We start from the raw sequence: 71,113 nt of genomic DNA on the forward strand, positions 1-71,113 counted from the left end.
TTTTACTACCAATTTCTAATTTCTAACCATAATCACGCATGTCATCATTACAAAACCTTTTTTTTTAAATCATCATTATTGAAAACACGGGTCACGTTTGTATAATGCACATGAATAAACAAAAATAAACATTCATTAAAAAAACATGAAGTTAGTTATTTTCACACAAATTTCACAGAAAACAAAAAAGTAAAAAGAAAAACAGATATATATTGGCGAAAAAATTAATAAAAAGGACAGATATATAAAATATGGAGATGTTAAAAATTTGGGTTTTGGTAAATAAAATAAATCGACGCCAATAATGGATTCCAAAATTTGAAAAATGAAAAGAAAAAGATTAACCCTTGGGTTACCAGGGCGGTTATCCTGACCAAACGCCAACGGGTGTTGGCCAACTCATTCACTTCCTGCCGTCCGTTGGTATGGAACACGACAGCGCATCTCCGTGATTTCAAAATTTAAATATCTCCCTCATCCTCCTATAAATACCATCTATATCTCTCCCTCTCTCCTCCATCCAAAGGGTTTCAGAAGAAGGCGTCTTGATAAACGCCTTCGTTCTCTGTCTTATCTGCGATTCCTGTTCTCTGATTCTCTTCCCTTCTCCAATTCTCGTTTCATTTCCTGTATTCAGCGACAATGAGAGAGTGCATTTCAATCCACATTGGTCAGGCCGGTATTCAGGTCGGAAATGCCTGCTGGGAGCTCTATTGTCTTGAGCATGGAATCGGGGTGCGTATCTTTTTTTTCTTTACCTGTTAATATATGTTTCGTAATGGTCGGATCTAAATTTTCTCTTCCGTTTTTGTTTGATTTTCTCTCTGGATCTGAATTCTAGCGTTCTTTGGATTTCTTCTACGGTTTGTGTTGTGAATCGTTTCAGTTCTCAGATCTGGGGATTGATAGTCGTCAATTATCATAGTATTGCTTTAGATCCGGAACTTCGTTGGATCTAGCTTTTAGTTTTGGCACAGCTTGTGTCGAAAATTTTCTGGGTTTCCAGATCTGAGATTTTTGAATCGTAGTGCTGCGGTTTTTGGCTCGTGTCTGTCTTTTCGTACGGCTGGTGTCGAAAATTTTTTGAGTTTTCAGATCTGAGATTTTTGAATCATTATGCTGGAGTTTTTACCCGTTTCTCTATCGTTGCTCCTCTTCTAATTTGTAATTTCATAATCAAATGTCCTTAAAATTATCTGATCTGCACTCTCATTTGCTTTATGTCCTAATCGGCTGGTACCTATAATTAGTTGAGCTCCCCGGTCTCTCTCCGGATGCTTCTTGTTAATTTTAACTCAAATATCTGTATCCATTCTACAGCCTGATGGCCAAATGCCCAGTGACAAGACCGTGGGGGGTGGTGATGATGCTTTCAACACCTTCTTTAGCGAGACTGGTGCTGGAAAGCATGTTCCTCGTGCTGTTTTCGTAGATCTTGAGCCGACTGTCATTGACGAGGTAAGGACTGGAACTTACCGCCAGCTCTTCCACCCTGAGCAGTTGATCAGCGGGAAAGAGGATGCTGCCAACAACTTTGCCCGTGGTCATTACACCAGTAAGTGATCATATCTAAGTTCAATCTCTTGTTCTTGTTTGTTAGCGTGCGTATTCGTATTGTCTTGCCCAGTTTATTAATGTTTAATACTTTCTCGCAGTTGGGAAAGAGATCGTTGATCTGTGCTTGGACCGCATCAGAAAACTTGCTGACAACTGCACTGGTCTTCAAGGGTTCTTGGTCTTCAATGCCGTAGGTGGAGGCACTGGCTCTGGTCTTGGTTCCCTTCTTCTGGAACGTTTGTCTGTTGATTATGGAAAGAAGTCTAAGCTTGGGTTCACAGTCTACCCTTCACCTCAAGTATCCACCTCTGTTGTTGAACCCTACAACAGTGTCCTCTCCACCCATTCTCTCTTGGAGCACACTGATGTGGCTGTTCTTCTGGACAATGAGGCTATTTACGATATCTGCAGGCGCTCCCTTGATATTGAGCGTCCCACCTACACCAACCTCAACCGTCTCGTTTCTCAGGTATATCAAACGAAATTGGCGAATGGGTAATTTTTGTGAATCCTGAGATATTGTGTTTTAAGTCTTAACATCGTTTTGTTGGATTTGTTCAGGTTATTTCCTCTTTGACTGCCTCTTTGAGGTTCGACGGTGCCCTGAACGTGGATGTCACTGAGTTCCAGACCAACCTGGTCCCTTACCCCAGAATCCACTTCATGCTTTCCTCTTATGCACCAGTTATCTCAGCTGAGAAGGCTTACCATGAGCAACTCTCTGTTGCTGAAATTACCAACAGTGCATTTGAGCCTTCATCTATGATGGCCAAATGTGATCCTCGCCATGGTAAGTACATGGCATGCTGTTTGATGTACCGTGGAGATGTTGTGCCCAAGGATGTGAATGCTGCTGTCGCCACCATCAAGACCAAGAGGACCATCCAGTTTGTTGACTGGTGCCCAACTGGTTTCAAGTGTGGTATCAACTACCAACCACCTACTGTTGTTCCAGGAGGTGATCTTGCTAAAGTTCAGAGGGCAGTGTGCATGATTTCCAACTCCACCAGTGTTGCTGAAGTGTTCTCTCGGATTGACCACAAGTTTGATCTCATGTATGCCAAGAGAGCTTTCGTTCACTGGTATGTGGGTGAGGGTATGGAGGAAGGAGAATTCTCTGAAGCTCGTGAGGATCTTGCTGCCCTTGAAAAGGATTACGAGGAAGTGGGCGCTGAGTCTGCTGAGGGCGAGGATGACGAAGGAGATGAGTACTAGAAGCCCTTGATGTTTTCTGTTTGTTGAATTTGCTGTCCAGTACCTTTGTGTCTCTGTTATCATGGATGAATTTTATTTTTAACCGTGAATGTCTGGTATTGTAAGCGCACATGATTGAAACTTGCAATCGGATGCCATGCTATGTTCGCATTAATTTCAGCTTGTATTTGACTAATCTCCTTGGATTTTCGGATGCGTGATTAATTTAATCGTAAAATATCAATGGATGCACTAAGAACGTCTGTACCGTAACTGGACAAAAGAGGGCAAACAGGTTAACTAAATGAACACAAACAAATGAACAAATCAGCGCTTATATTTTTGGATGGTGGCGAGAAAAATTTATATGACGATAAAAGAATATCGACCAGTCTGCATGAACTCTGTGATAGTCACTGGAGGTGCGATTGGATTCTTTATCATAATTTTCCCAAACTGCAAATAAAAATGCTGTAATTGTGGATAAGGAAATTGTATTGAAGGACATTATAAGGAAATTATATATGGACGAGGTTGAACTTGTAAAAAAACTTAAAAAATATGTTTAGTACGATGAAGAAGATATAGGAATACTTATTTTTCGTAAATTTGTATTGTGAAAAGACCAAAAAACAAAAAAAAGCTCATTGTTAGGAGTAAAATTACATTAAAAAGGTGTCTATATGCGAACTGCAATCTACCATCATTATCCTTGGGAAATCATATTCATACCATTTTTATGGGAATCAAAATTAGACTTCTATTTTTTTTTTAAAACCATTATTCACTATTTCTTGGGTTCACGGATGGAATGCTTTTACCAAAGCTTTAATTTAAGGGAAAAGAAATGGCAAAAGGAAAACATTTCAACCATACCAAACATGAATATGGGTGTTAATGGATCGTGCACTTATTTCTTTTCCACGTTCAATTATTCCTGTAAAACAAACATGTTGTGGGATGATTGGGTAGTTGCTTGGGCGAGTGTTTGATAATTGGTGATGATGACAAGTGTCCTTTCTAAATGCCATTTCAGCAGCTCCTAATTTTAATTGACCTTATTTCACATGTTCTTGATTTTCTTACTTCTTGACTCTTCTTGACGCAATCTTTTTTCTTTTTTTATCAAACAAAACTATTCAAAAATATAACTACATTCGGTTGAAGTAGTCTTATATTAATTCTTTAACTTTAGTTTTTATATAAGAGCAAGATAATTAATTTTTGAATATTTAAAAAATTAGTTAAGTTAATTCTTTTTAACAAATGAGTTGATTTTTCTAAAATACTCTTTCTAATTATTTGCATTATAACCATCTTCTGATAAGAACTCCCTTGCTATATTTTTTAGAAAAGAAATTATAAATTTTAGAGATAAAATAAATTAATATCTTATATTAGGATTAAAGTAATATCTTTCTAGCTCTCCTGTTTTGAACCGGAGATAGTATCTCTTATATATTCTGTTTTCCTTGTTATTAAGTCAGCAGGAGTACAACTGTAAGGAAAAAGTAACACGAGTACTTCTGAAATGGAGGGAGTTGCTTTATTTTTGATCTTAGGACCATTTAAAATAACTTCAGAATTAATTTTTTTTAATATAAATATTTTTTTACTTTAAATATTAATGCATATAATTTTCTTTAAAGGATTTAAAAGATGGAATTTATGAGATTTCACCTAATCAGAGACGGTTGAGTTGAGTGGAATTTTTATTTCTGTCTTTCTTTGAAATTTGTTGAAAGACTGATGTACAAAATATTTTCAGTGAATGCAGCTACTTTTAAAGCTCCTTTTTAATTATGTACAAACTATCTTTTGACTAAATGCAAATGAAAAAATATTTGCACATAGCTAAAAAAGAGGAAAAGAGTGGCAACGGCTTGAAAACCTAAATACTTTCTCCGATTATATTTACAAGCTTTAAATTTTTTTTTTTAAAAAGTGTTTTTATAAGTTTTAATTTGATTTTGTCTTAATATTTAATGTATTTTTTTCAATCATGCCCTTACTTATTTATTTTTTTCTTTTTTACCATAATCTCTTTCATCGTATTTTTTCACACATTATCTTTCATCATTTTTCTCATTTGTTATAAAGACATTTAAAAACAAAAGTATATTTATAACCTATTTATTGCTTTCAATAAATTTGAACTAATTATTCATTATCTACAAATTAGTTATATGAAATCTATAATAAAGATTGGAGGGGGCAATCAGCCAATTTTCCTTATTTTCGTAAAGCAAACATTTTTTTTCCTTTGTTTTTAAAAGGAAGGGGCAGAACATTGAATGCATGTTTTGCGGCCACAGGTCAAGACATTTATTGACCATCGTAACTGGAAAGTCAAAATTGTGTAGTCCCAACGCATCATTGGTAAAATATTCATGCTTCCCATGCCAGTCATTTTGACAGCATAATTTTTATTCATAGCGTCACTAATCAATTTTGGATTTCTGGGTTTGAAATATTTCCATAACTAGACCTTCAAATTTCTCTCCTCTTTCCCTATATAAGTACTTACTGCTATACCCGCCTTGCTTCCCTAACCATCTTCACCATCTTCTTCTTCTTCTTCTTCTTAGGCTTGCCTCTGAGATGGCTATGGAGTTGCAGAGAAACCTAAGCTTCTCGATACAGAATGGAGGGTTTGACTCTGAATTTGATGATGACGGTAAACTGAAACGAACAGGTATGAATCTTCTTAGTTTCTCTGAACTTGAAATATATGATCTCCATCACTCCTAAGACTCTTCTCTTTTTCTTTTTTTTTCAAGTCATTAACAAGATTTTGACTGTATTATTGGATGGTATGATGGTGGTGGGTTCAGGAACTTGGTTCACTGCAAGTGCACACATAGTGACGGCTGTGATTGGGTCGGGCGTCCTATCATTGGGTTGGGCCATGGCCCAATTGGGTTGGGTTGCTGGGCCCATTGCCCTCTCCATCTTCTCCCTTGTCACTCTCTTCACTTCCTGCTTGCTCACTGAATGCTACAGATCCCCTGATGGGACAAGAAACTACACCTACACTCAGATCGTCAAGACCAATCTTGGTGCTCACAAATACATATAAACCTAAATTTTATGGCATGTTTTATTTATATGGTCGGTGTATATTTACTTATTATTACCTTTTATATACACACACACCCATTACCTCCCATTCTCGATATAAGCCCTTAAGGAAATTACTAAATTACTTTAAAGTATTTATATTTATCATTTTTTTTCCAACTAATTTGTCTCACTTATCAATTGATATTATATAATCTAATAATACATATAAGCATTTTAGAGAGATTATATAACAAATTATATAAATAAATAATTTGATAACTTTCTTAAGTTTTCCAAATTTGTCAACTAGGTTTTATATCAAGGACCGGAAGTAGTATATAATATAAATGATGTAATGTTCAATGTGTATTTGTTGGCAGGGGGCATGAAATACTTGCTGTGTGGGGTGGCACAGTATGTAAATCTTGTGGGGATAACAATCGGATATACTATTACTGCATCCATTAGCATGGCGTAAGATTTCTAGCCTCTTTGATTATCCCTTTTCACACATTAACTACGGGGACAGAATTGCCAAATAAGTATTAATTACTCTCTAAACGACTTATTCTGAACCAAGCTATTTTTCTAGAAGTGACTTGGATATGAAGTACTACTTCTGGTCCTAATTATAAGACATTGTTTGTAGTTTACAAACGAGATCTTATAATAAGGATCGAAGATAGTATGTGTTTTTTGTGGTTATGAGTGAATATTGATTGGGTGTGTGAAACAGGGCGGTAAGAAGATCAAGTTGCTTCCATAAGGAGGGACATGAAGTGGGGTGTCATTCGTCAAACAACGGATATATGATAATATTTGGGATTGTGGAGATCATATTAAGCCAAATCCCAAAATTTCATAAACTTTCGTGGCTCTCTCTTCTCGCTGCTCTCATGTCTGTTGGTTATGCCTTCATTGCTGTTGGTCTTTCCATTGCCAAGGTTGCAGGTTAGTTTTGCATTTACTTCACTTTTAACTTAGAATTCAAATTCAGTGAGAGACTATCTAGTTTATTTATTTGGTATAGGATTGAATCGTGTAGCAGTCGGCATGATATGACTCCATGATGGGTTGGAGTATTTGGTTTGGGAATAAAGAATTTCTCCAGTCAAATGTTTCCCACTAAATCAGCATTAATTCTTAACCAAAGAATTAGAGAATTAAAAAAGTAACTAAATAGAAAAATTAGTCGACATTAATTTCCTGATTATTAATTGAAGAGCAAGCAAAGAATCCTCCTGCACTAAATGGGAAAGATAACACCTTCCTAAATAGTGGTCACCTAATCTTATAAATAAACGTGTCCCTCACTAGCAGTTGCGTTTTTTGGTTATCCCTCTCTTTTTTTTTCCCTTATTTTTCTTTTTGGTGCATCGGATTTGCCAATATCATTTAGGCTCTTATAGTGTAAATCTAATTCTTGCATATGCAATTGGTCGACCTTCATTTGACCCTGTACCTATTCTTACTCGTATATTCAAATTTCTTTCATTGGCGTTAGAGGTGTGATGTTCCTGTAGCTGTAATATATGTGTATTGCTCAAGATCATCAAGCACATGAAGAAAAATTAAATGTAAGAGTAAGAATACGTACCATGTCAGATTAGGGCCGAAGCTCTGATTGCACACACTGGATTTAGACAACAAGTGCCTAAATGGGAGTGGCACAATAGATACATCAGGAAGAAAAATAAGAGAAAAAAAGAGTGATAATTGGAAAACTCCATGGTTTGGGTGATGAGCAAGTTATTGCAGGAGGATTTTTTGCTTGCCTGCAATGAGGATTCTTGTTCCCTAATTCTCTCATAGAAATTAATATTGATTTCATACCGTGTTTGACTGGGAAACATTTGGCAAGGAAGATTCTCTACTCCCTAATCAAATAGGCTAGCCCATCAAGAATGGATCAAAGTCCGTAGTTCAACAATCTCAAATCCTTCGCTGAATATTACTGCTATTTCGAAATATAAAAAGATTATATGATTACTTAATTTACTGATCCAATTTTGGAACTTGAAGGAGGAAAGCATGTGAAGACCGGCTTGTCTGGGACAGTAATTGGTGTGGATGTCACCAGTAGTGAGAAGATATGGAACACATTTCAAGCACTTGGAAACATTGCCTTTGCTTATGCCTTCTCCGTTGTCATTGTTGAGATACAGGCAAGCTAATTAAGTTCATTCACGCATTGCATTCTAACCCAGAAACTTCTTACATAAGAGAGAGAGAGAGAGACACGCGCGCGAAGTTTAATTTCAGTATTTATTTTGTATTTTTGCTTGAGCAGGACACGTTAAAATCAAGCGCACCAGAAAATCAAGAGATGAAGAAGGCAGTCTCAGTTGGAGTTTCAATCACCAGCCTGTTTTATCTGTCTTGTGGGATATTGGGATATGCAGCATTTGGGAACAGTGCACCTGGAAACATTCTTACTGGATTTGGCTTTTATGAGCCGTTTTGGATGGTCGACGTTGGAAACACCTTTGTTGTTGTTCATCTCGTGGGTGCTTACCAGGTCACTATTACTGGATTAAATTTGATGATTGTTCGGCCAAATTGAGACTAACTCTCCAAACATAATTTTCTTATTCATTCATCAAATTCGAATCATTAACCTTACTAGAAAGAATTGCGTTCTTCCCATTGGACCCAACTACCATTAGTTCAATCATCTTGCTTTCTCCTCAGCTGTTAACAAAACAGAGAACCTTAACAGTATAATTTGTGCGCAGGTGTTCTGCCAACCTGTTTTCAGTATTGTGGAAGATTGGTGCAGCAATAGATGGCCAGAAAGCGATTTTGCCACAAAAGAATACTCAATTGGCATTCCAATGTGTGGACTTTACAAAGTGAATCAGTTTCGGGTGATATGGAGGACCCTGTACGTGATATTTACAACTGTGATCGCCATGATGCTGCCTTTCTTCAACAGCATATTGGGTCTACTTGGAGCATTTTCTTTCTGGCCCTTGACTGTGTATTTTCCTGTAGAAATGTACATTTCACAGAGAAAAATGCCCAAGTTTTCTGCACCATGGATGGTGCTTAAAGTGCTAAGTGTGGTCTGTCTTATTGTCACTATAGTTGCAGCAGCTGGATCCATTGAAGGTATTATAAAAGACCTGAAAGCTTATAAGCCTTTTCAGTCCATTTCCTAGTGCTATTGGGTTTTCATAGAGCACAGAAATGAACTAACTTCACAGTCTAAAAACACAGACAAAGGATTAGGAATTCTTCAGATAGCTTTTAAGCTGCAATGAAACCTTCGTGTGATAGTTTATTGGCCCTTTTGTAAGCAAGTGGGGTGAATCATATCCATAAACCGTCATCATCCTGAGTTAAGCTTTTTACTATGTAGATTGTTAAAGCCCCTCGTTGAGTTTGTTTTATTGTATATTATTTTTCATTTTATATCTACCAAATTTATTGGATATAATCATTTTGCCAACGCATATGATTGGAAGTCAAATCAGACACCAGAAAACTTTTGAACTTGAGCTTAAATTTATGAAACGAATTTTTACTTGGGCTTTGAATTGTAAGGATGAGGGAAAACCCCCAATCTACGTGTCCAAACTGTAATTTTACAAATTCTTATACAGTTGCCGTACATCAACAATTTCTTCGGAAGGAAAAAAGGTGTTATAACAGTCAATTTCAAAAAATTAAGTCCCTATAACCATATGGAATTACGGATTAAGCTTAGAACTTCTAGATCGATTTGAAATTATTCTGGTCATTCTTATTATGCCTTAAAGATTTAAATAAAAAAACTTTATGTTATGTAAGCCCACAAGCTTGGAGAGACAGTGAGATTTGAAGTGAATAAAAATGAGCATCAAAGCAATAACTACACAAGTTCTTCCAGGGTGATATTTTACAAAGGAGACATATACAGATGGAAAGAGAGCTGAAATGAGACATATGTAACTACAATCTTACGTATGTAAATTCTTGCCTTTCAATTGAGACTAGGCGCCATCTGAGATATTCTTTCATCTTCCAGAAGGGCATAAGGATCCACATATTGCGGAGGTGAGGGAGGCATCTTGGAAGCATCATGTACAAAACTCGGTCCAAAGTACTGCCACATAAAAACAATAGAATCAAATCCAGCTCTTTGAACATCAAAGGTTACAATAGTTCAAAATAAATTACACGAAGAACTGATTTAATCATTTGATCACCTCCTTTAGCATTATGATAGATACTGAAATCTAAAGAGCAATCAAATAGAAATTCAACTGAAGAAAACAATGCCAGAATCTGGAAACATTAATTTCTTCAACAGGTTAGGGGAGAACATCCAGTACATAGATAATTCAAAATATAAGACACCAACTGCATCTTTAGTCCTTCTAATTATAATAGTAGATAGATTACTGACTCTAAAACTGCTATATAACCACTAAAAGTGAAAGGAACAGAACAGGATAAAAGCTACTCCGTAACTAATCCTATCCACATGGTCATGGGCTACGAGTTGACTTCCCTACCCTGACACCTTCTCCATGACCGGTTTCCCACTCTCCCACTGCTCTCCTCTATCCTTGCTCTCTTCTTTCTACTGTAGATATAGAATCGAGGGTCCCTATCAAATTGCTGGCAGGATTTTCAAAAATAAACAAATAAAAAAAATAAAATACGTGCATGGACACATGCGTGTGTGCAGTGGGGACAAGTTTTACATCTGAGCGTTATGATAACTGCACATTTGATATATTTCTTAGATGATAGTGAAGGTTGAGGAAACTAAAAGTAATGGCCAGTCTATGAACATGCCACAAAAGAAGAACATATATTTCATTAGAGGTTTCCAGTTCTCGACAAGGCTGGAGGGTACAAAATGCTTCACACTGTCACGTCATGTTTTGTCTATAATTAAATTAATGAAACCATTGGGAGGAAGAAACAATGCAGCATGGATCACAAACTTCAGCACTTCGATAATCCAAACAATTAAATGCATATAATTTGACAAAGGGACAGAAAGAGAGCTTACAAGGTAGAGAGCAGAAAAAGCCACAATGATTATGAGAATCAGTGGCCAAAATGCCAGGAAAAATGTCCCTCCAAGAGACAACAAAAGTTTAGCCCGAGGTATCAGCCCCTGTAATGGATAAAGATGTAAGTGACACAATCTACACTACAGGCACCAAAATCTTTGAAACAATATTAGTGATATTCAATAAATATATTGTTGAAAAAATGTCAGATAATGCAACAACCTCAAGACCTTCGCTGTTCAGTGCCATAGATCGCTCCCTTTGATTGTCTAGGCTCCTCTCAACATTGGTAGAGACAGCATTTCTTTTAGGAAAACCTCTATCTTCTCCATTCATATTCATCTCCTCATCCATTTCATAGTCACCTTGCTTATAATCTTCAAGCAATGAAGTAGGAGTCATTCCTCTCTTCTTTAGTTCCTTCATAAATAATGACTCTGTGGGTTCTTCACCTGAAAATACATCAGAAGATAGCCAAAAAAGTAGTTAGTGTTAATCACTTGATGTTCTCTACGACTAGCAATTTGCTGAGGGATAAAAAAGAGGGCGGCCACTGTCTCCAGAATAGTTTTTCTGAAATGATATCTCAGATAGATGACATTGATCCACGGCTCCATGATTACTTAAAGGAAAACAATCACATAACCAAACCAGACTGTTGAATGCATGCAAAATAAAAATAAAAATAAAAATAAAAATCAGTTGGATTGACATTATGTAAAATTTAACTACAGCATTGACTTCGGCCTTGTCATAAGCATGCCTCACAGCCCAAGGGTCGCCTGGAAGTTTATCAAAGAAATTCCTCCGTTAAGCAAATTTCTCTCTTAAGAATGTTCTATCTTCTTTATGGAAGTCCTGTGACCTGAATGGATTGAGGAATATATCTTCTCTGCATGAATTTTTTGTTTTTGGAAAAAAAAAAATCTTGAGACTATTAAGGACCAAAATGGACCCAGTAAATGGCAAACTATTGCAGCAAAATTTTTTTAAAAAAAATATATGTATATATAATACCAAACACTGCCTAAGCAGGCACGCTAAAGAAATATATCTATATGTAAAGTGACATACCAAATAAATTATCTGAAATTGGTAACAGTATAGAAGCTGCTGTTGCTGACGCTTGTAAACATTATACTTCTAAATGGCACAAACAATATTTGTTCATCATCATCTTATTCATTACAAGGCCCCGGGGGGGGGGGGGGAAGATGATTCATCTTATCTTATAATGCGATTTAAGAACTAGCAGAGCCCTTTTTTTTTTTTTGTGAAGTAAAATGAAAAACAAGTAGAAAGTATAAAGCCTCATGTTTCCTACCTAGGTCCTAGCATGACCTCAATATCTTTCGTTCTAACATGCAACAAACACAAAACATCCATGCAAAATTATGTCAGCAAGACTGAAAATTTATAAAGTTTTCTATTATGCTTGTATCTTCACATTTGTTGATCTTTTTGCATTTATGCTAAAAAAGTGTTGCTCTGTTATTAACCCAATAGAACTGCAAAGACCCAAGCAACCGAATAACTTATGACAAATATAAACTATTATATTTTATTTGCTAGTTGCCAACCTCTCCACCTTGACACAGAAACAAGTGATCATAATTCATATGTGCAAATATAAATTCTTTTGACTTCTTATCCTTAGGTAAAGAAAGGGGTTCATGGATAAAATTTTAGTCAGTCAAACTGTATCAATATTGATTAATAAACAAAAACGTAACCAAGTTCAACAATTATTATAGATAAAAGCTGGATCACGTCTTTCAGATTTAACATGACAAATATCAAATCATTTAGAAGACAAAAGCAAAGTCGTCATATATTCAGTTAAAAATAATATCAATCTGAAAATTTTGCAGGTCACTCAAGTTTGCTCTGCTACTCACTTTGGTAAACAATATCTTCTCAAGTCTCAAACACATTTCACATTAAACTAAAATCAGATAACCTCTTGAGTCAGTGCTGCACAGCTTCCATAGACCAATTTAGCAGCAGCATCGCATTGGATTATAAATGCAAATTAGAAATGGCATCGAATGTATAAGGAGCTATAGAAGAAGGAAACGGAAATCAACTAACAACAATTTCTGCTCACTGCCAGCCACCCCTATCCCCAACAAAGGTAAGGAATATACAAACTTCCAAGTTTTAAAAACTGTAATCCTCCTCAGACAGCTCCCACACAGAATTTACATGGAAATACCTAAATAAGGGAAGGGCAAAGCTGCTACACATATGTAAAAGACCTTTTCTTAGAATGCGTTTGGATTAGCATAGGGTAAAATAGAGTTTGGATAAAATTCACTTATAAGCATGATTTTGGCGGAATTGGTTTAACCAAAACGCAAAAGCATGTGAGAGCTACTTATGAGATAACATGGTTGAGGGTCTCATAGTCGAATTAATCAAAATATGAGTTTTAGGTTGAGGGTCCCATAATTACTTCAATCAAAATAAGGGTGTGAGAATAAATTTTCAAGAAACCACATTTTGGGCTATCCAAACAGGCACTTAATGGTTGGCACGCACAATATCATACAAAAATATACAGAGAAGAAAATAATAAGGCCGCGTCTTTCCTTCAGCTTGCAGGTTGAAGCCCTGAATGGAGCATCAGAAAGTTTCATCTCATGTTTCATGAGACAGTTAAAATTCATTTCTTGCCTAACTTCCTTTCTAAATCTTCAAGTAGTGAAGTTTCAAAGGCTAAATCTTACTCATGAAAATGTTTAAATCATGAAATGTCCTCACAATGATCTACAATATCAGTTTCTTTTACACTATGTCTGCCCATCTAACCAATAAATAATAGAATTAAGTTTTCCGTACCAAGTAATATATAAATGGCCAAACAAGGAAATATCAATAATTATCCAACAATGGCCAATATTTTTGCTTTTAAAATACAAGTAATAAGAAAATTCTAACATTATTTTCAAGGAAAAAGTATAAGGCATACTGTTTAAATGCAGAATTCTAGTATAATGAGTCAGTTGAATATGCGGCAAATAAAGTCAAAGCCACGGTCATCTCTACGGATTGTTAGGTCTGAAACAGAATGAATATGACAATTACACTCAGAAAAACAGAAGTCAGAAGGACAGTAACTTCATTGCTATTTTTAGGAACGAACATCAACAACGGATTTTACTTGTGTAAACAAGGAACCATCAATTTCGCCTTAAAAGGAAACAAAACGGAGAAGAAGAGACCATTACTAAGATGCGGCGGACTTTAAAAGTAGATAAATAAAAAGAAGAAAACAAAATCTTGCCATTGCTTTGGTTGTCGGTGTCTTGAGCTTTACAGCTGATCCTAAACCTTCTGCAAGAATTCGAACCGCCGAAAGTTCGCACCTTGATCATCCTTTCCCGGAAATACGGCTCCCGGGAAGTCCATGTCGATTTTCTCGGACAATTCGATTGAGAAACGGAAACCGAAGAGAGTGTGAGTTTCAGGATTTGTAACGACGCCATAGCAGGAAGCTACAAAGAGGACAATTTCATCGGTCAGCAAAATTAACGACGAAAGAAGCGTAATAGGATTGGTGAGAGAGAAAGAGGGAGAGAGTAAGGCTTCTTCTAGAGGAACAAGCAAGTGGAAACAGAGACAGCAGGAGATGGATGAGCGTAGCTTAGCAGAGATAACGAGTGGCGGCTAATGTGCGCGGGAGCGGTTTGCGTTCTGTGGCTAGAACTTGCGGATTCGCGGCTAGAGGCTGACGTCTGGCTACGGAGAAAAAAAAAAGAAAAAGATATTCTTTTTACAAAAAATAAATAAATTCAATAAATAAGTAATACTTTTTCGGTTCTTAATATAAAACTTATTTAACTAATTTAATTAGATTAAAAAAGTTAAGTGAATTAGTTAATTATAAAAAATATAATTTTTTTAAATACCATAATCATCTTACTTGATATCCCATCTCCTTCTTCTACTTAATTATAGTTAAGAAAGTATTAATAGGAATAATTTAAAAAAATTAATAAATATGATAAATAAGTTTTATATTTAGAACTAAAATTAACTCAATAATTAAGTCTTATATTAAAGACTGGATAAGTATAAAAAATTTTATTATGAACAAGATAATTATATAAAATTTTAAATGTCAATATTATGAACAAGAGTTAGTTATAAAATAAATAATACTCTATACAAAAAATTTATATGTCTTATTTTTGGTATTGAATATTCTTGATTTAATTGAAGTTTTTGTCAATAAATTGGTTCAAAATATAAGTATCAATAATTAATTAGACAAATTCAAAGTAATACTCTCTCTGATTTAAAATATAAGCTAAACTTTATTGAAGGGTTTTTTTTTTTCATAAGACAATATTCATTTTTATTTAAGCATTTAATAAAAAAATTCTAATTTTACTCACATATATTCTCTTTTCTCTTTGATTAATTTATTATATCTTTTACTTATTCTCTTTATTAATAAAGGTATATTTGAAAAAAAATATGCCTTACATATTTATTGTTTTAAACTAATTTTAATTAGTTTTTTACTCAACATAAACAGATAAAGTTTAGCTTATATTTTGAAGTCGAGAGAATATTGATTAAAAAAACTAAATTTCTTTAAAAAATTGATACTTATATTTTGTAATATGAGTTTGTATCTGTGTGTGTGTGTAAAATATTAGGAAAAATCTATTTTGCCAATGATAGGTACAGCTCATATTCGTTCCCTCAGAACACACGTTCCAAGTATTTGGTTCCAGAATTTCGGGGAAACTTTCATTTCAAAATTTTCATAAATTGAAGCACCTTCTCTAATTCGTCTTCTTTCGCCAATTTCAAAATTGAGTTGGTAATTGGTTCATTGGTTGTTTATTTCGGATTGGAGTAGGTAATTGGTTTGTCACTTTATTTATATTTCTAAGTTTAATTTTTAAATAATTCTTGGTTGCAAATTTTTAAATAAATTATTTGTTTTTATTGATGTGATATTTTTAATATTAAATTAAATCATGCTAATTTATAGGGAAAATTAGCAGAAGTCTCCCATTACAAATTTTATTAGTGAGGAGAACCTAAAACAAGATACATTTGTTCTATAGTTTGTGCGTATAAACATTTGTTAGGTCTCTCTTGCAAATTAAATTTTTAATGAAAAACTTTTCTCCAATTTTTCTTAATTTATAACAAACAATATAAGAAATTTCCTTTGTAAATTAATTAGATATAGGTCTTGCATATCGTATGAAACTTTTTAAAGAAAAAGAGTTGTATTATTTATAATTTATAAATCTTATAATTTTTTAAAATTCATATATCTATTTATACATAATCTAATAAAGCCCGCACTCTGGTAAATTAAGAGGAATTGGGTTTAGAGAAAGATGCTACTCTCTCGTAACATAGTAAATTAATATTCGGGTTTTTTTTGAAAAAGTATAAATTTAAAGATCAAAATCAATTAAAATCTTATATTTGAAAACAGAATTTTTTTTTTGGGATCCAAGTTCTATATTTAAGAAGTGGTAGCATTTTATAATTTGCGTGTAAGCTATCAGGAGCTTGTCATTCAAGTATTCTCTTGCTGCTCAAGGCAAGCAGCTCCATTATGATGTGCATCATATGTGTGTGTATCAAATGGGTCGTTATTATTTCTTGAGTTAATGAATAAATAAATTTTCAGTTTAATTTTTAGTTTTTAAATCTAACTGTTTCTGTGATAATATGTAAATTCAACCCCTGGAATTTTTTATTAAAAAATATTATTTTGTACATGCTATATTCTATTTTTCAAAAAAAAAATTTTATTGCGCATGCTTTGTCAGTAAGATTTTTTTTTTTTGGTAAGGTGCTTTGTCAGTAAGATTGTATGAGAGTTGGCCAGTTTCAGTTTTTCTTTTTTCGTTTAATCAAATCCCACCTCCATTTTCTTTCTCAAGAAAAATTCATCCAACTAATCCTCACCTCACCGGTGTTCAGCATCGAAACCCCGCCGGTGCTGGCGGCGAATCACCTACAGCGGCCAGCTACGGACAAGGTTTCTAGCGACAATATATATTAGGAAAAATTTCACAAAAAATACCACTTGAATTTTAAAATTTTAAATTAAAAATCCTTACAGAAAATATGTTATTATTTGTTTACCAAGCATAATCAATGACATAAATTTTGGGTTGATTGCACCTAACCTCCATAACATTTCAAAATTTAAATTTAATCGTTTAAGTGGCCATTATTTTTTTGACATAAATTGTTACGTCAAATCAATAAAAGACATGTGGCATCCTACATAGTATTTTATGTAAATTTTATAAAAACCGTACCCCTTGAACTTTAGATTCGTTGTACATGGCTCTTTTGACATTACAAAATTTACATTTAATATTTTAAAGTTATGTGGGATTTTATGCAATTGACTTAAAATTGACGGGGGTTTTCTAAAATTATTAACTTACAAAAGATGTTATGAATGATATCGCATGTCTTCTATTGATTTGACGGGATATTTTCCACCAAAAACATAACGGCCACCCAATAAGACAATAACAAGGGATTCGTGACCAAAAAAAAAAAAAAGGTTAAAGTGCTAAATTTAAACTTTAAAATACTATGAAGAAAGTTAGGAGAGTTTTGTACAATTTAGCCTAAAGTGTACGAAATAAAACTTATTTGTAATTTTAAAATTCAAGTGATATTTTTATGAGATTTTGCTAATATATTATTATGTTAAATACAAAACTAAAATTTCTATAAAGTTAGTCTACTAAAAATACATTTTTGTTTAAAAAACTTTTTTTGTAATTTTCCTCCTCCAAATCTCTTCCTTCACTTTCAAACCAAATTGAAATTTGGCTGCTCAAGCTCAAGTTCTAAACGAGCCGAAAAGAGGTAAGATTGAAGGAAGGGGAGGGTCTTCCTAGAAAATCAGCACTCAACGATTGCTTCTACAAAAGTAGCAACAGAGCCACAAATGGAAGCGCCTAACTTTTATATGTCTCAAATTTATATAGATCTCTCACACTAGGACAATTGGAAGAATTGTTATGAAATTTTAAGTAAAAACCATAATTATTAAAAGATTTAGTGATAATGAATAATGATAGGGCAGTATGTAATAACGAGGTTTAAAGTAATAAATGACAACTGATCACTTATCATTAGATTTATTGGTAATTATTTTCTTTTCTCAGAATCTCATTGTAATTCTCCCTAAACAATTTGACTTATTTTTCTTTTTAGGGAGTATTTGGATTCGCGTTTTATAAATGATTTTACTGAATACGAGGTATTATAAGATGAGTTTTATTTTGAATCGCATGCAAGTATTTTTTAAATTGATTTCAAGTGGTATCCAATAATTATAAAAACCACAAAACAGATTTAATTGTTATAAATAAAGAAGAAATAGAGAAGAATAAAAAAAAAAAGAGGATCAACAAGAAAAAGTATTTTTCATTCCCTTCATAGAGTTGCTCAATACATTATACACAACCTTGAGGCGGGACATGTTAGATTACAAAGCGCAGGCACTTGGGTAAAATTTAAGGGGTATTTGGTAAATACAAAAAACACTCTTAAAAAGTGTTTTTACTCAAGTCGAAACAAAACTCATCTCATATATTTATTTTATACACCATAAAATTTGATGTTGACCAAGGATGCTTATCCCCTAATCCCATTAATTGGCTACAAGAATATATTTTTATAAAAGCCCTTGTTGCTTTCTTGTAAATAATACTAATATATAAATATTATATTCATGCATATGAAATTTTGGATCATGTGAAATTGTTTATGTTGGTTGAGTGAATTGGTTTTATCTTATTTATAAGATATTTTCACCAAATTTTATCAAAAACCTAAAAAAAAACTGTAATTTTTATTAATTTTGTATTAAAATTTAATGATAATTCTTCAATTTTATTCCTACTTCCAAAAAATAAATTAGGAATAAAATTATAAATTATATAGTGACTTCTTTTGGACCGAACAACTTTTGATTACTTTTAGACATTTTTTTATAAAACAAAACTCGATTAAATTGTTTATATTCATAAGTTAAATTTTCCAATCAAACTTTTTTTTTGGCCGGTATACTTAGTATTTGTTGTCATTAGTATCAAAATTAAAATACGTATATGACATTTAATAGTAGTTAATACTATGGATTTTGTGAAATATACAGAGGAAAATAAATTTTGCTCTATTGTCATTGTATTCTAGTGATTAAGGGTAAGTATTCGGGCTTCAGTTCGATTTTCAGTAAACACTGAAAAAAATCAAAAAAACGAATTGGATTAATTTTGTAACTGAGCCAAAACCAATTAATGGAGATTAACGAACAAAATTAATCAAAATATTTCAGTTCGGTTTTTAGTTTTTTAATGGGTTTTGAGCTTCTTCTTTTTTGAACTTTTTAATCCAATTAGAATTTCTAAATTCTCAACAAGCAAAGCTAAATGCAAAATACAAACTAAACAATCTCAACAAGATCGAAAGAAGCATAATACACAGTATAAACAACTTAAAAGAGTATAAACATAAAAAATTTATATCCCTTCATAGAACTTGCCACAAAATAAGAAAAATTAAAACCAAAAATAAAGAAGGAAGGCTCTATTTTACTGAAAGGAATGGGAACTGCCAACTCAAGGTAACAAATGCACAGAATTTGGATTCTATACTTCCATCAATAGCAGCTCGTCATCATCCGTCTAATAACAAAGATGAAAATCTGAGCACCAAAGATTTCAACACATAATTAAGAATATGTTATAACAAAAGTAGCTTTAAATACCCAACAGTGGGATCAAAACTTGAAAGGTTTCAGTGCCAAAATTCAACTATAGTGTGCTTGGTTCCAAACAAATGGAGAAAAACTTGAGCAGAATAAGAGGGATGTATGAGCAGAAGAAAGGGTACCTGAAGCTTGTGAAGATAGAGCATAGAGGTGACAATAATTTCGAGCGGACACAGGAGGGGGAGTACAGTGACAGTGACTGTGTTACCTTCACTTTGATCTACCACCATCCTACCCAAAGTGTTCGTTCACCTATCTGTAAGAATAAGCGTAGATAGGCTATTTGGGTTATTGGGCTTAAGCCCACATTCATTGTTCACTCTGTATAAATATTGGATCACTCTTTGATCCTTCTTTTGTGTATGGACTATCTTTCATGTTCAATAATAGTTTTCAATTCTCCTGAACCTGGGTTTAAGCTTTATGAGCTTTCATGGCATTAGAGCCATCCACGATCAAGGTGTCCATCACCCAATGGTACAGGTCCACCATCAAGAGTACCCTCAACGAGCCATCTGTTGAACAGAGGCCTACCACAAACGAGACAGGACAAACAACTCAGTCCCTTCTAGATTGTTTAACATCATGACGTTAGAAATCTTCCCCCTTCTGCCATAGCCGAATTATGCACCCACAAGACTCTATCTTTTTTCATGTTCCCAAGCTTTCTTGTCTATCTTTCTTGTTCTTGCCAAGATTGCAAGTTTTTCTTCTGTTCACCATGATATAATTTCTATTTTGCTTGTTCAAATTGCTACTCTCCATAATAACGGAGAAGATGACCTCTAAAGATGCCATCGATGCATCCATTAACTTTCACCATCCTTTGTTCCTCCATCCTTTTGACACACAAGGTTCTACCATTATTCCCTATGTCTTGATCGGTTGTGAGAACTACCTAATTTGGAGTCGTGTTATGAAAATAGCATTGCGAGGCAAACATAAACTCGGTTTTATCGATAGATCCTGCACCAAAACATCTCAAGATGAACGCTTCTACGGGCAGTGGGAGTGTCGCAATGCGGTGGTCTTATCCTGGTTGTTGAACTCCATCTCCCCAGACATAGTGAGTGGTCTTATTTTCTTTCAAGAGGCTCACTTGCTGTGGGCTGATTTACAAGAAAGGTTTGATAAGGTTACTAGCTCTGGGATCTTCTCTCTTCATCGAAAACCTGCTTCTTTACATCAAGGGTCATTGTTTGCCTCTGTGTATTACTCCAAATTAAAGGAACTTTTGGAAGAACAAGCGATGTTTGGTTCCTATACCCTCTTGCAAGTGTCCAACATCAAAAGCCTACTTTGAGATACTTCAACAGCAGAAACTGTTATAGTTCCTTACGGGCCTAAATGACTATTACTCGTCGGCCATAAGTCAAATCCTACTAATGCATCCCCTTTCCATAGTTAATCAGGCTTTTGCAATGATTTTTGAAGATGAAGCCCAACATGTTATTGCTAACTCTTCTAAAAATTTGCCAGTAGATTAAATGGCTATGGCAGCCAGGGGGAGAGGATGCAGGAGAGGCAGAGGCAAAGGAGGCCCCATATTTGAATGCACATATTGCCACAAGAAAGGTCATACAAAGGACATCTGCCGGCAATTGGTTGGATACCCTCCTAACTTCAAAGGGAACAAAGGAAAGTAGCCTTAAGATGCCAGTGCTAACCAGACAAGAATCAAAGCAGGAAAAGATAGTGATAAACTTCCTTCAGACACAGTCTCCCCTTCATTTACCCGGGAACAATATCAAAGACTCTTGGAGTTTCTAAAAAAGGACTCAGACACAATCGTGCATGCTCTTACTAGTACTGGTACAGGTTTGCTTATATCTTCTAATCACAAATATACATATACCACTAAATGGGTTGTTGACTCAGGGGCCACTACACATATGATAGGAGATTCTTTACTGTTTGATACATATACACTGAATGATGGCCCTATTAAAAACATTAAAATTCCTAATGGTGAATGAGTAGTTGTTACTCATGTTGGTACTGTCAAACTCTCTGATGAAATTATTCTAGAAAATATGCTATACTCTAAATGGTTGCAATTCAATCTCATCTCTATTCCTAAACTTACTAGAGAACAAAACTGCATGGTTGCTTTCTTTCCTAATTATTGTATAATGCAAGACCTTCAAGATGGGAGATTGGAGGGGACTGGTAAACTAATGGAAGGACTATAAATTTTAGAAACTAATAGACATTTTGCTATAATGCATTTTGCTCACAATTGTACCTTCAATTTTGTTGACATTTGGTTGTTACACAATAGACTAGGACATGCTCCTATTTTTGTAATGAGACATCTGAACATTGTAAGGAACAAAAATGTTTCATTGAATAAAGAATGTGAAATTTGCATTTAGTCAAAACAAACTAAACTGCCTTTTTCTACTAGCTATATTAAAACTCACTCCTGTTTTGAACTAATACAGATGGATGTATGGGGCCCATATAGGACGCTTACACATCAAGGACATCAATATTTCCTTATGCTTGTTGATGATTATTCTTGTGCCACATAGATCTTCTTAATGAAACATAAGTTTGACACCATAAGTTACTTTTAGAATTTTTTTGTGTACATTAATAATCAATTTTCAGTTAATATAAAAAAGGTGAGGAGTGATAATGGTACAGAGTTTGTTAACCAAGACTTTAGACTTTTCCTAAGAGAAAAGGCCATTATACATGAAACTTCTTATCCTTACACCCCAGAGCAAAATGGAATTGTAGAAAGAAAACATAGAACTTTAATGCGAATCTCTACAACTTTGATGTTGCAGTCGAGTGTCCCTATTAAATACTAGGATGAATGTGTGAGAATGGCTACCTGCTTAGTTAATAGAGTTCCCTCTAGAGTTCTAGGTTTTGCCACACCTTATGAGAAAGTTTATGGAAAAGAACCTGATTACAGTAACCTAAAGGTCTTTGGATGTTTAGCCTATGCAACTGAACTAAATGTGACAGATAAGTTCAAACCAAGGTCCTTTTCGTATGTCTTTCTAGGGTATCTGAATAATCAAAAAGGCTATGTCTTTCTTAATTTGAAAACTAAATAGACCTTTGTGAGCAGACATGTGACTTTCTTAGAAAACAGTTTTCCCTTCAAGCATAAAGAAATTAACAACTCAAGGGGAGTAAACCAAGAAATAAGATAAGTTTTCTTATTTGATGAACATGATGAGGCCTCTCCTATTAATATGGATAAAAGTATGAGTCAATACAATAACCCTAATGCAGTTGACAACATTGATCTTGAAATTGAATTAGGAGATGCCTTTCAATAGGCCTCGTAGAGAAAGAAAACCCCCAAGGAACAAAAAGCTGGACCGGGAACTAAACTGGTCGAGATAGTGGGTCAAGGGTCACTTGTCGAACCAGAGGTCAAACCAGGGTTAGAATGACCATATTAAAATAATGCAATTTAATTCACAACATTAAAATAGAATAGAGTTCATAAATAATAATCACTCAAAAAAAAGAAGATAGAAAGTTCCAAAAGTAGTTTAAATGTTTGATTTTACCAAGCAAATATTAATAAAATACACATTTGTATGACTATGCAAAATCAAAATCATCAGTAAAATCATCAGCAAGAGCATGAACTGAAATGTTAACAGTTGGACGGGAAAAAGTAGGAGTAACAATATCATCGTGCAAAGATGAATGATCAGTAATATCCATATCTTCATCACCTATATAAGACAATAAACAATATTAATGACTATGCAAATAATTATATATTCATCTAAGAATACTAATAAAGTCTTAATTATATATATAAACCTTCATTATCTCTATCAAGAGTTGTTGAATTTGTTGTGCCTTCATTATTAAGGACACTTTCAAGTATAACCACATCTCTATCATCAAACTCTGGGATGGGATATTCTTCAATCACCCAAAAGTCCACTATGTTAATGTTTTTATAGTCAATTGGATCATAACTTTTCTTCTTCTTTAATGTACTCCTTTAATGACAAATAAAAATTCAATTAAATATAAATCAATTAAAATAAAAGATTAAAAATATTCAATATTTCCAAGATTACCTATGCTTCAATCGCAAGTTATAGTTTGTGAAAACCAAATCATTCAGCCATTTATGTTCCCATCTATTTCTTCTTTTCATATGAATTCTTTCAAACAAGCTCCAATTCCTCTCACAACTAGAAGAAGCAGAAGTTTGACTAAGAATACGCATTGCAACACACTGCAATTCTGGAACTGAACAACCATAATATGTCCACCACTCATCTACAGAATAAAATACTTTTAGTATACAACATTATAAAGAATTAGTGAATAAACCATGTATATAATATAAAGTATTAACACCTACAAGGGTCTAATTTTTGTATAGCTTTTTGACATGAGGGTCTACTGAAAGATTCCTTGCCTTCACGATAAGTAGTCACTTGTTTCATTACCAGGAAGCCATCAACATCTTCATCTGAGTAAGACTCCACCACATCAATCAAAGCCATCATTAATTTTGACTTTCTAGGACAGTCTGGACCATATATGATTGTAGGATTCAACAAGTACGATGTTGCATGAAGATTGGTTTTCAAATGCCTATCCCATCGAGCTTGAATAATGCTTGTATAAGGCTTATACATCTCCTTGTTCTTCTTAAACATCTCCTTAATTGCCATTTTTCCTCTTCGCATGCCTTTATAAACATAAGGCAATGAAGGCTTTTCATCTGAAACCACAATACGCAATAATTTTATAAGAGAAGATACAATCTTTACAACTTCATAACAATCATTCCAAAACTAGTTATCTAATATGATCGCACTAAAATTTTTTCCTGCTTCAATATTTGATAATTTATGGTCCACAAAGTGCTTATCAACAACTAGAGCTTGCAAGTTATTTTTGTGCATATATATGCTATGCAATGTAATAAATGTATTAACAAATCTTATGGCACCAGGACACACAATTTCTTTCCAACTTGGTCTTTTTCTCAGCCAGGATAAAAAAAAACCATATGATTATATGCAAAGATGGTTGGTTATCTTCAATGCCTTTGATGCAAGGTCTGATATATGAGGCATGCTGAAAAAGTCTTTCAATACAAGATTCAAACAATGAGCAGCACAAGGTGACCAATAAATACTTTTATACTTTTTCTTAATCAGCTTGCCACATGCTACATAGTTAGCTGTATTGTCAATCACTACATGAATGATATTCTTAGGATCAATCCACTCAATGACTTCATAGAATAGTGTAAATAAAGTTTTAACATTTTTTACTAGATCTGATGCATCAACAGATTTCACAAATACCATACCGTGTGTAGAATACACTAAGAAATTTATCAAAGTGCATTGTCTAATACCGGTCTATCCATCAACCATGAGTGTGCAACCATTGTTTTTCCATTTAGCTCAATGGCAATCAATAAGTAATTGACATTCTTTTCTCCAATTACTCAATAAATTGGTTTTGAAATCATAAGCACTAGGGACTTTAAACCCAGGCCTAATTGAAGCAATTCTATCCACAGCTTTTTGAAATAAAGGGCAATCAAATGCCTTAAATGGAATGTAGTTCACATTGGTCCATTCAGCAATCAACATCTTCACATTTTGTTTTGCCTCTTTAGTTGCTAATACACTTTTAATAGGAGTTGTCCTAGGAGCAAAATAATTATCTATACTCCCAGTAGCTTTCCTCTTCTTTGAAGTACTCATCATAATTTGTGAATCAACATGAGTTTCTTTAACATCCTCTCCTAAGTTTTCAACAACTTTTTTCTTTGAACATTCTTTCAAAGATTCTGACATTCTATGATGTACATCATGTGGAACTTTCTTACAAGAAGTTATTTGACCAGTGATGCTAGCAAGATGTTGTTATATCCTATTTATCCCACCTCCTCTATAACTATTAGTACAAAAAAGGCAAGTATGTATATTTTGTGTCCCCTCTTTTTCGTATGCAACATGTGCCCATGCAGGATCCGTTTTGGTACGTAATGAAGAGGTGGGTGTGGGAGTGGAAGTTTCAATATTAGGAGTGGAAGATCCTATATTAGGAGTCACATTGTCATTTCTTGAACTCGGATTACTTGAAATATCCATCACTGTTACTAAATAACAAATAAAAAAATATCAAAGATCAAAGATCAAATATCACAATTGGGGGTGTTATTGCTGTGGGGTTAGCTCGGATAAGATAACATCACGGATTAAAAATAAAATTCAAGATATATAAATGGCTATTTGACTATTGTGGGCATGAGATTTCTTTAGATAAATATCATGAATCAAATCGAAAAATCTGCCTTTTAGTTTATTTAACTATTATTGACAAGGTATTTGACTACAAGGTAGTGATTCCCCTTTGTCTCTGCACTAGATTGGATTCATGACATTTATTAAATTTATTCCTATTATTAGAATAAAACGATTGCAAGATCACAACCTATTTGACTATTCTTCAAGCTCAAAAATCAAATTCAGATTCAGATTTCATGTAGTAGTCTTATATGACTGGAACAAGAGCACATTGTTGACAAATTCAGCTACCTATTTCAGTGTTCAGATTCATTATTTACAAAAATCAAAGTCAGTTTTTCAGTCCAGCCTCAGATGTGTGAAACACAGAAAAAAAAACTATGATATTAGAGGAAAAGAAAACAACAAAGATCAACAAACTTTGATTATTTGAACATATCTCAGCCTCAACCAGTCAGTCTCAAAACTAGAACAATTGCACAAAGCACGACCAATGAAGGAAAAAGAAGATCACATTCAACTATCTAAGTCTAACTGAATGAAAATAACTAACAAGACAACAAGAGGAAAGAGCACAGAATTGATAGAAGCCACCACTTGCGATTGCGACTCTGATTTTGCTGCCGTGAAGAAGAAACAATGACAGGATGTGACCACTTGCGACTACGATGTGCAAATCTAATAAAACCACAACGACCTCCTGCTTCAACCTGGACAACGTGATGTGAAGACCCTGAACCTCTGATGGCGAAGAAAACTTCGGCACAATGAGGGTGGATTCAGCTAGGGATTTTTGACTTGGGGTAAGGAAGAAATATGGTGAAAAGCCAAAACTGAAGCTCGGGGTTGAGTAGGGAGCCTTGCCTTCGATTTTGATCTAGCTATCTGATTTTTTATTTTTTATTTTTCAATGCTAAATGACATCGTTTCGGGGGATTGAAGGTTAAAAAAAATAAAATATTGTAAACCAAGCAACCCATCCAACTAGCGGGTTGCCCGATTTTGACTGGTTGAACCGGTCTAAAAATGATTCAATCCCTTAGTGGTTTTTTTTATCAAACCAGACCAAACCAACCACCGGTTCATCAGTTCTGGTTAAACTGGCTGGTCCGGTCCTTTTTTTCCCCTTGAAAACCCCTTGTTTTGTCTAAGGATTACATCTGTAATATTACCATTGCTAGCAATCAAAGCAAACTTTTGTATCCCATTAAGAACTATATGACATATAGTAATATATCTTCCTCTCATATGTGTTTCTTGTGTACCATTGATGTTGTCTCTAAACCTGTTTCTTATGAAGAGGCAGCAAAACACAAAGAATGGGTCCAAGCTGTGAACTAGAAATTGAGGCTTTGGAAAACAATAAAACCTAGGAAGTTGTTCCCCTTCCAAAAGGTAAGAAAGCCATTGGCTATAAATGGATCTATAAAATAAAATATAAGTCTGATGGTAATATAGATACATATAAAGCAAGGCTAGTTGCAAAAGGATATAATCAAAGAGAGGGCATAGATTATCATGAAACTTTCTCTCTTGTAATAAAAATGGTAACTATAAGGGTCGTTTTGAAAATGGCTGCTGTAAACAATTGGAACTTGTACCATATAGATGTGCACAATGCTTTCTTGCAGGGAGACCTTGATGAAGAAGTATATATGTCTATTCCTCAAGGATTTGAAAGAAAAGGAGGAAACATGGTTTGTAGGCTTAAAAAGTCTCTTTATGGACTAAAATAGGCTCCTAGACAATGGACCAACAAATTGTCTATGGCCTTGAAACAAGGAGGTTTCACACAAAGTAAGCATGATTACTCATTTTTTAAAGAAATTTTAGTGATGGTATAGTTATGATTCTTGTTTATGTTGATGACCTTTTAATCACTGGAAGTTCTGAGAAAAGGATAAAAGAGGTCAAAGAATTTCTGCATCACAATTTTAAAATTAAAGATTTGGGTAATATGGAGTACTTTCTTGGGTTAGAGATTGCTAGGTCTTCTAAAGGAATTGTGTTATCACAAAGAAAATATGTGTTGGATTTTACTTGCTGACTCTAGAATGAGTGGATGTAAACCTATTGGCATGCCTATGGCTCGTGATTTAAAGTTACTAGCATTTGAGAAGGGTAAGCATAAGAAATTTGATCTGCTCAAGAATCCTGAAAGGTATAGGAGGTTGGTTGGCAGGCTGATTTATTTGACAATAACTAGGCCTGATATTTGTTTTTCTGTTCAGGTACTTAGTCAGTTTATGCAACAGCTAATGAAAGCTCATATGGCAGCTACATTAAATGTGATCAGATACCTGAAACAAAGTCTAGGTCATAGAGTTTTAATCAGTTTAGCAGGGATTTTCACTTGATTGTTTCTGTGATTCTGATTGGGCTGCGTGTGGGACCACTAGGAGATCTGTAACAGGGTACTTGTTGAAACCTAGAGGTTCTCTTCTCCTATGGAAGACCAAGAAGCAACACACAGTTTCGAGGTCTTCTGCAAAAGCTGAATCTAAGGCCCTTGCTTCTACTGTTTCTGAGGTAGTGTGGTTGGTAGGGCTACTTAAAGAGTTAAACATTGCTCATTCACGTCCAGTAAAAGTTCATTGCAATAGTAAGGCTGCTATACATATAGCAAACAACCTTGGCTTCTATGAGAGAATGAAGCATATTGAAATCGATTGTCATTTTGTAAGAGAAAGGTTACAGGATAAACTCATTAATTTGTAGCACACGAGTTCTTCGAATCAAGAGGTTGATTGCCTGACTAAAGCTGTAGGTCGTGAAATAAATTTCTTAGCAAGTTAGGTGCTTTGGATGTGTTTAGCCCCTAATTTGAGGGGGAGTGTAACAATAAGTGTAGATAGGCAGTTTGGGTTATTGGGCTTAAGCCCACATTCGCTGTTCACTCTGTATAAATATTGGATCACTCTTTGATCCCTCTTTTGTGTATGGACTATCTTTCATGTTCAATAATAGTTTTCAATTCTCTTGAGCCTAGGTTTAAGCTTTATGAGCTTTCACTATCAGGCAATATGCACTGGTTCTACAATGCATGCAAGAATGGAGATGGTAGAGACTTGGCTGGAGATTTATGCAGTGCCGACAAAGAGATTTTGGGGAACAGAGAACTCGACTATTTTGGATCTTGGTTATGGTAGCACCGTAGCATTTTTAAAAAAAAATAATTTTAATATATTGGGCTTGAACTTTGGATTTGGGAAGAGACAAGGAAACATATAACTTGAGGCGTACGTTTTCTTTTTTAATTTCGGTTGTTCGGTTAAAATGAATTCTTTTAATGCTAACCGCACCAAAAACTGAAAACTGAAATTTGTATAAATAGAATTGAATTAATCGAACTGAAAAAATCAAATTGAGTTCAGTTTAGTTTGTTTCCAATCTACTCACCCCTACCAGTGATCCTTCTGCTGTTAGGCGAGAGATCAAGGGTCTTCTTTCTCTTGCTAATATTGCATTGGCCAAATTGGAATAATTTAAAAAATTATAAACTTTATGCAAAATTGTCAAAATGGCAATGACGTCCCACTCAAGAGAATTAAATACAAAAAGTTTTTTTAAAATTATTAAATTATTTTGAAATCCCAAGGGATCTCATTGTGAGAGATTTTATTTATTTAATTATCAAATTGCTTTTAATTTTTTAAAATATGCATTGACAATTGAAAGAGTAGTCATTGACAATTTAAGGTGTAATAATTAACAATTATCACGACAAGTACTAATAATATATTTTTTCAACGCATCACAAAAATATAATGCATGTATTACTAATACCTACTGCGATAGTTGTTAATCATTATACTTGAAGTTGTTAACGACTATACTTCCAGTTGTCAATATTTACTTTAAAAAAATATAAGAGCAATTTGATAATTAAACAAATAGAATCTTTTGTAGTAAGTTTTTTGGGATTTCATATTAATTTAATAATTTTAAGAGATTGTTTTATATTTAATTTTTTTATGTGACGTTTTTACCTTTTTTTTTTTTTAAATTAAAGCAAATCTAATGGAGGGAGTGATAAGGCTGTCCCTTCTTCGCTCGAGAAAGTCAATAATGCGGTCTCTGGTGTCTGGTCCACATATCATCAGCGTAAAGATCGATAGCTTTTAAGCTGCTACATCTTATCGTTGACTCCACTTACCACATGACTTGGTTCACGTGAAAAATGCGTACGCTTCTTTTATGAACAAATGTGGATCCAACACGTGGTCTTTTTTGTGCATTTATTATTTTGATATTTTATATATTGCATTCATCACTTTAACCTTATTTTTAGTATATACACCATTGTAATATATAAGATACCGGGTGCTGGATATAAATAAAAAACCAAACATCTAGATACTAGATATACCAAGACAATAAGATCATGGTGTTAGATAATAATAAATACACTGCTGGTAAAAAAAAAGAAGATAATAATAAATACACTGTAAAAAAATTAGAATATTATATGTGCCATATAAGATCGGGGTGATGAATATATCTTTGCCCTCTTTCTATTAGTCGGGAAGTGTTTCCCAATCTAATTTAATAAAAGACAAATAATTTTAAAATTAGAAGAAAGTAAAACCTGGCTAAATGATCATATTGAACAATCAAGTTCTTGTCGTTCTCAAGTCATCGTTCGCCTGAATAATCGTGATTTGCAATGTTACGTGTTAGGTGGATGTATCATTATTACTGCATCGGCGCAACGTGAACAAATCCTATCCTTTAGTTTTAATTCTTCTTGTCTTCTGATAAAAAGAAAGAACATTCGTGTTGTCTTCAAAATTTAAATGATAAATAAGTATAACTAAAAAATTCAAGGAAAAAAAAAAAGGAGTATTCTATAACACTTTGGCAAAACGCTAACTAGATAACTAATCTAATAATGTTAAAAAAATTAATTAAGTTAATTATTTTCTAATAAAAAATATATTATCTTTCTTAAAATATCTTTATTAACCATATGTATTGAAACAATTCTTGCAATCATCATAAGGATTATTTAGAAATAAGATAGATAAATATGAGAGATATAATCAATTGAAGTCTTATATTTATGATTAAATTAAATATGTAATTATAACTCTTATATTAAGAACAAAAAATAGTATTACATAATGCAAAATCAAGGCATATAATCACGTCCATTAGAGTAACAACATTTCATCTAGTTGATAAAGAGTTAATTCATAACCTACAATATTATAAGTTCAAGTTCACAGATAATATGATAATCTTGTTAGAAAAGAAATTTGTAAGTATATCTGAAGACGTTCTCTAAATTTGAAAGCGTACTCTAACTCTAACGAACCTTTAAAATCTAACTTATTAAAACTTTTATGTTCACATATATTTACTAACTATAAATTTTTTTAAAAAACTTTTTATTTTGTTTTTATTTTGTTTTTTTTTTATAAATGCAATGATGATTGGTGTTAGTGCTGGGTCAAATGTGTCCTACTCCTCCTACCAACTCTAGACAAAATGTGCAGAAGGGATTATCTCAATAATATTGATTTGTAAGATTTGCCATGTACATACCGCAATCTTGCTTGGAAAGATCATTTATTCTCATGCATCAACTTCAATTCCAAGGAACAAACTTTGACCCTTCAGAAGAGTTGACCAATTTGACGTAACCCCGCTTGCAACTTCGTAACAGATTCAGTTACATCACTTTGTATTAGCGTGAATATATAGTAATTTCAACCAGGGTTTATGTCATTTATTGCTATATATTTTTATGTTCATAAAAGAATTTTTTTTAAAAATTGTTTTGCCACGGTTAATATTAATGTTTTTATCTAATTACTCTAAATCCTAATCATATTGGTTAATTCAAAACAGGTGAGTTTCAACATTCAAGTCGTCAACTTTAATTAAGAAGAAGTGCGTTCCTTTTATCACTCCACCCAACCATCATTGATAACAATGTTAATGTTGTTTTAATTGTGTATTTGTCAGGTATTATGACATCATATCTAAATATTGTTAGGGTAAATGCTTTCACAATGTATTCTCCTTCCGGTTCTTTAATATAAGGGTTATTATTTAGCTAATTTAAGTAGATTAATAAAATTAGATAAATTGGTTAATTATAATGAAATTGACCTAATCTTTAAAAAAACATTATTATGTAGAATTAGATTACATTTTCTTTGCCAAAGACATTAGATTATTTTTGTAACTGATACAATTTTGGTTTTTATATTTGTCTTTATTTTGGTTTTGATTTCTTGAGTTTCTTTCTATTTAAAACATCAGTCCCTATACATTAATAAAAATTTGAATTATTTAGCCCCCTTGATGAAGCAAAACATGTAATTTGAAACTCAATAGATTAAAAGTAAAATTCCTGCAAAATTAAGAAAATAAAAATTATATTAATACTTTATAATTTAAATAAATTAATGTGATAAAAATAATAAATACAAAAAACAAAATAAATTGACATTATATAATTAAGAGAAAACCAAACATATATTCCAACTATTTCTTATATTAGGATTGAAAGGAGTAATTATTTTCATTAACAAGATTTAGTACTTATCTCGAGTTGCTTAATGTAAGTTTTTTCACTTAAGTCAAGACAAAACTCTTCTCCCATACTTATCTTGTATTCCATAAATCATGATTGAAAAATTACTTTTTAAAGGCTCTAATCACCATTCTAAACAAGGCACTGAGTTGTTAGTTGTCGCCTTCCTTAGAAAAAATTTGAGCAGTACTCTCTCCGGTTCTTTTTATAAGAGCCAAATAACTAAATCATATTGTTTAACAAAATAGTTAAAATTAGTTAAAAGTAATAAAAAATGAATTTTTTTTTCAAGCACGCTGATATTTATAAGAGGTAAGTAAGAGGAAAAAAAGTATGAAAAAAAATATGGTAAATCTTTTAATTAATACAATATATAAAATTAATTAGGAACAAAAATAAAAACACATTGTACATTCAAACAACCACAAGCAGGATCTTATAAAAAGAATCAAGGCAATTCAAATTTGAGGAGTATATTCTATATGATTCAATGGCAATTGATTAACGGGTTCATTAACACCATATTTAATCCTTGGTTCTTAATATAACGGATTTATGATCAATGCGAGTGTGTTAAACCCTTAAAGAAACATTTCAACATCTTGAAATTAATTTCAGCATAAAGAAAGAAGTGGCAAGTCATAAAGACTGGAAGTTTGATCCCCAAAATCACGCATTTACTTGGCCTAACTCCAAGCTAAGCATATTCTGAGCATACATTCCAAATATTCCCCACTCTTTTTTCCAACCTCCAGATAAATCTAACCTGGAGGAAGCTTGATTATAATTTAAACCCATATCCTAATCCATAAATAATTGTATAAATTGCTTTCAAACTCGGTTAACAGGAAATTTCATAAGCTTTTTTTTCTTTTCTTTTTTTTTTTTAATTTTTTTTTGGGAGTCACCCACGGTTTTCTTTCTTTAATTTGGCCAGCACCTAAACGTTGCTTTCAAACGGTGAAATACGTGGCATATAATTTACTGTATCTTCTTGGAATTGACAATAGCATTATTTGAAATCCTACAGAATGACACCCTTGCCCTCAACGGGGCTCAAACATGACTGCAACTCATCATTTTTTTATTTTGTTTTTATAATCATTACTTAGTAATTTTTTTCCTTCTTGTTTTATTAAATATTTATTTTTATTATTAATACTTGATATTTTTATTATTTTTTAAAAATATGAATGAATATTATTTTTATTCTCAAAATCAATTTTTCCTCAATATGTTTTTATTCATTTTCATGTATTGAATGAGTCCTTACATTATGGTCACTTAGTCATAAAAAATTGTGCTAAAAAATAATTACCATGGATATTTTTAAATTTACCATTCATGCTTTCTCAAAAGTAATTTATTTATTTTCCAGTAAAATAACATTTTAATTTTTTATCAAATATTTTGTGCTAAATAAAAATAAAAATATAATTTTATATAATAAATACCAAGTACCAACAATAATAATATATTTTAGAGAGAATCTCCGTAGAATCTAAAAAAAATATAATTATTGAAAAGTCTCAATGATAACAGAGTAGTTAGTAATGATAAGTTTCAGTGTGAGAATTTTTTTGATAATTATTTTCTTTTCATAAGGTCTTATTATAATTCTTACTACATTTTAATATTTAATTATAAAATTATTAATGTCACCATCTATATTCATTTTTTTAATTAGAAAGAAAGATGCCAACGGTTTAAAGTTATAGATAGAATTGATTTTGTTATGAGAGTTTATTCTACTAGGCTATGCATCCACATGTCTTTTTATTAAGCCCCACAAAACAAAAGGGTAAAATGGTAAAAGAAGATATAGCAGAGGAGTAAGCCAGCGCGGCTTCCCCCAGTCTCATGACTCTCATCCCTTCCCTTCACCATTTATATTCACTATCTTCTCTGCAAACTGAATATTCCTCCCAATAATCCATCCACTCTCTCTCTCTCTCTCTTCCCCCTCGCTCTCACTTACATGTTCCCCCTTATTCACGAACCGGTGGAGCCAGATTCTCTCTGGACAGGCACCTCAATATTCCTCATCTGGTCTTTAATTTTAACTTTTAAATCCTCTTGCAGAGGAATACATAGTGCTCAAAAAGTTATAAAGATGCCCTCTGGTTCAAATTCGATAAGAATATCCGTACGAGGGATCCCATTTCTTGTGTGATTCGCGCTATTCCTCGTTTCCGTATTGGTTGATTGTTTTGTGGAGTTTTATCGCTGGTAAGGCAGGGTACAAGAATATTGAAAACGTAAACGTTGCAGACGAAAGGATTTGTTCTTTCTCTAGGGTTCTTGGGAAGTGCGAACATGAGGTTTGAAGGAGAAATCCACACTGAAGTAGAGGAGGAGGCTGAAGAGAAAGAAGTGAATTCAATGGGCGGGTCTCCACAGCAACAGAAACTAGTGGTTGGGTATGCCTTGACGTCCAAGAAGAAGAAGAGCTTTTTAAAGCCGAATTTTATTACTCTTGCCTGGTATTTTCCCTGTTCATTACACCTTTTTCATCATACAAGGAAAAGTATGCTGTTGGTGCTTGGATATTAATGTAATATTTAAGTTTTCTTTGTAACTTCCAGAAATGGATTGCCAAAGGATTTTGTGTTTTCTTTTAGTTTTGATTGTTTCCTGCGCTAAAGCGGCTTTTGCAGAGGTGGGGGGACACAGGTAGTGTCTTTGTCGATGGTGGTGGAGTTATTTTGTACCTTGGCTATCACTTTCGCGAGCCGAAACCCACATTGATTCGCTTCTTGGTATCTGACATCTCGGTCTTTTCTGTGTTCTAATTTAAATGAGAATATTCCACCATATATGCCCTTTGGATTAGTCCACGACGAGAATTCAAAGTCAAATTTTGATACTTTGTTCTTTGTTCTTAGATCAAATTATTCTTATTAAAAACCATCCTCGCTTGTCAGATATGTTGATTTTCGGCATTCTAATGCACATTTTTGTGCTCTGTTCAAGAAAACCTTGCCGCTAATTCGGGATTATGATTATTAATTACAGGAAATGGTTTCATTTCATTAATTAAATAATTGAGTCTTTTGACTTTTAATTTTCGCGTACCAGTTTACTCTGGAACATATTTGCTTAAAACAAAAATCCGTTGATGAATTGTCTTGAAGTGTCAATACTTTGTGCTCTCTTGAGACCTATAAATATTGATCCTGAAAATTTTTGTGATCCATGATGCAGGAGTAAGGGTATATCTTTTGTTTCCATTGATCTAAACAAACCATTGTCCGAACAAGGTCCCTTTGACATTGTTTTGCATAAGGTGTGGCTTCCTTCATGATTATACCAGTACTACCTTGTAATTTGTAAATGTCTTTATCCTGGGCCCTTTTGTTTACTAGCTGGATTATAAGTTTTTCTGCCTTTTCTTGCTCATGATAGTCTGTTCCATATTATAAAATCAAATATCTCTGTTTCTGTATTCTCTATATAGTCTGACAGGCTGTGTGTTCTTTTCAGCTGTCAGGGAAGGAGTGGCGTGAAGCTATTGAGGTTTGTGAACACCAAAATACTTCTCTCAACTTTCAAATTGTACTGGTAATCCTGTACTGTTGTGATCTTGCATGTGATTGTTTGAAATCATTGGCATCTGCTAAAGCTGGGAATGAAGCGTAAAATGACATTGATCTGAGGGCTAAATCCTCTGAATCCAAAAAAAAAAAAAAATTGTTTTTATCTGTTATAATTTGCAGAGTTCTTGCTCTCCTCATCAGGCATGATAATCAGATAGCAGAAATCAGTCCCTTAATAATTTAAGCAAGTGAGAATTTACATTTCATGGTCAATCTAAATATTGATAAGCCATTGGTGAACTTAGTTGCTGGAAGAAGAAATTAATTTGCCGTTTTCTTGGTCTTTGCTGCATCTTTTTGTGGTTGAAAATGCTGTTCAAAGAAGGTATCATAAAATATTTTGTTATTAGAAATAAATATTACTATAATACCCTTTCTTCCATTTATTTTTCCCCAAAATTTATAATTTTCTTCACAATTTTTTTGTTATGATTAGAATCAGCATATTTCTTGCCAAAGCTTAATATCTTATTTAATATAAAATGATCGAATAGTGCCTTTCCAAAGTGCTTTTAACCTCTATCAAGTACAAAAGGAATTTAAGGATATTCATTTTATCGTCAAATTATGGATTTTAGCAAATGTGCTATATGTTTTAATGCTTAAAATATCAAGGTTAATGCCAACTCTTGTTTGATCTGGTAATTTTAATTTTCCAATCACATGAAAATATTGTTAAATGAAGCTAGGAACTTGTGGTTCAAGAACTGGACGGTTTTCGGTTCTTTCAGAAAGTGCCATAACTAATAACCCAAACTAGCTTTTCTGCTCTTAAGAAATACCGTTAAATCTAACAAATTACCAGTGATAGGAGAAAACGTTCCCTGTTGGTCATTTGAGCAGCCCTCTCACAAGGATCCACATGATCATTTTTGGCTGGAGAGTATTCAGAATGAGTCTTATGCTGCCTGCATATTTCTGGAAGCATTACACAACTCATAAGAGAATATACACATTTCAAAATGAGAATATATAAATTTCAAAATGAGGCAGTTGTTGAGACATTCAAGGGCGTCTCTACGCATCCATGTTTCAGAAGACAAAGGAGAGAAAAAGACATTCCTTGGATCCTATATCTAAAAATTGTTAGCGAAACAACTACAAACAGGGGGTAAAATATAGCAAAACTAATGTCCAGTGATATTTTGAAAGAGGCATATGGCCAATTCTTTTGGCAGCAATAGCTCACCTTGCTTAGCTGTTATCTAGGAAAGAAAAATGCAATCTTGTGATAGTATACAATGCTCTCTCTTTTTAACAGTGCAAAGGTTTTCTTCAATTACTCGATGGTTCCCTTGGGTTCACTTCTGAAGATTAATCAGGTTCTCTTTCTCATCCTGAAATGAGGGAAGAAAGGTGCTTCTTTGGTTGGAATAGAGTTAGGGAAAGTGACAGTTGGTTAGATGTCTCTATGGAATGAAAATTCTGATTGATTGGTCAGCCCTTTACACATTCTCTTGCGTGTGATTCAGTTAAAATGCTTCTTTATCATTGTGTGTGTGTGTTTCCCCTCTGGATATGGTGCAATGTCGAGGTTCATATTCTTGGTTGGTAAGAATAACTTTTGCCATTTTCATCGATCTCAATGGATTGTTCTTTTCTTGAAAGTTTGTCTTGCATAGGCAATCTACCTTCTGTGGAGATAAAGAACAGGGTTGGATGAGATTCCAGAATTCTGGAGACATGAATTAGAACATAGAGATGGAAACTACGGAATGAAGAAGTCTTTGTGGTTTATGTATTCATAAATTGTCTGTAAATGATATGGAGAAATCTCATCTTTAAACTGTCAATGAAAGTTTGCCTTCGTGCTTCTGTAATCTGAAGGAAGTCTGCTTGATGTTCTAGTTGGCCTAGGTATCAGACCATCTTTTTGGCACATTGTTGACCAGCTTACCAAAAGCAGACCAATTAATGATTGTTAGATGATAGTCTTTGAAGCCTTTGTTGTAAATGGATGGCTAATTTTACTCTTTCATCATTTTTTTTTGAAGGACTACAGGCAAAAACACCCTGAAGTTATCATTGTTGATCCTCCAGATGCAATTCAACACTTGCAAAATCGCCAGTCCATGCAGCAAGTTGTGGCAGATTTAAACTTATCTGACTGCAATGGTAACTTATTGCATTAAGGAACCAAATTATAACTTTTATCGGATTATTTACATGAATTGTTTATGAAAAGTAAAAACTACGAGAATTTTAATAGAATTTTGTCTGGGGTTAGCATATAGCTGACGTGTAAGAATAAGTTTATTGCCTTTTGTGTTGTAAGTTGAATCCATATTCTTTCTTTGTTAAACTGGACTTTCTCAGTACCGACCAATCTTTGTATTTTAATAAACTGCATATCTATAGGCAAAGTCGGCATTCCGCGACACTTGGTCATCACAAAAGACCAGTCGTCCATTCCTTACGAAGTTGCTAAAGCTGGAATGAAGTTGCCACTAGGTATATATATCTTTTGTTTCTTCCCCTTTTTGGATCCTTACCTTAGTTCTAGTAATGGAGGATGGCAATTGCTTTGACCTTGGATATGGTGTGAATTCAGCCAATATCTCCACTACTTGATCTTGAATGTTGCATGAGAATAAATTTATGCATTTGAATGAGCTTCTATGGGACTTGATTTTGCTTTGTCAGCTAATCCTTTTCTTAGATGTTGTCTAATGAATCAAAGAATATATGTAGCTAGTTGGTTTGCAGAATTTCTTGTTCTGATTATCCTGTTTGAGTATTTTCAGATTTACTGTCATCTCTTCCATAGATATAGTTTTTAAAATATTCACTTCTTCATTTGCTATTTTCAGTTGTAAAGCCTTTAGTTGTGGATGGCAGTGCAAAGTCACACGAACTATTTCTTGCTTATGATGAGTTCTCTCTTTCAACGCTTGAACCTCCATTGATTTTGCAAGAGTTTGTCAATCATGGTTTGTAAACTGATACACAAGTCTGAATGTTTTATATGGTTAATTTAATTTACGTGGTAATATACTGAGGGATGTTTGACATTGCAGGTGGTCTTCTCTTTAAGATTTATATTATTGGGGAAACCATAAAGGTTGTTAGGCGTTTCTCTCTGCCTAATATCAATAAACATGATCTGTCAAAAGTGGCTGGTGTAATCCAATTTCCAAGGGTTTCAAGTGCTGCAGCTTCTGCAGATGATGCTGATTTAGATCCCAATATTGCTGGTGAGACTTGGAAAATTTTCTTCCTCCTCCTGCCAAAAGAATAAAAAAAGGATATTTGTTTATGAACTAGTCTTTCATCTGTATGCTCCAATCAATGGCATCTGTTTAGCCTTTTACAAAGAGGTACTGTTTAGTTCAAACCTCAAATAAGATCTCTATATTGTATTCATGAGTGAATTTGAACTCTTTTATTCCCCCGTTTCATTAGGCTGTAGTTAGGTTGACATATGTATATTCGAGTAAATGTTTGGAACAAGTGGCTCCTTTGCACTTAATGGAGTATTCTTGTTGCAGAATTTCCTCCAAAACCCTTGTTGGAAAGGCTTGCAAGGGAGCTTCGTCAGAGATTGGTAATTTTGGATTGTTTTACTTCCTTTTGCTGCGACAGTCTCTTTCTTTTCTTGATGGTAAACTTAAAATTAACGGCACCACCATGTCCAGGGTCTCCGCTTGTTCAACATGGATATGATCCGGGAACATGGGACCAAGGATGTCTTTTACGTCATTGATATCAACTACTTCCCTGGCAAGTACCGTTTATTTTTTGTATTTACTATTTAAGCGATCTATGTAGTTTCTGGTTGTTATTGCAAATCTATTATGAATTATGGTGTGCAGCCTTCAACCCTGTCAGAGGGATTTCCCTTATTAATCTGTTATGAACTTCTTCCGTCTACACCCTGTATGTTTAGGTCCAAATGATAATTTAATTTGCAGTCTTGTTCATGAAAACTTGCTCTGTTTGTCAGAACTCAGAACTCAGAACTAAGATTATGTTAGGCAATGGTGTAAGAAATTAAGTGTTGGTGTGTGTATGCATCTTTCTCTCGGCATACGCATTAATTGGGTAATAAGTATTAATACGATTTCATCACATTCACTGAATATAGTGAGTATTCCAGATTTGGCGTACACCCTTAGGAATGGGCACGTGGTATAAATCTAGAATTTGATTTAGATGGCCCCTATCTTATTTTTGTAATTTCATATTTAGAAGATTGATATTTTGCAGCTGGTTTATTTAAAATAAAAATATTAAATCTAAATTTTTTACAAAATAGTAAGATTTTGGCTGTTCAAATCTAAGCTGAAAGGTCCAGATGTTTGAGATATGCACTGATCCATATTATGGGGCTGCTTGGGTAGCTTTTTCGAGAGGTCTAAATATGCCTCTTAATGCTGTCAAGCACCCAAATTTGGAAAATGTTTTGGTCACAAACTAGTGTAAAACTTTAGTTATACTGAGGTCGGATGTTCGGTCAGGCCTCTTGATAATGTTACATTGACAAAGCACAAGGAAGTAGGAGTCCAGGAAGCCTTTTCTTTTTTTTTTTTTTTTTTTGGGGGGGGGGTAATTTTTTTCTCGAGACAATAATTACAACACTCTCACAAATACTCTGTACGTCACAGCGCACAACCTTTACAGACATCATGGAAACACCAAGTACAAATGAAATAGGAATATTACAGCTTGTAACATTTCAAGAATTTCTGTAAGCCAACACACGTTGCCTCTGGACCATAGTCACACCAATACAGCAAGAACAGACAAGACACAACGTGTATAACAAATTTTTTTTTTTTTTTTTAAAAAGACAAGACACAACAGTGGAAGCGGATCTGGTAACAGGTGTTAGACTAGGTAGGACAAGAACTTCACAATGCCTGTAACATATCTTATCAGTGGCTATATGAACAGTTTGTTTGCATGTATGTCCTTTCTAATAGTTGTGTAAGATTTCGTCTTGCATGTATGCAGTTTATTAGCTTGTTAGATATTTATTGTTTTGAGTTCCTAATAATGCGCTTGCACCGATTACTATTATTCTGGCTAAACATTTGTCAATTTGTCCCTGCAGGATATGGAAAAGTACCAGACTATGAGAATACATTTACAGAGTTTCTTCTTAGCCTAGCGCCCAGCAAGTGTAAGAGGAGACCGCCTACTCTCGGATGAAGGAACTGTACATAGATCCGTTAAAGGTTTCTTGAGTGAGAAGTGGGAAACACTAGGCTTAACATCATCTAAGTGCAGCTTTGATGTCCGAAAGTTCCTTTTAAGAAGGGCTATCATTTTATTTTTCTGGTGATATATTTTAGGATTTAAGACGCTTTTGGTTTATCTAGTTTTTGCAAAACTCAATTTTGCCCTCTTAGAGCAATCTAATTCTGATTCTTAGTCACATATTCGCCCGAAGTTTTAACCGATCAAATTTAATACTCCTCCGATCCTTAATATAAGATCTATTTAACTAAGTTGATTAGATTAAGGAAGTTAAATAAGTTAGTTAATTATAAGAAATATGATATGTTTTTTTTGTAAAACACCATAATTATCTTCCTTAATGTCTTCTCTCTCTTTTATTTGATTAGAGTTGAAGGAGTATTTATAAGTGTAATTTAGAAAAAAATAATAAATATAAAAAACAGATTGTATATTTAGGATCGGAGGAATAATATCAACTAACTTGTTGATATGAATGATAAGGTTTTGAGAACTCATATTTTGGTAACCATGGCATCCATTCGGGGAAAAAATACTACTTCCGGTTCTTAATATAAGATCTTGTTTGACTTTTATTTTGGTTTTAAATATAAGATCTCAATCAACTTTGTCTTTTATAGTTATACTTTTTTTTCAAATTAGCTCTTCTAATAATGATAGTTCTAGTCAATATACTTGATTATTAAGGATATTTTAAGAAAGACAACACCTGTTTAGGACAAATAACTAACTCAACTTATTTTCTTAATCTCCTCAAATTATTAATTGACTCTTATAATTAGGACCGGAGGTAGTATTGTATAGTGGAGGATAGGAATGTCCTTTCTGAAATCAATTGAAAAGTAAAATTGTCTTCTACTTTCTTACTATTTTTGACTGCGCTAGACTGCATGATAATGAAAAATCAGTGCATATTTTTTTATTAATAATTAATTTAACTATTTTTTAAATTTATTTAAATTAGTTAAATAGGTCATATATTAAGGATGGATGTGTTATCGTTTTTATTTTGTCAACTAGTAAGATTTAGTTTGATTTAGCAACAAGTTACATGGCTAGTGCCTTCTTCAACAAGCTCACATGCATGGTGCATATATATGGTTCATGAAATGGATTTAGTTAACGTAATTCTAGCTAATTTTATCAATTAATCGCTTTATAACTCTTTTCATGGGTCCTGTAAGAGAGAAATAAGGAGTCAACGGTGGAAATTCACATGTCAAGATACTTCCATTACTTTATCTCTTTCTTGACTAACCCAGACAATTGTAGCACAAAAACTAATTGGTTGTAGCAGAATTAACTGTTCTGTGTCAATTAGATTAACGGTGGTCTCTGTACACTCTAGATTTTCATAATTATCATCAAGCAAAGTCAACTTTCAGCTGCAAATCAGTGTTCAAAGAATATGTCAAGAGATAGGAGTAACGGGGCTATTTATTTGATTTTATTTCTCCCAAGAGACAGAGTAATTCATAATAACTTTAGGGCATGAACCAAACCAAAGTTTTTAATATAAATAATTAATAAACAACTATATATTTAATTGATTAATTCAATTTATCTTATTACACGTTTAAAATATTTTCAACTTAGTTTTCAATAAAACATATAGAATTATCCAATATGAATATAAAATACTACCTCTAGTTTTAAATGTAGAAATTTGATAACTAATTTTTAAAGATTAAGAAAATTAGTTAAGAAAGTTATTTATAAAATATGGGGATTAGTTTTGCTACAACACTTCTTGATGGAAATTTAAAAATCTCTTAATATATATAAGCAATAGGGCAAGTTTAAGGGAAAAATTATAAAATAGATTAAGATATTATATTTAAAATTAAAACGACATTATTCGCCCCTTCTTAAATTGAGAACCGGAGTGAATATTTGATATGAAAACAATCTTTTAATTGACATAGCTGGTCTCCATTTCAATCTAACCACTTCTTTTGTGGAGTTCAAAGAAGACACGAAGTCACCTTTCCTTCAACTTTTCAAATAAGCAGGACCTCTAACCTCTCAGAGATTTATAACAATACGTACTTACAAACCTTAACTTAGACCATATAGATCTTATTATTCATGAAATTAAGGGCAAATAATATATCATAATAAATTATACTACATTCGGTCCTTAATATAAAAATTAGTTGAGAGTTGAATTTAGTCCTAAATATAAGATTGTAATTCACTTTGTCTCACATCTCTTCCCAAAATATTCCTATTAATTGTAAGAGTTTTCCATAAAGGAATAATTCTAATAATCCAATTAGGATGTATAGTTTAGAGAGATTAATATACATTTGTGATAGAAAAATAATTAACTTAATCAATTTTCTTAATATCTCCAAGTTAGTTATCTAATTCTTATATTAAGGAGTAAAGGTAGCATATCTAAGCAGCTTGTCTAAAACTCTTCCTTGAAAATGCACAACCATGAGTTGTAAAGTGGGTTTAAATCTGTAAGATAAAAGACTCATTGCATAGTTTCCTCTTTTTCTTTTAAACGTATCTAGATGTATCAATGGATTGTGTGTGAAAACTAGATAGATAGCAGCATAAAAAAGTCATATTACAAATGCTTTCATAATCTCTTTCTAATTTTTGCAACTGAAAAAGGTCATTATGTGCAGAAATGGAATATTTGTGTGTCTTTGTCATCAATCCCATTCTAAAAAGAGATGCCATGTTTCCATCTTTCCAGATTTAGCTTCTGATACAAAAGCAAGTGTTAAACCTGTATATCCGCCATATTATCCCATTTTTAGTTAACCAAATTAAAGTATTTAATAAATAAAGAGCCGCAAAATGTTTTATTTGAAAATTGAAAATGGGAAAACGCAGTTTCAGTAAATTACGGTGTAGTAAAAATTTCACAAAAGAAATATTACAAAGATTAATTTTATAGGATTTGGTATCGATGCATAAAGTAAATTAGGATAAAAAGCTCCGCGTTTGTTTGTTGAAGAGAACATCTTGGATTACTCCAGTGTATCACTTATTAGTAAAAAAATATAGACTCATAATTTCACAGTTAACCATTAAACTTTTTTTTTTCCCATGGGAAAAAAGACCAGGTCAATATATTTCAGTGAATTCAGTGGAATTTTCATAGTTTTTTTTTCAAAGATAAGATTGAGTTATATAATATAACATACTTCTCTAGTCTTACTACAAAAAAGATTTTTTGTCCTATTTGTAACTTTATTGAATTTTTTAAATATAAATGTATTATTTTATTTGCTTATGTATTATTATATAGATTGTTATCTTCTTGAAAAGTGTCGGTATTAAATAGGAAAAAAAAACCAAAAAATTAAATTTTAAAGAAGAATTAATGGAGTTTAAATTTTTTATTGGTTCTGATAAAATATATTAGAAGTGACTAATAAATAAAATCAGATGAGTAACTAAACAGGCTAATTATGGTCACCATTTCCAAACATTAAAGTTCCTACCATATTTAACATAAAATCACCCCCTAATTATAACATTGAATCCAATGCCATTATAGTCATTATCAGAGAGATTTTTTAAAAAATCTCAAACCCTGAAAAAATATGAATGTAACCAATATTTGTAATAATTATTCTGACACCTAATTAAGACAAATGGTTTGTCCCACAAAACCACTGTGTTGAACCCTTCCCAGAAGCCCTATAAATTGACCCCAGCTCCATCCCTTTCTGTGTACCATTCAAACACTGATTTTTCTCTTCAATTCCTTTATTCTATCTTTCTGTGTCACTTGTGAATTTGCAGTTTAATCTCGGCCATGTCGTCGTCGAGCTCAAATGCAGGTGGAAGGAGGAGTAAGGGTCGCCAGAAGATTGAGATAAAGAAGATGGAGAATGAAAGCAACCTGCAAGTGACCTTCTCGAAGCGACGAGCCGGCCTCTTCAAGAAGGCCAGTGAGCTTTGCACTCTCTGTGGGGTTGAGGTTGCCCTAATCGTCTTCTCTCCCGGCGACAAGGCTTTCTCGTTCGGCCATCCAAGTGTCGATGCTGTTTTGGACCGTTTCCTGAATGGTGGTGTGCCACCACAGCCTCCGTCAGCTTCCATGCAGATGATGGAGGCTCACCGGAGCGCTGCCGTCCAGGAACTTAACGATCAGCTCACTCGCCTCATGGAAGAGCTAGAGGTGGAGAAGAAGCACGGAGAAGAACTCAACAGGAAGTTGAAGGAGATGGAGACCAAGTTCTGGTATGCTCAACCGATTAATAGTCTCACCATGGATCAGCTAGGGAGCTACAAGGCGCGTCTGGAGGAGATGAAGAAGACAATGTGGGGCCGAGCTGATCGGGCTATGCTCCATGTTGCTTCAAATGCCAACAAACCTTCTCAGTTCTATGTGGGTAGCAGCTCTTCCGCGGGCTGCCGGCTGCCGCCGCCGCCACCGCCAACGCAGAATATGGCAGCTCCACCTCCACCAGCCCAGGTGTTTCCTCCCCCTCTCGCGCAGCCATTCCTGCAGCAATCTCCGATAATGTTCGAAGGAAACATGATGATGTCGCCACCCCCGCCTTTGCCTCCGCCTCCTCCACCACCTGCTCCTCAAGGATTCCAGCAGTATCAGAACCTGGAAGAGAACAGCGGAGCAGGATACTGTTGATCTGTTGAGGTTGTCTCTCGCAGGAGAATGCCCTGTTTATGTCCAAACTTCAGTTGTTGGACTCTTTTCAGCCTTTGGGATTGGGTTATGTTTCATTGTCATGTCGTTTTTCTCGGTGTCTGCGTAGGTGCCGAACGTGGGTTCTAATGTTTCTTGTTTTCATGTGTCATTTCCTGTTTGTTTTGTGATAGTGCTTTTTAATAATTATAATAACAATGATAAAGGGCTTTCTCTTATTCCTGTGTGAGCATACCTCTTCAAAATTCGGATGGTAAAGTTCAACTAATGAATATAATGAAGGTATTGATTCAATTGATCTTCGAGAAAAACTGTTAATTAGATGAACAATAATTCAGACACTAGAGAATATAATCTTACGAACTCAGCATCGATCGATATGCGTACTGGAACAAGCTTTCTTCATAGTTAATCACATCAAGAGTTGGAATTTTCCAATTTTTTTCTCAGAAATGATAAATTAAGCTTTATAATAAGTAGATTTCACATATTGAGGAACGAGAATAGTGTCAGTATCCAGAGAAGAAGATGGAATTGTACTATGAAATGAATGTGATTTTTCATTATATTCATGGTTTGGTCAACACCAAGACTAAACTAGACCACACTCTTCTGATTGTACCAATGAAAAGGAGCAAAGCAAAGAGAACAAACGAGTCCTGAGAGAATCTCATGTTCGTTGCAATGGAGAAATTTACTAAGAGCAATGATATAATAACAGTTCTTATGAGTGTGACAGAGCTTATAATGAATTAATTAGGTTCAGATCCCACGTAACATATAATTTACTGAATCTACATGCAAATAAATGAAATGTGGGCCCATGTACAGCCTTTCATTTTCCTGAATATTACAATACTGTCACAGAGAATCCAAGTTAATGAGAGACATAATTATGCCTGAAAGTCAAAATTGAAAAGTCTAATTTCACATTTAACATGCTTCATTTTTCTCAACAATCCCTATGTTTGTTGCAATTCAAAATTGAAGTCAAACTTGTAACCGGCATTGATTTTTGTGGATGTAATATGCAGAATCATGATTTTTCAAATTTTAGAGAGAATGAATCCTGAATGATTTGTTCTTACAAAAATGCAGGTATTTTTGACACCCCATTGTTGTATTTAATTTGCTGATAAATCCATGGACAAGGAAATTTTGCGCACCAAATTTTGTTTTTTTGGAAGAATGATTACAACTAAATTATGAATCTTCATTTTTCAACCAAGTAGAATTAAGCATCGTATATATATAATCTAATTGAGGGGTTGTTTTGCTATGTGTAGAATGTGGCAGAATATTAATAAAATTTAGACGTGTCGTCTTTTCTTAAGGGAGGCACCTTTAATTTTCGTATCCACCGAGAGGTTCAAATGAGAAGGTAAAAGATAGGAACATACAAATAGTTAACACATTAAAATAGGTGTGTAATCATCAACATATTAATTTATAAGGAAAATATGTGTAAAAGTCAAATTATGTACAGAAGAAAAGGAAGATAAAATCACTTAAAAGATAGAAAGGAAATTGAGAGACAATTCGTATATATTATATTGAAATTTATTATGAGACTGGACACATACTATTCTCATTTCAGTTATATAACTTGATATTTTGAGTTGAGTGTATATATGTTATTGTGTCTGCTCATAAATAACAGGAATGGCATTTCATCTTTATTGTGATAATAAGAATCATGCTCAAATTGATTTTAGATTGTTCAAAGTAAATTTATTTTAAATTTTATATCTAAAATATTTTTTTATTTTGTATAAGCATAAAATTAAAATAAAATTATAATTTTTAAAAATTACATAATATAAATTTTAAATATGGACTATCCAATTTTTATTTGACTGTGCACATGTCATCATAATAACGAGCACATAGGAGGCTATGCTAATTTAATCAATAAATTTGAGCCTTAAGATATATTGCTACATTAAATATTCGTCTGGAAAACTTTATCGTCATTGTGGTTCTTCCTACTACAGCTTAGGTTGGTCGAAGGTTAATGTGACTAACAGATACCGGGTGGCTCTATAAAAAGGAAAAAGAGAAACACTTGATAGTTATAATCAGTTTAATAGAAGAAAAAATTAGTATAAAATATTTCACATATTCTGCTTTTCACTGTAAATATATGTTTATTTGAAGCTACTACGTCCGGTCTTTAATATAAGAGCTAATTGACTAATTTGAGTAGATTAAAAAAACTAGTTAAGTTAGTAATTTGTAATAAATAAGTGTTGTTTTTCTTAAAATATTCTTACTAATTAAGTGTATTGGCTAGAACTACCATTATTACAAGAACTCTCTTAGAAAAAAAAAGGATAAATATGAGAGACAAGGTGGATTAGCATCTTTTATTTATGATGAAAATAAAAGTTAAATGAGCTCTTATATGAAGGATCGGAGGTAGTATTTATTTCTGTCGAAAATCATAAATTTAATGCCGTATATAATTCCATATGTTTGTTCTTTGCATGGCGTTGTCTAATGTGAATCTACCGGTTTAATGTGTAACCGTGCTTTTTAACAAAAATAAGTAACATTTTTCTTCAAAATTTGAATGTTGAAGTTCAATAATACATGAATCTAGCGTGTCGGTTCGATAATCTTTGTAGAGATTATCGAATCCTAAGAATTATCAACCACAAAAATGCATAAATTTAAGAGATGACATATATGTAGTCGAAAAATTAAGCCATGAACAATTCAGGAAATTCCAACTCGGGATATATATATATATATATTTATATAGGTTAATACAATGTTTATCATCATTTGGTCTGTCTTCACGTAATTTCAAATGATAATTTTTAGTTGCTCGAAGAGTAAAATAATTCAGATTTTATTAGAACATATATAGGACCTACGTTTAGATGAAAAGAAAGTTCATGTATTAAAATATTTGATTAGTTCATATGTCGTCATAGAATTGGATCTTCTCAAATCGAAGATTACAGCTCAATTCGATAACCCTACCACCAACCTTGTTCAGACAACAAGCTCGGATTCGCAAGACAGCGTTCTGTAAGCAATCGTTGCAATCTTTCTGAGACAAATCAGGCATGCATTGAGCAAGACCATAAACAGTTTCGGACTTATCAGATGTTTCACTTCCCACAGCAACCTTATAATCATCCCTACCACCAGAAGCTTGGTTTCTTAACTTTTCCATTAGAACTTGTAGCGCTCTTGTGTAGCTCGCCGCGTCTTTTGCATCTTCTGGATTGTTAAAACTGTAGGAAAATGAAGGATCCAGCTATACTTGCTTTGCATTGGAATATCAGAATAGTGAAAGTGCACAAGTCATAGTATCCAAATGCGTCCTTCTGAATTTTACATGCCTTTGGGAGATCGGTTGTGGCATTGTTGAAGCAACTCCAGCAAGTATCCGGCTCCACGTCAGCTTGGCACAGCCCTTGTAAGTAAACTGTATCAGGGCCTTCGCCGGCGGAGGAAGTATGATAGCCAAAGTCAAATTCTGTCTCGGAAGTGAAATTAGAAAGAAGGACATTGCGGTTGGTTTCATAGGCACTCATCTGCAAGGCTAGGGTTCCTACATATTTCTTCTATAAGTATAATGGCCATTGGGAGGAAGCGGACCGGAGAGAATAAGGTGAGGAAGCAAAGAAAGCAAAAGAAACGAAGAAATATCAGAGGTACTCATCGTGCATTAATGGAATAATGGAATGAAATGTGATCCATGAGACAACATATTTATACTACAGAATCAACAAGAAGTCTAAGAAAAGATGCGAATAATTAGTATAGGATTACCAGTCCTGCACATACCTAAATTATGATCAGCTTATTAATTATTAACTCTAGCATTTTGTTCCAATCATGTTCTCGATTAGATGTGGCACTTCTCATATTATAAATAATTAATGTCCATTCCGTACATTCCACAATGTCCATTCACTAAATTCTTTTATACTCATAGCATATTCCATCACGAATTAATTTCAGAGCTCATCGCAATAACTACCATAATACTCATCATTGTGACGACATTTTTGGTTGCGTCCAGTCATTAATAACTTGATTATTTTTAGATAATAGTAGATAGAAACAATGCTTGTAAGGAGTCCTATTGAAACCAAGAAACATAGACCTACCTGCCTCCACACCCTCAAATACAATTTTAACAGTTTCGATTTAAATTTTTTAAATGAAAATCATCATTTTTAAAAACTTATAATTAAGAAACAATTTTTATTTCTGATTCTGAACATATCAAAATATCAGACTATTAAAAATGTAATATATATGTATAATATCTGGTTTTTTCAATTTTTATATGGAAATCTAAATTCCATTCTGTTCTATTTATTTTATGTCCATTTCTTTTGAATTTTACATATGAATGGGGTATTGAAAGAGTGTTTATATTTAGGAAGATTTGATGCTCATCACTCAAACTGAATCACATCCATTAATTAATGTCCTTCGTTCACTACATTCCAGAATGGAACTCAAGTGCCCCCATACGTTGTGGTGGGGTTCTCTGTTCTCATATTACACACAGGCACTCAATAAACACAATTTATTAGACTTGACCTTAGCTAGCTTATTCTTCCTGCTTAGTTTTTGGGTCAATAAGGACATTATATTTCAGGTTTTCAGAAAACAAGATTGGTATATTTTATGCAAAATTTAGAAGTTTAAATGTTAAAGTCAGACATCAAGTAAATGAAGATCTTAGGGAGACACAAGTCTTGCAAGCCACACGTGAGCAAAACTTCAAGGACTTGAACATAATATAGCATAAACTCATTATCTGAGTTGGAGTATATTTGAAATCGGAAGTAGTATTACACATCAATTCTTGCATTTTCTTTCAATAATTTTTGTTCATTCGATTGCAGGACTTGTCAATTATAACCCAACAATCGATGTCAATTCACAAAATTGTAGTACCTCCGCTTTTCAATATAAGAGCTAGTTTATGAATTTGAGTAGATTAAGAAAATTATTTAAGTTAGTTATTTATAATAAATAAGTGTTGTTTTTTCTAGGATATATTACTATTCAAATTTATTAGCTAAAACTACTATTATTATGAGGACTATCGTGAAAAAAAATAAATATGAAGGCAAAATAAATTAAGCTCTAATATTTAGGATTAAAATAAAAAACAAATGAGCTTTTATCAATAACAGTAGGTAATATTACACAATATCCATTAACTACATCCCATATTGGAATTTAAATGCCAACTAAGTTGCCGAGTCTCCATTATTCTCATATATTCCGAGCACTGTTTCTATTTATTTATTTTTTATTTGAACAAATTTATTATTGAGAGACATCTGAGAAAAATGGCCTCAGATAACTAAAGATGCGTAATCTACGCACAGAAAAAAATTGGATTTGAGCCTTTTCTTTACATTTTTTCTAATCCTAAAATGTAAGACCCATTTTATACAAAATGGGTCTTACATTTAGAATATTTTAGAAAATTAATTTGGCATATTTTAATTTCTAACAGATTTAGCAGTTTTACATAGATAAAAGTCAGACGTTAAGTAGATGAAGCCGCAATGGGGACTTGTTCAATTCCTACGTAATATATCGTACAGTACAAGTATTATTTGTTTATTTAATGAAAAAAGTATTTGTGTTTATTTCCCGCGTTTACTTCGCAATTATTACCCGGCAGATCATTGATGCCACAGAAAATAACATCCATTCATGGCTTAGCAGGTCTTTTTCTTTTTTGAGTGCTCTTGTTACGTTTTATTTCTTCAAACAAAAGTTAATTCTATAGTTTTTTCAATGTCGTTACGTATGTATTTTTTAAATTAAGTCCTGTGTTCATCATGAAGCTTGAATTATGATATATAGATGCATTGTAATTTCTCTACTTTTGGATAAAAATGGAATGGTATTCTAAAGGACATTATAACATCGAATGAGAAAATATTTATAATATTGATTTTTTACACACATTAAAATATCCTAATACTTATTGTCAATCACCAATTTTGTATTTTTCAAACCAAAATATTAATTTTAATAATATGTGTATAGACAAATTCACGCATACTCCTCTGTTCCAATATATTATATAAGCAACTTCTTTTTGCATATAGCGGATCCTAAATATAAGCAGCAGATTTTTTGTCTGAAATTTTAAATATTCTTTACATTTTTCTCCATTAAATATATGTCTTTACACTACCTGTTACACATTCTCTCTTACTTACTGTCTTCATGAGTAAGAGTATATTTGAAAAATAAATTATATTTCTAACACATTAATTTTTTTTAACTAATTTTAATCAATATTTCGATTTATGTAATTTGGTTAGTTGTTGCTTATGAGAAAGTATTAGTTAGGAAGAGAGAGAAAGAGCGATAAATCTAAAGCATTCATATGTATTATTCAGACTTGCCATACACAAGTACTCTTTTTCAAACACACAAACCACTCTACTTATTTATACAGACTTCCACGACACTCCAAGCAACCTTACGTTTAGCATAATTTACTCCTAGTCCTTGATGGGTCACTTATTCCTAAACACATAAATAAGCCAAGTTCGTATAGAGATGCACCCATAAAAGGTAACTAGTATATATTTTGACTCACATTTCCAAGAGATCAGAGTTTAAATATCATAATAGAAATGAACCGTCTCAAATCGAAGATTGCAGTCGAGTTTAATAACCCTACCACCAATCTTGTTCCTACAACAGACTGGGATCTCTGACATCGCGTCATCCAAGCAATCACTACACTCTTTCGTAGACAAATCTGGCGAGCACTGAACAAGACCATAAACATTTTCAGACTCATCAGCCACTTTGCCTCCCACAGCTACCTTAAAATCAGACTCCCCAGAAGCTTGGCTTTTCAGTCTCTGCATTAGATCAGTAAGCGCACTTGTGTACTTTTCCTTGTCTTTTGCATCTGTTGGGTTGTTGTAACTATGGGGAGGTTGAGTGCCGATATTTCTGCGTCTTCGATTGCTGGCATAGTATAAAGTGCAGAAGTCATAGTACCCAAATGCTTCTTTCTGATTTGGACATAACGTTGGGAGACGAGTTTTGGCATCGTTGAGGCAATTCTGACAAGTTGTCTGATTCACATCTCCCCTGCACAGACCTCGTACGTGAACTATGTCGGGGTCTTGACCGTGCTGCAAATCGTAGAAGCCATCATCAGTTGTGTTGGAAAGCATTGTCGAAAGAAGAGTATTGAGGTTGATTTGATAGGGACTGTTGTTTTCGTAGGTTCCTACTCCTCTGAAACACTTGTGATAAGGGAAGTCAGGCTGGCCGGAGAGAAACGTAAGGTGAACTAAGAACAAAACCAGAGCTAAAGAAATTACAGACGTTGTCATCATTGGAAGATAATGAAATGTGATGAGATGAGATGCCAGTAAACCACAGGTATTAGTTTAAAAAAAAAATTCCTCAACTTGCTTATATAAGCCAACAAACTAATGAAAAATATTAGTTTAAGTGCTCATCGCATCACTGCAATAAAATCTAAAACATTCAAAATTAAACCATTCAAAATTAGTTTTGATGGTCTAGATTTAAAATTTTTAACTAGTAAATTTTAAATAAACAAATTATTTTTTTAAAAAAACTTACAGTTAAGATATTATATTTATTTTGGATTATACACCTATTAAAAGGAAAATATTTTTAAAAAAACAAAAATATCAAGTGTTAAATCTTGACTGTTCATATTAAATTTAAATGGTTGAGATTTGGTAAGTATTGGTACTAAAATAATTGTTGTATGTGATCCAGGTTTCTAGAAATACAAGTCATGCGCATTCTTATTGTCAATTGAGTGCTCATTACCTCTTGCATTATTTTATTCGATACTGTAGTTAAATTGATGTACAGTTACTTATAGTGCATATCATTATAAGCCAACTATATGTCCACTCACATTTCTACATTATCGGAATATAAATGGCCACTTCATCTGCGGTGCCTCCCTCATATTCCCATGATAGATGGAAACGTTTTACGTACGTCATCCGTGATGCACAATGGAAAAAGGCCTCTTCTTATTTTCATTTTTAACGTTGTTCTGTGAATATTATGAAAATTCTAGGAGTTACAAGTTGAAAGAAGAGTAAGTTGGACGGGCAAAGTATTGTTCGTCTGTGTGTAACATAGTAATACAGACAATACCTTTATATCCTAGAAGAGGAACGAAGTGCGCGACAAATGAAAGACAAGGTTAACTGTAAAAATTAAAAATTATTTAGCTATTTGTAAAAAAAATTGTATGGGTATCATTTACATGAAAACTTCCACTATTAACCAAATCTCTCAACTAAATCTTATATCTAAGATAGAACAGTGTACATGACACAAGTCAAGGAAAACATGGGATTAGATCTCGAAAAACAAGTATCAATTGCACGTGGTCAACTATATGTGTGTGTGTGTGCGCCGCTCATTATGGTAAACCATACATTGCGTCTTTAATTTCTTCCACTAATTAATGTGTATCTTTTTTTTTTTTGGGCCAATTCCACAAATATACACTATCATCCATGTTTGTTGTGACAAAATGCATGCGTGGAACAAAGTAGTGGAATATCACAGCCGTCTAGTGAATTAAACCAATAAGATACATCAATATCTTTTTACTCTGTGTTCAAGAAAATGTACCAAACAAGCTAGCCATGGCTTCAGAGATCCATTATGGGGAAGGTACCTCAGAAGTAACAAGATATATATCCAGTGAACGAGATATATACTACTAGCTCTATCCAAGCATCATCATGTGAACGAGAATATACTGTTTCAAGCATAAACAAATGTGGCCTCAGTTAATTACTCCTTAATATTATGCTGGCTAACTAGGTGTTGGCCTTGAAGTTGATATTCAAATGCTCAGAAGTTGTGCAACTTCTTCCTATATAGGATGTCGAGTTTCTCTCAACATATCTCAATTTTTGCTGCCCAGGTCACTATGATTAAAGGTTTATACTTCACGAGTTCCCTGGTTCATCTTCGTTGCATGTTGTAATTAGAATTATGTTGTATTAAATCTTGTTCTATATTATTTTTTGTTGGCCACCAAAAAGAACTATTTCAATCAGAATTTCGCTCCTGTTATATGCTCTGCCAGGCTACCATTTGAAAAACATGCTTAGACTTCTCATATTCTCAGATGTATTAAGCTTGAAAGGCGAGTTTTTATTTGGTTTTCATCAAGAAAAATGCATATTATTTACTATATGCACCTTCTGCAAGTTATTATTTATTATTTTTCAGACCAACAACTGATGCAATTTCAGAAGTTGGAACAGTTAAGGGGAAATGCTGAGAGAATTATTAAACTTGACTTCTTTTGTGTGGTGAAAACTTCTGGAGTATAAACTTTGAGACACAGAGTTGAAGCTTTCTGATATTCATGCTTAAACAACTTTGCGACCAAGTCTATATACTTCTGACTATCACATGTTGGACCAAAAATCTAGCGAGGACAAAAGTCACACAAAACTAACACCTGAAAGCTCAAAAACTTACTGAAAAGGGTGATTAATCATCATAGAAGTGGACCCTCTCAAATCGAAGATTGCAACTGAATTTTATAACCCTACGACCAATCTTGTTCTCACAACAATCTGGGATTTTTGAGATAGCGTTCCCTAAGCAAGCGTCACAATCTCTTCTAGACAAATCCGGCGAACACTGAGCAAGACCATACACAGTAGTCTCAGACTCATCACCTATTATTTTGTATCCCGCATGGAACTTAAAAGTAGAGTCTCCAGAAGCAGCTTTGCTTTTCAGACTTCGCATCAGATCATTAAGCGCAATTGTGTAATGTTCTGCGTCTTCTGCATCTTGTGGATTGTTAAAATTGTGCGAAAAATCAGGAAACCGATATATCCCCAACAAGGAACGACTTGAGTATTGAAAAGTGCAGAAGTCATAGTATCCAAAAGCATCCTTCTGATATGGACACAGCTTTGGAAGAAGGGTTTTGGCATCGTTGAGGCATTTCCGGCAAGAAAATGGCTCCTCATCACCTCGGCAAAGCCCTTGTGCGTGAACTTTATCAGGGCTTTGGCCGAAGGAAGAACTGTAGAAGCCATAGTCAATTACTGTGTCGAGAGTGAAATTAGAAAGAAGAGCATTGAGGTTGGCGTAATAGGCACTTGGCTTTATGTAGGTTTCTTTGCCAAGTGAACAATTGTAATAAACGAAGCTGGGCTGGGCAGTGGAGAGAATGATAAGAGGATGAAAGAAGAAAACTAGAGCCAAAGAAATGATACAAGAGGTTGCCATGATTGGAATGGAATGTGATGAGGGATATGACTGTGTACTTAATTTAGCAACGATAATAACATCCTCAACTTGTTTATGTAGTAGACAAGTCAACAAGTCAATGGAAAAGATACAAATTTTAAGGTCAGATCAATAGTCACTAACTCTTGCATTATTATTATTTTTTTTCAATAATGTTGTTGATTTGACGTACAGCACATATCATTATGAGCCACTCAACTCAAGAATTTCCATGGTGGGATTTATAAAGGGAGCACATTCCACATATTGATTGCTGATTTTAATATAGACTATCTAGACTAATTTTGAATGGTCCAAATCAAACAAGTTTTTGTTTTAATAGATATATAATTTAAAATAAAGGTTAATGTTATTTTTAGTTCTTGAAATTTAACCTCATTTTAGTTTTGATTCCTAAAATTCAAAACAATTTAGTTTTGGCTGTTGAAACCTTGTTACGAAAGCCAAATATCATTAAGTGGACCAAACTGAAGTCAAATCTCAAGGACCACGATTATTAATTTTAAATTTGGGAAACCAGATCAAATTTCTAAGACTAAAAATGGTATTAATACTTTAAAATAAATATAATGTTATATCTGACACTTTTTAAAAAAAACTAAGTATGTTATTAAAAAATGACAGACTAGATTTTTAAATTTAAATTATTTAGATTAAATTTTAAATAATTTAGATTTCATTATAACAATGACCACCCACACTAATTGTCATTGTAATGGGAGGCCATCAGAAACCATTAATTAAAGCCCACTAGCAGGGTTTCCATATACCCATTATAGACTGCGACGTTTTTCGTCATCCGTGATGCACAACGCAAAAAAAAGACCGAAGGGTTCCATTTTTGACGTCTGATATCCGATCATAAGTAGCACTGAACCCCCCCCCCCCCCAAAAAAAAATTTTTAAAAGCAACTAATAATATTATGAAATTTTTTAATAGTTACATAACTTTTCCTTACATTTGGTCACCCACTCGGACCACTCCCCCTTTTGAGCAAGAGGAAGCAGTGGATGATGAAAGGAGATAATTTTTCTTTTGATTTCCTCTTTGTACATAGATTTTCTGGTAGCAATATATTGATACAGTTTTCATTAAAAAATGATCTTTTTAATAAACTCATCGAACTTTGTGTTTCTCTATCTAAATTATTTAAGTTAGGGATAAACTCAAAAAATATTATCAGTTTAAGATAGATTTAATGTTTTAACAGTCATTCCTTAGTAGTATTGAGAATTAGTTAAAAATGCCATATAATAAATACTAGAGGGAGTATAAAATAATATATCTTGGACTTAATTTTTTAAGTTGTGCACATGCTGCTCATTATTTACCATATTTGCATAACTTTCTTCCATTAATTAATTAGTCTGTACCTTTCGTGGCTAGTTTGTGACCGTGTGGTTTTAATAATAATAATAATAATAATAATAATAATAATAATAATAATTATTATTATTATTATTATTATTATTATTATTATTATATTTCCCCTCCCCCTCAATTTATTGTTGCACATTTTCTTTATTCCTTTTGTGTATATTCGTCAAGATTCGAATGGTATTGTTCAATTAATGAATCGTGCTAATGTGTCGCCAACAAATTAATGAATATAATGCATTGGTTCAATTGATCTTTTTCATATAGATCATTGAAAAAGCTTACATAAAATATTTGAATAGGGTTTCTTTATACATTTATGGTAGGCTTCAAATACATTAAAAAAAGGGGAAGGGGAAATAAGTATTGTACACACAGATACACACACACACACGTATTATTTTTTAGCCATTAAGCTCTTTACAATTTACAAAATAAAGGGAAACTAGGGGGGAAAAATTTTCTTCATGGCGAATGCCCTTACACGGAAAATTATTTTGTTGAGTTTCTCTCCAAGAGAAAAGTTGATATTGGAATTTAATGAATTTAATGGTAACTTTTTTGAAAATTTTCAGAACAAAAAATTATCCTTAATAAATTCTTTTAATCAATGTAAAGTAGTCAGGTTGGAGTTATAATAAAGAGAAAGGGGGTATTAATATGCTGTATAAAAACTTAATATCCCAAGCTATGAGTGGGGTGTTAAAGCCATTTATTGCTTTATGAGAGAAATACCTAAACTTATTTAGTTAAAGGATCTTAGGAATTAATTATAGCTTAAAGTCAACATTGTTATTTAATTTTCCATTCAATTCAAGATTTTTTTTATCCATATCACATTATTTTTTGGAATCAAATCAAACCACACGGCTAAACTATCACCCGAAGAGACAAGTAGCCCATTCCAACAATCGTTTTGTGTTTAATGAGGTTGAGACACTTTGAAGTGACTGTTGAGTTGAAAATCGATCAGAGTGATTTTTAAAGAAGTTTTAAACATCTGGTCCAATTTTAATATATTATTGTACGGAGAATCCTTTTGTACAATTCAATTCAAGTGATGAAAAATTTAACTGAAATAGCAATATTGATCAAAACCAAGAAAGTATAAGTGGTTTACTGGTTTTATTTTAAGTTTTCCGAAATGTTTGTCAGTTTGAAACCTGGGTTTGTCACGCTTATTGAGAAGTTTATTACAAAATATCATGAGAGACATTGAATTAATGTACTACCTCTAATGTTAATATAAAAGTTTGTTTACTAATTTGAGTAAATTAAAAAAACTAGTTAAATTAGTTATTTGTAACAAATAGATATTGTATTTCCTAAAATATTCTTGCTAATCAAGTGTATTAGCTAGAACTATAATTATTACAAGAACTGTCTTAGAAAAAAATGGATAAATATAATAGACAAAGTGGATTAAGTCTCATGTTTAGAACTAAAATAAAAATCAAATGAGCTCTTATATTAAAAACCAGAGGTAATATAATCTTATTTTTTATTATTATAAGAAATATATTATTTTATTTTCTCATAAAATATATGGATATATGGAGTCAAGCGAAGCATCCAGTAGGATAAAATAGAAAGATAGACTGATAGAGATCAATTATTCTGACAAGCCGTTGGAATTTCTGGGGAAAAATGTGACACTGTTTTGACGTAGAAATGGCAAAAAGCTCTGAGAGAATCTTCAAAGAGAACAGGTCCTGAATCACTTTATCCTTGTTTTTATCTGTTTTCTTTTTTATTCAATTTTTAAAATAGTTTTATAAAAAAAATTTTTGAATGCATTTGAAAAAGAATATGTTTCAATAATTGTTCTAAAATATTTGCATTTAAACAAATAAAAACTTGTTTGGAATAATTGTTTCAAAATCAACTTGCAGAACTCACTACAAGAAAACAGTTAATTAGCGACGAAATTTGTGATGGAAACAAATTATGTATATCATTAATGATGACATGATTTCCAATGGAATTTTCGACAGAATAACAAATTGGTGTTAATAATGATATCATCATCATTCATGTCATCATTATGTATATACTGAAAATAGAAAAACAATTTCTTAGAAAACTTATTTGTATTTTGTTAAAATAAATTCCTCTTGATTATTAATAATAATTAAAAAATATAATAAGAATATTAATAACTTTCTTATACAAACTGATATAAGAAAGAAATAATTTTATCATATGTAAAATATATTGAAATATATAATATATGATAGAAATTCAAAACGATTTAATAAATTTATATGAATGCAAATTAATATTGAAATGAATTTTGAATTTCAATCATTAAACAATAAAATTTAATCACGATATAATTAATACCCATGATATGGATTGATTTTGATCTTCAATACAAAAACAAATGATATATACAAAGAATTTTAAGAAAATAAATTACATAGGATATATATATATATATATATATAAGTAAGAGAATACTGTTTATCATAATCTATTCAAATTATTTAATTTTTTATATAGAATAATTTATTAGATTTTATTATAGTAGTTATTTTTTGAATAATAAGATCTTTGGACTAATTGTGAATGATTTTCTTGAAATATAGTATACAAATATAGATAATATGATATAATATAATATAATATAATACATATATTTAAAGTGTATATCTTATCAATGTTAATTAAAAAATAAATTTAAAAATATTTATAAAAAAATTATTTATGATTTAAAATTCAAATTAGTGTAGTTAGAAATTAAAAGTATATTAAAAATATTTTTTTAAAAAATAAAACATTATAAAACAAATATTTACAAATTATTTTTTCATTAAAATAGTTATGATTAAAATTATCATATAGTATAGTTTTAGTTTTTAATAATATATATGTATATATAATTGTTTGTGTAAAATAATATTATATATATATATATATTTAATTTTACATAATAAGTTAACAGGCTTATTGCAGTTCAACTGGTAAAGCCGCATGCGCGTATGGAGTAGGTCCTAGGTTCGAGCCATGGAGAAATCACTTTGAGGAGGGAATTATGTGGTGTCGACACGTGGTAAGCAAAAGTGACATGTGACATGACAGTAGGGGCAAGGTGGCAGCACACATGGCAGGTGGAGGTAAGGTGGTAGCACACATGGCAGGTGGAGGTGAGGTGCAACACACGTAACAGGTGAAAATGAGGTGGCAGTGACACATGGAGGTGATCCCCAGTGCTGTCAAGAATTAGCAATGAGAAATTTCCGTTACTAATCCGTCATTAATTAGCAACGGAATTTCAATTCCATCGTTAATCAATTAGTGATAAAGGAATTAGTGATGGAACAAATTCCATCGCTAATTCGTCGATAAATTCCGTCATGTTTTTTATAAACTCCAAATGGGAAAAAAAGTAGAAAAAGATAAAAAAAAATAGAAAATAATAAAATATGTAAAAATTGCTTCGAGTTTTTTTATAAACACTTAATTAAAAATTAATAACTAAACAATTTTTTTATTTTTTTTTTAAAAACTTAAAGTTGGTCCCAAAACAAGAAAATAAATAGGCCTTTGTTTTTTTTTTTTATCAAAAGGCCTCACACACACTATGATTTTCATACAGCTTCACAACCGATTTAGATCTTGTTTGGCATAACATTTAAAATCACTTATAAGAACATTTTATGTAAATTGAGATAAAACTCCTTCTATATACTTATCTCATATTCTGTAAATGGATATAGATGACCTAGAGCTTATATATAGCTTGTCTTCTTTTGAAACGGATATATATGGAGCCAAAAGCAAATACTCATAAAGGTAAAGATGAATGAAAAAAATTAAAATACAATATCGTATATTTTTAGAAGTCTTCAAGTTGATTTAAGGGGAAAAAATTATGATATATGGTGCATTAATGTAGAAATGGAAAGTGGTAGATGAACTAATTCGAATTTATGGGGTAAAGAGGATGAATCACGGTAATTCGTTTGATGAAATTAAAAGCTAAGGATTTTCTTACCAAGCTTGTCTCTTGCTTTTATAGGTTGCTAATTAATACAAAGGAAATGATCCTTTATCCTTGTCATTTATTTGTTGGAATTAAAATATGCATATATTTTTCACTAATGTAGCCCGCACTTGCATTGGCTGCCAATTAACTTAGTGGAATCATCAGAAATCAAAGGAACACACGGAGCAACATCTATCCACCTTTATCAAACTCCACCACCTCATTCCCAACAGATAGAAGTTAATCATAAATGCCCAGATTAAATCCTTATTCATACTATGAGAATGTTTTACTTATTTAATATGTATTATACCTTATGTAAATAAAGTTAATACAATAATAAATGAAGGATAAAATTGTATATCCATATAAATTTTTTTTAATATCTTATAAATAGGATTAAAAAATATCTTCTCTCTGCCTTATAAATTTGACTAGAGGAGTAGAAATTAATCAAGGATACCAAAATTCTCATCCATACTATGAGAGTGTTTTAGTAGGTAATTATCATGACTATTATCTATGTTTCAATAAGACCTATCAATCCCTATAAACAATTAGTCTGTTGGATTTGTAAAGTAAGTCAACTTAAATATCCTCATTAAGGATTTTCGATATACGCACACTATAATTTTCATGCCTTCGCAATCAATTTATGTCCTCGTCATAGAATTCGAGCCGTTGGATGCAATCAACGGCTCGGAACAGGGGCATTAGAGGTTGCAGTAGACACCCCTCGCCTTGCTTTTAATATCTAGCTTGAAACAACTCACTGCAATGTAAAAACTCCTAGAAAACAAAACAACTTACTACAGTAAGCAAAACAGTGTGCATACACAGCAGAAATATTAATAAAAGTAACTAACTAAAAAATCGGGCACAAATACCACAATCAAGGCATTAACAATGGATTAATGCTCTGCTTTTCTGCATGGCGAACACGTTTACACCAAGAATCCTTTGCCATTATGTCACTCTGAAAAAGTACCTTTGTATTCTTTATAAGCCATCCCATCATCCCAATCTTCTATGTGCCTTCTCAAATTCAATTAATCATATCTGAGTTTTCTTCTTTTTATGGTTCAATCTTAACAATGGCAGACCCAATTCCACCGAAGAAGACGAAGGGGCAGCAAAAGATCGAAGTCAAAGCGATGGAAGACGCTAAAAAGCGCAGTGTCACCTTCACAAAACGTAGAGCTGGCCTTTTTAAGAAGGCAGACCAGCTCTGTGCTCTCATCAGCGCCGAGGTGGCTCTCATGGTGATCTCTCCGGGAGGCAAGCCGTTCACGTTCGGCAGCCCCGACGTCGACGCCGTGATAGCGAGGTACAAGAGCCAAGTGCCACAGTCGCCGACGGTGGATCAACAGAAAGCTGAGCTTAAGGAAATCATGGAACAGTTGGCGTACGAGGATAAGCGAGCAGAGGAACTGAAGCAAAGAAGGAGAGAAATGCATAACGAAACGTGGATGGCTGCGCCATGTCAAACTCATTCTAAGGCTCAGCAAAAGATCATGAAGGAGCGACTAACGCAGTTGTGTAAAATATTCTCTCAACCTCCAGGCTTCCATAACTTTCTTGGGCTGTTCTCCGAATCGCCTCCGGATTCGACCTTTGAGTTCCCAACTTGTTCTCTTACTGCGTTATTGACTCAGAATCCGGAGCTCCAAGAAAGTCTGAGGCTTTCATTTCGGCTCAGTGGAAATCAGAATTTTGGAGGTAACGTGATACCTACACCGCCTCGTAACTTCTACACCGGTGAATCGTCATCGTCTGCGATGGCGGCAGTGACTCAGAATCATATCTTTGAGAATAATATGATGATGAACAATCATGACAACTTCTCCACGGAAGAATCGTCGTCAATGGTGCCGGCGGGGACTCAGAATCATATGTTTGATAATAGCATGATACTTACACCCCCTGGTAACTTTTACCCAGGCAAATCGTCATCGTCGGCGCCGGCGGGGGCTCAAAATCATATGCTTAACGACAACATGATGCTGAACAATGATGACAACTTCTACACAGGCGAATCATCGTTAGTGGTGCCGGCAAGGACTCAGAATCATATGGCTGATTACAACATGATACTGAGCAGCCATGCCAACTTCTTCACAGGCGAATCGTCATCAATGGTGCCGGCGGAGACTCAGAGTCATATGTTTGAGGGTAGCATGATACTGAACAGCCACGGCAACTTCTCCACAGGCGAATCGTCGTCAATGGTGCTGGCAGAGACTCAGAATGATATGTTTGAGGGTAGCAAGATACAGAACAGCCATGACAACTTCTTCGCAGGTGAATCTTCGTCAATGCTGCCGCCGGGGACTCAACAGAGTCATATGTTCGGGGATAATATGATGCTGAACAACAGTGACAACTTCAACACATGTGTATCCTCGTCAATGGCATCAGAAAATCAGAGCATAATGTTTGATGATGACATGATGTTGGCAGTTTATGGTAACTTCTTTACAAGTGGATCCTTGACAGAAGAACTGGCTTTGAATCAATTTATTGATGAAAACATTATGAATCCTCCACTGGATAACTCCAATACATATCAGTCCTTGACGGCCTTGCCACCGGCTGGTGGGAATCAAACATCTGATGAAAACATTATGGTTCCTCCGCATGATAATTACCACACGTATGAATCTACGGTGGTGCCGGCGGCATCTGATGATGAGAGTCTGCTTTTCGACGAAAACTTGAGGTTCTTTCTGGGTGATGAATTCTTCGCAAGCAGTTACTCTATGGTGCCGCCGGAGCAACGTCAAACGTTTAATGAAAATGTGATGCCTCCGCCGCCGCAGCCTCCGCCTTGTGATGAATATGGTCCTGGATCTTCAGGGTTCAACTGATCTGCTCCTTCGCATTGTGTCTCATGTTACTGGCTGGTTCTGCTTCAGTGTCTCTGAGTGTTGATGAGTTGTGTTTTCTTTTCTCCCATGTTCTGACCAATAGTGACGAGGAAGAGATAGGGTCCAGTTCAAAAAGTTAGAGGGAGTATACATAGCCTCGGCCTTGCATAGTAGTTTGTCTTCTTCTGAAAGGGACATAAATATATATATACACACACATATATATTTATGGAGCCAAGAGCAAATACCCCATAAAGGTGAAGATGAATAAAAAATACAATATCGTATATTTTTACAAGTCTTCAAGTTGATTTAAGAAAAAAGGATACTGTGTTCTGGCTAAAAGAAAAGGAAAAAGAAAAAAGATACAATGGTCCATTAACGTAGAAATGGATCAGTGGGAGGTTAACTGATTAGGGGTTGAAGAGGATGAATCTCGGTAATTTGTGTGGTGAAATTAAAAGGTAAGGATATTTTTACCAAGCTGTGCTCTGCTTATATAGGTTGCTAAACAAGAGAAAGGGAATGAATCCTTGTCATTTATTTGTTGAAATTTAAAGATACTTTCTTTCTTTTGTTTTTATGAATATAGCCCCTGATTGCTTTGGCTGCTAATTAACTTGTTGGATTTTTTTAATTTGAATAAATACTGAAATCGTTCCAAATGATTTGTTAGATAATCAGCATAAGAGGTGGAGGTGGAGATGGAGGTTAATAATGATATAAACAACAAGCTTGTTGGATTTGTAAATTAAATGTCATTATTGAAGAGTGAACAATAAAGAGAAACAAATTTTGAGGAGCCGTCCAATACATTATTGTTTAATGTTTTTTGGTGAACATTATTGTTTAATTAAAACCAGCATTTTATGGTATCTTTGAATGTGAATTGGAATTATTTTGATGTAGGATATAAGAGTATCTATAAATGATTTTGAAAGATCCTATCATTTGAAATAAACTCCAATGTCCAATGCTTAATAATTTTCTCAGAAAAACTAACATTTAAATATCTAAGCTATTAGTTTACCTTGTAGAACATTAATAATGATGATGGAGAAGTAGACACTGCTCATATATGAAAATCTAGCTTACACAGTTAACATTCTGAGAACTATTAATATAGTCCACATATCCTTAATATCAGATATATTTAATTAATTTGATTAGGTTAAGTAAGTTAGACAAGTTAATTAACTATAAAAAAAATGACATATTTTTTCTAAAACACTATAATCATATTTCTTAATATTACATCCCCTCTCTTATTTAATTATAGTTGAAGGAGTATCAATAAGAGATAATATAGAAAAAATTAATAAATATAAGAACTAGGTATTACATTTAGCATCAAAATCAACTCAATAATCCCAACATTAAGGACCGGAGGAGTACATTATAATATCTCATAAGAGTTGTCATCATTAAACATATTAACTTGTTAAGTTCTTTCTTTGGTTTTTTTTTTTGGCCACTTGTTAAGATCTTTCATTTCTACAAAATTATGCTTATTACTTGACACTTCATCAAGCTGGGGATGCTTTGATCTAGCATGAATGATGAGTTGGACTTCATTATCGCAATAACTAACAAGCATTAAGCTTATGTTGATCTCCAATTCCACTGTTGAAGATAGAATCCAGTTATGTTTCACTCCAAACAGAAACCGAGCTTCTATATTCAGCCTGCCTTGTTAACACAACAGTTCAGCATTAATTTCTTGATCCATAGAATGCTAAGATTCTTTCCTATAAAAGTGAAAACCGTCACTACTGCATACAAAATTTTTTACGTTCGTTGGTCGGGAAGAGCTTTTCATCATATTGGTCTGGGAGGGGTAACACATGAGTGTACGTAATAGTATGTTCTAAACTTACGTCGGTAAAACAAAATCAATTCCTACGTCCAACTGATGTAGACACACTTTAAAAATCTAGTTTAAAATGCTAACTCATTTAAAAATATTAAGAAAATTAATTAATTTAGTTATTTGCCGCAAATATATGTTGGTCTCCCTAAATATTATATTTAGTCATATGCATTAGATAATTGGAAGTATCCCTTACTATAGCCACCTACAATCAATAAGAATATTTTGAAAAAAGATAGGAGATAAAATAAATTAAAATTTTATATTTAGAATTAAATCTAACCTCTTAACTAATTCTTATATTAAGAATTGGAGTTGTGGTAGTATTACATAGTAACGAGAGTTTTTATGCCGGATAGATGAGTTAAAAGGTTTTTAACGTGTCACTGTCTTTTTTTTTTTCTTTTTTTTCCCTTTTTTAACCGAGGTAGAAAACTTTTTTATGTGGTAGTGAGTTTGTGTACAATTTTTGATAGTCCAAGTTCAATGCCCAATGAGCATCATATATGGCCCGCCCCTCAGCTGCAAATCTTTCCTTTTTTAATCTTTCTCTTTGCCCGCTCAGCTGCAAATCTTTTAAACATAACGATAAAACTCAATTTTTATATATTTTATTTTATATTAATTTAGGATTTAAATAATAATTTTGAACTTAAATGGATTCTTGTTCATTATTAAATTGATTGGTTGATTTTTTAATTTTTCATTAAAAATTAAAATTTTGGATTAAAACTATCAATATTTTGTGATTTCCTATTTTCAGTTTGTAATTAATATTTTCTCTTTCTTTGGAAACAAGTCTCATATTTTTACAAAGATTAAATTTTAAAAAATTTTGCAATTTCTTACCTAATTTTTGTGCATATCTAATATTTAATTTTGATATAAATTATATTATATTTAGATATAATCTATATTAATGGATGCAATTAAATTTTTGTAGGTCAAGAAAGAGCATATAAGAAATTTAATGGTGTAAGATTATTTTTTGAAATTTAAGCACAATCTAACGGCTAATATCAAATGGGTTAATAGAGTTGGGAATTCGGGCCGGTCCTGCAGGGCTGCCGGATTTAAAAGAGCCAGTCCTACAAGGCCAAAATTTCAGAAATATCCCAATTTACTAAGCCCGGCTCTTATGTTGATTGGGTCGGGTCGGCCCGCAGACTTTTGGCCCGTTTAAGAAAAAATTATTTTTTATATTTCTCATATTTTTATACAAAATAAAACAAACCAATAAAATAATTAATAAAAGACATAACTATAAATAAAATAAGTTACAAATACAAATATTATGGTATCTAAATATCCATCAACGTCTAAAATATTTATCAACAAAACAACAATATCTAAAAATTTCATTAATAGTACAAATGTGTAATAGGAAAACACTATAATTAATTTTTTGAAACTTTATTATCATTATAATCAAGTGTTCTTTTTTTTTTGTAGCAAAAATATGAATTTTTTATAGGAATTTCACTTTTAAATTTTATAATCTGACTATTATTTTATTTTAGTTTGAAAAGTATTATTATTGAAACTCATAAATTTCTAATTTAAAATATAGAATCACATCACAAGTTACATAAGTATAAAAATACTCTCTTATAAAATATATATAGCTTTAAAAATATCAACATATATAATATAAATCAAATCATTATTAAAATTGAAATTAACTTATTTTTAAAAATTTAATTGGATAAATAATTGTCTAAAACCAAATAAATTAAACCATTATGTGAAATTTAATTTCAAAATAATAATAATAACTAAATATTTGAAATATCATTAATAATGTAAAAAAATTAATAATATGATAATTATATAAAAAATTTAAAAAAATTAAGAGGACCTAAATGGGCTGGTCCTAGGTCCTACAGGACCAGTCTGTTTAAACCCTCAATCCTACAGGACCAGTCCTTTTAAGCCCGTTTCTCATTTGAAGGAAAAATTCTCAAACCCAGTATTTACAATTTTTGGGTATAAACAGGCCAGCCTGATGAGTTTGGCCTGTTTTTCCAACTCTCTGAGTTAATTAATTACTAATATATTTGAGTTTTGGATTAAAAAAATTTCTTTTCTCCAATTAAAATACTCCCTTCATTCCATAGTCATGCTCTCACGCTCACTCTCGACGCAATCAAAAAAAGCTCTCTCTCAACGGTTTTCATCTTCAACGCCTACTCCATCACTTACTCATCAAATATCTATTATTCCCATCCCCCCAGTCGCGCTGATTGTTTTCAATCGTCCACCCAACGTCATTTTTATTACTCATTACGTCACATGTCCATGAATTGCACTAAGGAGCTTAGGGAAGGAGACATGTTGATGGAAGCTTGAGCTTGCTAGGGAGAAAATTTGGGAGGAGTGTGGATGAGGCTTAAACCTTAGGCTAATATTTGAAGACCACTAGAGAGTGATATTTTATTTATCTTTTTTAGTTCAAAGACTTGAGATTATTTAGTTTTAAATAATTTTGAGTTGCATTTTTATGAGACAATCTAAAACCTTCATGCTTGGATTGGATTGATATTTGGATTTTATTTGTGATGAAACACTTACTGAAATTTATGTTTGTGAGCCTTTGTATTGTTAACTAAATTTATAATTGAGTTTTCGTTATAGATTTACACTACAAAAAAACAGGAGATTAGCGACGAAAATTAGTGACGGAATTTCCGTCACTAAACTGTTTAGTGACGGAAATTCCGTCGCTAATCCGTCAAAAAAAAATTTGCGACGGAATTTGCGATGGAATACGTTCCATCACTAAAAAGGCCGTCACTAATTGATTTGTGACAGAAATAAAGAATCCGTCGCTAAGTTAGCGACGGACTTGTGACGGAAATCCGTCACAAATGTTGTGACGGATTTGTGAGGGAGTTGCCTGTCACTAAATTGTGACGGAATTTCCGTCACAAAATTGTGACAGACTTGTGATGGCCTTTCCGTCACAAATTTGTGACAGAATTGTGACGGAATTTCCGTCAAAAAAGTGCACATATTTGTGACGGAAATTCCGTCACAAATTTATGACGGAATTGTGAGTTTTTTGACGGAATATTCGGTCACATGTTAACAACGAATTTGTGACGGAACTGTCCGTCACAAATTAGTGACGGAATTCCCTGGAAAATCCGTCACTAATGTTCCATGGTTTTTTTCCTGATTATATATGTTTAGAGACGGAAGTTTCGTCACAAATCCGTGGAAAATTTTTTATTTTTAAGTTTTTTTTTAATTTTTTGTTTCAAGCTGCATTTTGTGTAAGAAACAAATTGAAATTATAATTATAATGTAGCTAATATTCAAACCAAATTAAAATAGCAATTGTCATAACAAGCAACAAATCTAAAAATGTCAAGTCCCAAATTAAAAAGCAATATTTATAACAAGTCTAATATTAAACAAACTACTAATTATCATTATGTGGACTTGCTTCACTTTGAGTGCTGGAGTTGATAGGCGACCCAGTTGAGAATTTTCGCTCAAGTGCTTCCAACCTAGACAAGATGGTGACATTCAATTGTCTAAGATCTTCATTTTCTTGTTTAAGCTCTGAGACAATATTCTGAAGATCAAGTTGGCCTTCTGTGTTGATGGAAGGAGGAGACATATGAGAAGAATGTTGTGTGCAATCATTATGCTGGGCATCAGATCCTAAGCCATAGATTCGACCCTTCTTGTTCTTACCACCTGCAGCCTGCAACCAAATCCTCATTTCTTCACCATCTAACTGATTTGATTCCTCCACACTTGGAGAACCAACACTGGAACTCTTGGATGCCTTGATCCTCATGTAATGTTCCTATGAAAAAAGAAAGTAAAAAATTCAAAATATAAAAGCATTGACAAGCACACAAATAGGCAATTCTCAACGAATCTGAAAAACAACAATCCAGAGTGAACAAGCCTTGAAATAGCTACTGGCAGAGACCAAAATCTAATGATGCAACCTCAAAGCCTTAAAATACCATAAAATAACTTCCAAATATAAAACTCATCAATACGAGAAGCATGCACAATTAGAAGATCTACATATTTCTATTACTATTACCATTATTATTATACCACCAGTAAGGCATTTTCAAAGGCTAGGAACTAAAGACGGCTAAATTCCCATCCTTCCATTGAGCAAGCAAAAAGAAATTATTATTCCTATTTTAATTCAATTGGGGGGAAAGACTTACCTGAGAAACAAGGGGGTATATAGCTAGACACTTTCCCCAAAAAAAGGACAAAAAAGAGAGCTATCGATGCTAAAAAATATGAGGCTAACCAAACCCTCCACATTATGTGAATGAGTTTACAATTAAAACAAAAAATTTATTTAAAAAAAACAAACCAAACCAAACCAAACCAAACAAAACAAAAAAAAGAAGACTACGGGTTCTTAACGTAAGAGAGGCAGTAAAAAGCAACATGTCCCTTATCATATGAGATGACAATGAAATGGCCCTAAGATATGCATTCTTTTTTCTTTCCCTCTTTTTTAGATGAAAAGGTCTACAAGAATTCAACGGCAATTTTTGTCCGCATCTATATGGGATAAACGTGATAACAAACACTTCTCAAGAATTCCATTTCTGAAATAAATACAAAAGTTATTTATATTATTAAAATACATAGGATGTCATTGTTTTGAGCATACAGCACCTGAAAAGCAGGGCAAAGATAGTTTTTATGCAGTTTAGATCTCTTAAAAAAGGTCCAGAAGTATTATTCTCAACTAGCAGATGACATGAAAGAGGCACAAAAAGAGAAATTCAGAGGTGTGCTTAGATTGAGAAGGAAAGTGAAATTTTAATGTTAATATTTTATTTAGATTATAAAGCTAACATTTTTCTTCC

General features: G+C 33.1%; 10 protein-coding genes and 1 long non-coding RNA gene across 15 annotated transcripts in view; 6 read left to right on the top strand and 5 right to left on the bottom strand.

Annotated features, from left to right (window-relative positions):
* The first annotated feature begins 536 nt into the window (after window positions 1-536).
* LOC114731291 (tubulin alpha chain) lies at window positions 537-2,947 on the top strand. The gene is made up of 4 exons (XM_028918435.1): window positions 537-735; window positions 1,321-1,555; window positions 1,656-2,026; window positions 2,119-2,947. Exons 1-4 carry the CDS (start codon window positions 643-645, stop codon window positions 2,770-2,772), a joined length of 1,353 nt encoding a protein of 450 aa, XP_028774268.1. The 5' UTR covers window positions 537-642; the 3' UTR covers window positions 2,773-2,947.
* A 2,405-nt stretch (window positions 2,948-5,352) lies between these two features.
* LOC114731244 (amino acid permease 6-like) lies at window positions 5,353-8,975 on the top strand. Its single transcript, XM_028918387.1, has 7 exons — window positions 5,353-5,446; window positions 5,586-5,810; window positions 6,195-6,288; window positions 6,551-6,765; window positions 7,837-7,979; window positions 8,105-8,332; window positions 8,550-8,975. The coding sequence occupies exons 1-7, from the start codon at window positions 5,353-5,355 to the stop codon at window positions 8,973-8,975; spliced, it is 1,425 nt and encodes a 474-aa protein (XP_028774220.1).
* Window positions 8,976-9,578: 603 nt separating this feature from the next.
* Window positions 9,579-14,416, bottom strand: LOC114731275 (uncharacterized). Its single transcript, XM_028918419.1, has 4 exons — window positions 14,110-14,416; window positions 11,046-11,275; window positions 10,820-10,927; window positions 9,579-9,901 (listed from the first exon to the last, which is right to left on the bottom strand). Exons 1-4 carry the CDS (start codon window positions 14,309-14,311, stop codon window positions 9,779-9,781), a joined length of 663 nt encoding a protein of 220 aa, XP_028774252.1. The 5' UTR covers window positions 14,312-14,416; the 3' UTR covers window positions 9,579-9,778.
* On the top strand, window positions 14,394-34,638 carry LOC114731285 (uncharacterized). The gene is made up of 4 exons (XR_003738909.1): window positions 14,394-14,404; window positions 17,429-17,432; window positions 30,552-30,557; window positions 34,569-34,638. It is a non-coding gene; the product is annotated as an uncharacterized LOC114731285 (long non-coding RNA).
* A 12-nt stretch (window positions 34,639-34,650) lies between these two features.
* LOC114731254 (inositol-tetrakisphosphate 1-kinase 3-like) lies at window positions 34,651-41,398 on the top strand. 3 transcript variants are annotated; one of them, XM_028918404.1, is made up of 11 exons: window positions 34,818-34,898; window positions 35,073-35,174; window positions 35,620-35,701; window positions 35,899-35,931; window positions 38,006-38,126; window positions 38,370-38,462; window positions 38,822-38,941; window positions 39,029-39,205; window positions 39,500-39,555; window positions 39,647-39,731; window positions 41,065-41,398. In XM_028918404.1, exons 5-11 carry the CDS (start codon window positions 38,084-38,086, stop codon window positions 41,160-41,162), a joined length of 672 nt encoding a protein of 223 aa, XP_028774237.1. In that variant the 5' UTR covers window positions 34,818-34,898; window positions 35,073-35,174; window positions 35,620-35,701; window positions 35,899-35,931; window positions 38,006-38,083; the 3' UTR covers window positions 41,163-41,398. The 3 variants fall into 3 exon arrangements, with proteins under 3 accessions (XP_028774230.1, XP_028774237.1, XP_028774244.1); XM_028918411.1 differs by having other exon boundaries at window positions 34,884-34,898; window positions 35,089-35,174; XM_028918397.1 differs by lacking the exon at window positions 35,073-35,174 and having other exon boundaries at window positions 34,651-34,898.
* Window positions 41,399-44,991: 3,593 nt separating this feature from the next.
* LOC114731302 (agamous-like MADS-box protein AGL62) lies at window positions 44,992-45,828 on the top strand. Its single transcript, XM_028918442.1, has one exon. The coding sequence runs from the start codon at window positions 44,992-44,994 to the stop codon at window positions 45,826-45,828; it is 837 nt and encodes a 278-aa protein (XP_028774275.1).
* Window positions 45,829-48,769: 2,941 nt separating this feature from the next.
* On the bottom strand, window positions 48,770-49,394 carry LOC114731310 (cysteine-rich repeat secretory protein 29-like). Its single transcript, XM_028918450.1, has 2 exons — window positions 49,200-49,394; window positions 48,770-49,114 (listed from the first exon to the last, which is right to left on the bottom strand). The coding sequence occupies exons 1-2, from the start codon at window positions 49,392-49,394 to the stop codon at window positions 48,770-48,772; spliced, it is 540 nt and encodes a 179-aa protein (XP_028774283.1).
* Window positions 49,395-52,469: 3,075 nt separating this feature from the next.
* On the bottom strand, window positions 52,470-53,042 carry LOC114731320 (cysteine-rich receptor-like protein kinase 26). The gene has a single exon (XM_028918461.1). It carries the CDS (start codon window positions 53,040-53,042, stop codon window positions 52,470-52,472), a length of 573 nt encoding a protein of 190 aa, XP_028774294.1.
* Window positions 53,043-55,377: 2,335 nt separating this feature from the next.
* Window positions 55,378-56,130, bottom strand: LOC114731329 (cysteine-rich repeat secretory protein 38-like). The gene has a single exon (XM_028918472.1). The coding sequence runs from the start codon at window positions 56,128-56,130 to the stop codon at window positions 55,378-55,380; it is 753 nt and encodes a 250-aa protein (XP_028774305.1).
* Window positions 56,131-62,611: 6,481 nt separating this feature from the next.
* Window positions 62,612-64,384, top strand: LOC114731337 (uncharacterized). The gene has a single exon (XM_028918482.1). The coding sequence runs from the start codon at window positions 62,612-62,614 to the stop codon at window positions 64,382-64,384; it is 1,773 nt and encodes a 590-aa protein (XP_028774315.1).
* A 5,157-nt stretch (window positions 64,385-69,541) lies between these two features.
* The window catches only part of LOC114731223 (uncharacterized), a 9,375-nt gene continuing 7,803 nt past the window's right edge, over window positions 69,542-71,113 (bottom strand). For all 3 annotated transcript variants that reach the window (XM_028918368.1, XM_028918377.1, XM_028918362.1), the window contains one exon: window positions 69,542-70,071. In XM_028918368.1, coding sequence (XP_028774201.1) covers window positions 69,679-70,071 — 393 coding nt within the window. In that variant the 3' untranslated portion in view covers window positions 69,542-69,678. The remainder of the gene's footprint in view (window positions 70,072-71,113) is intronic.

The sequence above is a fragment of the Neltuma alba genome, unplaced genomic scaffold, assembly GCF_004799145.2.
Source record: "Neltuma alba isolate B1F8T4 unplaced genomic scaffold, ASM479914v2 tig00002524_pilon, whole genome shotgun sequence".
Classification (NCBI taxonomy): domain Eukaryota; kingdom Viridiplantae; phylum Streptophyta; class Magnoliopsida; order Fabales; family Fabaceae; genus Neltuma; species Neltuma alba.

Coding starts and splice junctions, on each gene's coding strand:
- LOC114731291 (XM_028918435.1), top strand. CDS start 643: ATGAGAGAGTGCATTTCAATCCACATTGGTCAGGCCGGTATTCAGGTC. Junction 1,556..1,655: donor TGCCCGTGGTCATTACACCA/GTAAGTGATCAT, acceptor ACTTTCTCGCAG/TTGGGAAAGAGATCGTTGAT. Junction 2,027..2,118: donor TCAACCGTCTCGTTTCTCAG/GTATATCAAACG, acceptor GGATTTGTTCAG/GTTATTTCCTCTTTGACTGC.
- LOC114731244 (XM_028918387.1), top strand. CDS start 5,353: ATGGCTATGGAGTTGCAGAGAAACCTAAGCTTCTCGATACAGAATGGA. Junction 5,447..5,585: donor CGGTAAACTGAAACGAACAG/GTATGAATCTTC, acceptor TGGTGGGTTCAG/GAACTTGGTTCACTGCAAGT. Junction 6,289..6,550: donor ACTGCATCCATTAGCATGGC/GTAAGATTTCTA, acceptor TGTGTGAAACAG/GGCGGTAAGAAGATCAAGTT.
- LOC114731275 (XM_028918419.1), bottom strand. CDS start 14,311: ATGGCGTCGTTACAAATCCTGAAACTCACACTCTCTTCGGTTTCCGTT. Junction 10,928..11,045: donor TGAACAGCGAAGGTCTTGAG/GTTGTTGCATTA, acceptor TATCCATTACAG/GGGCTGATACCTCGGGCTAA. Junction 9,902..10,819: donor CTTTTTCTGCTCTCTACCTT/GTAAGCTCTCTT, acceptor TTTATGTGGCAG/TACTTTGGACCGAGTTTTGT.
- LOC114731254 (XM_028918397.1), top strand. CDS start 34,732: ATGAGGTTTGAAGGAGAAATCCACACTGAAGTAGAGGAGGAGGCTGAA. Junction 34,899..35,619: donor AATTTTATTACTCTTGCCTG/GTATTTTCCCTG, acceptor TCCATGATGCAG/GAGTAAGGGTATATCTTTTG. Junction 35,702..35,898: donor TTGACATTGTTTTGCATAAG/GTGTGGCTTCCT, acceptor TGTTCTTTTCAG/CTGTCAGGGAAGGAGTGGCG.
- LOC114731302 (XM_028918442.1), top strand. CDS start 44,992: ATGTCGTCGTCGAGCTCAAATGCAGGTGGAAGGAGGAGTAAGGGTCGC.
- LOC114731310 (XM_028918450.1), bottom strand. CDS start 49,394: ATGAGTGCCTATGAAACCAACCGCAATGTCCTTCTTTCTAATTTCACT. Junction 49,115..49,199: donor CCACAACCGATCTCCCAAAG/GCATGTAAAATT, acceptor AAGCAAGTATAG/CTGGATCCTTCATTTTCCTA.
- LOC114731320 (XM_028918461.1), bottom strand. CDS start 53,042: ATGCTTTCCAACACAACTGATGATGGCTTCTACGATTTGCAGCACGGT.
- LOC114731329 (XM_028918472.1), bottom strand. CDS start 56,130: ATGGCAACCTCTTGTATCATTTCTTTGGCTCTAGTTTTCTTCTTTCAT.
- LOC114731337 (XM_028918482.1), top strand. CDS start 62,612: ATGGCAGACCCAATTCCACCGAAGAAGACGAAGGGGCAGCAAAAGATC.